The sequence below is a fragment of the Camelus ferus genome, chromosome 7 (assembly GCF_009834535.1).
Source record: "Camelus ferus isolate YT-003-E chromosome 7, BCGSAC_Cfer_1.0, whole genome shotgun sequence".
NCBI classification, from domain to species: Eukaryota; Metazoa; Chordata; class Mammalia; order Artiodactyla; family Camelidae; genus Camelus; species Camelus ferus.
Window position 1 is genome coordinate 6,210,916 of NC_045702.1, and position 70,801 is coordinate 6,281,716.

The following is a 70,801-nucleotide window of genomic DNA, read 5'->3' on the forward strand; positions in this document are numbered from 1 at the left end:
CACACTCATCCAGCTGGCAAAGATTTTAAGTCCATTATCAGTAAATATTGGCGAGGATGTGAAAACAGGGCCCAGGCACTGCTGGCGGGTATGTTACTGGGTACCCTCTCTTTGGTGAGCACTTAGGCGTGAGCCGGTGGAAGATGAAAGCACTCCTGTCACCTACTATTCCACGTTTCTGTGTCTCTGTGTCCCTCTGAGAGCAACTCTGCACAGTGGGCAATGAGACATGTATGCAGATTCCCCTCTGGGGAATGGAAAGTAAACATGTATTCAATGAAATACTATATAATGGTTAAAATGAATGAACCAGATATGCTTGTTTCAACTTGACTATATCTCAAAAACATAATGATGCATAAAAAAATAAAACAAGTTCCAACAGGATATGGACTGAAGTACATCATTCACATAAAAATTTAAAATACCAAAACCAGTGGCATGCACTGTTTACTGATACATGGGAGGAAAACCATTGGGAAGGGAAGGGAAAGGGTTCAGTGGCCCTGGCCTTACCTCTACCCATAACTTTCCATTTTTAAAGAGCGCTCTGAGCTGACAGCATGCATGCTCCTGTTGTGTCTCAGGGCAGCTCCACCCCTGAGCCCCCTGGGGTCCCTTTAGGTGAACAAATACATTCTACTACTTTCTCCCCTTTAGTTAGTTGCAGTTGGGGTTTTGTCACTTGTCACCAGGAGGCCTGCCTATACTTTCTTTCTTTTTTCATTTCCAGTTCTCACCACCTTGTAGGTACTCCATAAATACGTGTGTAAGTGAACCTGTCTAGGAAAGGGAGTCGCCAACTCTAGCTCTCCCATTCTTTTTGGGATCTCTCTCTCTCTCTCTCACGCTTAGAAAGAGCAGTTCTCCGGGGGACCGAAAGAGCAACATAGGGTAAACAAGTCACGTCCCACTCGGCCTCAGTTTCCTCCCAAACGCCGGGTCGGCCCCCTCCAGCCCCAGCTCTCTCAGATTCTCAGCATTCTGTCCTTTCAGGTCGAAAACAACACTCGGGCGTTTCACAAAAGCACCCAACCCCCTTGCTCCCCTGGAACCCGGACTGCACAGAGCTGGTCACATGAACTCCGGGCTTTCTTTGGCTGTGACGGGTTTCTTAGATCCCTTTGTGAGCGCAGGTTTTGAAAGGGAACGACCCGGGTTCTGGGTTTGAGAGGAGCGGGGAGATCCGGCGGGAGGAAGGCTGTCGGAGCCAATCAAGCCGCCTCCAGACCCCACCACGTCGCCTCGGCCGCGCGCTGTTATTCCTCCTCCGCTCTCCCGCCTCCGGGTCTCGCCCTAGGGTGCCCGGGGAGGCGAGGACCCCAGGTGAGAGGCCGGGGGCCCCGGAGGGTGGGAGGCCCGAGCGGTTTGGCCCGGGCGGCACGACGGGCTGGCCCGGGGCTCAGGGCGTGTCCGTCGCCGCCTGGCTGCTCGCTCGACACTGTTCGCTCCTACCGGCTGTAGATGGAGCTGTCTGGGTTCCTGCAGCCTCCGACGAGCCTCGGAGTGTTTCTCTTTAAACGGCCTGAGAGGGACATGCCTCCCAGGATGCAGTTTGTATCAACATGGCAGCTGCTGTGCAGCTCCCCTGCTGAAGAGGCGCCGGGACGGCAGCGCAGCTCGCAGCCGGGGCCGGGGCCGGAGCCGGGGTCGCAGCCGCGGCCGCAGAGGGGCCGCGCGCGGGCCGGGGGCTGGTGCTGAGGGCCGGGGCCCAGCTCGCGGCCGGGGCGCAGCCCGCCGGGCCGCCCGCACCGCCGCGCGCCCCGCTCCGACGCCGCCGCCGGGCTCGGCCGCTCCGTCCCCGCCCGCCCCTCGCGCCCCGAGCAGGCCGGGCCCGACGGCCGCGAGAGCCCGGGCGGGGAAGGCCGGGCCGGGCCGGAGCCGCCTGCGGAGAGGCCGGGGGCCGGCCTGCGTGGGGCCGCGCGGCCGCGGCGGCGACTCCGGCCGGGGCCGGACAGCGCAGGGCCATGGCCGAGGCGGCCCCGGCTCCGGTGAGAGCGGCCCGCGCGCGCACGGACGCGCGGACTCGGGGCCCGGGGGACGGCCTGCGCGTCCCGGGCTCGGCGGCCCGGCCTGGGGTCTCGGTAAGGGACAGAAACGCCGCGACGTGGGGGCGTGGGGCCCGGAGGGCTCGCGCGCCCCTGCACGGGAGGGGGGGCTGCGGGCGGGGGAGCCGGGCCGGGGAGCGGGCGGCCGTCCGGGCGCGGCTGCGGGGACGCCCGGGGCCTGGCACGCACGCGGGCCCGGAGGCGGGCGCCCGGGCGGCGCGCCTCGCTCCCTGCGGAGCTGGCGCTGCGTCCGTCGGGGTTGCCGCCGCACGTTTTCCGCAGAGCTCGGCCCCGCCGAGACTCCCGCGGCCGGAGCGCGGCGCTGACGCGGCTCTCCCCATTTCGCAGAGCGGAGACACTGAGGCCCGGACACCTGGCGGCGACCGGCCCCGCCTGCCCCAAGGTCACGTAGCGAGTCATCCGTGGCACGGTGCCCGCGTCTCCAGAAATGCCTGCCCCCGGGCCGCGGGCCTGGACGGGGAGGGGGCGGCCTTGGCGGCGGCCTCCCCTGGGGCGGGGGCCGGGGCCGGCGCGCGGGGGACGCTGCCCGTCGGGGCGGAGATGGGGTGACAGCCGGGTGGGAGGCCGGGCAGCGCCCAGCCGAGCGTCTTGGCCGTGGGGAGCAGGTGACCCTCGGGCTCAGGCGCCTTGGCCTCCAGCCTCTGCGTCGGGGGAGGGGGGACTGCCGAACACTGGGTGTCTGGACGGATGGGATCTGGGGAGCGAGCTACTAAGGGCTTGGGGGCAGATGAGTCTCTTCAGACGCATCTTCAGAGAGAATGGGCCATTCTTAAAAACCAGTCTTAAAATCTCCCCGCAGACCTGCTCTTTGAGATGCAGTAGCCGTGCTGGGAGGAGGATTGCTGCATGGCAGGCAGTGCCTCTGAGCCTCAGTTTCCTGTTGTGTACAGGAAGGGGTCGGCATACATGGCTCTCTAAAGAGCTTCTCAGTTCGTAAAATAATAATAATGATGATGATGATAAATAACTCTTGGAAAAATAAAATAAGACGATTTTTAAATGCTTAGGTCTCCAGGGCCCTTGGATGGTATATAATTCTGGGTGAACCCCACTGGGTCAGTACAAGAAAATGGCACAGCTTGCTTTATTCAGTCAGATAGGTATGATTATTAATTTTTCTGCTAATATAGCATGAGTGCTAGGGACCCCCTTCGCTTAGGATACATGTTATAGGGAGAGTGGGTTAAATCCTGTGAAATATGGATTAATGGAAGAATTATCTCGCTGCCTCCAACAGTTTGAGAATGCAAGCTTATTAATCTTACATCTTATATTTACAGCTCCATCTCTCTCTTTGGCCATTTCTTTCTGCTCGGGGTAAAATCAAGCCACAGGTTTACTGGGACTAACGAAATTACGGCAAGGGGCTTTTATTTGGGAGTGGTGGAGGGGATGTGCTCCTGGGCCCCCTCATCCCTCTCCAGTCCTCCAAATCCGGAAATGGATAGAGACAGTCTAATAATAGAAAGCAGAGAACTGGTATTTTCCTTTGAGCTCTGATGAGACTAGTTAGTAAAGATGTCTTGCTCCAATGGCTTTATTTACTGTCCTGAAGCTTTTCTTCATTGTTTCGGTTAAACCTCCATTACTCAGGGAGACTAACTTGGCCCCTGGGGATTTTTCCCTTCTTCCTACTAGTTATAGGCAAATACCCTAATCCCCCTCTGAGGACAGGGGCATAAAGGTGCCTATTGTGTTGCCTGATGCTCACTCGTAACTTTCTCTGTGTCTGAGGCTCCTATCCCAGAGGGACCGCCAGTCTTGCCCTCACCTGTAAAGAGTTGAGAGGTGGCTTAGTTGTTGACGGGCCTTCAGGTTCAGGGGTCTACAAAGCCCTTGAGAGTGTTTGCAGAATTTTGTGTATGTGCCCATGTGTGTTTTTTGAAGGGGAGAATCCATAGTTTTCATTAGCTTCTCAAAGGAGCCCCTGACCCCAGCATTAACTGGAAATGTCTATGGGCAGGGTCTTCACACAGGTCTTTGTTTAATCTCCAAGCTTCCACATTTTAGAGGTAAAAAGAATCAGAACATATACTGACCCACCGTCTCAGTTGACAGGTGAGGCCTGGAGGGGACCTGCCGGGCAGGCTGAAGCCCAGGCTCTGGATCCAGACCGCTGTGTGACCTTGGGCTGGTCACTTAGCCTCTCCAAGCCTCATCGCCTTCCTTTGTTAAGTGTAGAGAAGAATCTTCGTAGTCCCTGTTTCATAGGGCTTTGTGAAAATTAAAGGAGATAACCCTTAAAACACTTAACACAGTTCAAGGCACATAATAAGCACCAAATAATTGTTAGCTATCACATGACTAGTTAACCCTCACATCTGGTTAGCTGCAGAGCTGTTGCGTCATATTACCTCTATAACCTTTTGCCTGAAGAAGGTCTTATACCTTTAATCCTTGGCTTAAAAGTGTGATGCTGTCTCAGCTAAGCCACCCATGAGTGAATGAATAAACAAATAAAAGAAAGCACGCAGTGGAAGGTATACATAGGTTTAGATGAGTCTTTGATAAATGAACTAAAGGAACTTCATTATTTATGCTAATGATTTTTTTCGTAACCCAATCATTTATTCATTCAGTAGACACTTGTCAAGCACAGACTATATTTCAGACTGGACACCAAGGATATGCTAATTTTCAAAGAAAAGGGGAATTTCAGTTACTTTAAAGATAAATTATATATGGCACACAGTAATTGGCCATTCAACAGATTTGTTGAAGGAAGATTATGAGGAAAGGGACAAATATTGATATAGAAGGACTTCTGTTCAGTTCCAATAAACATAGCAGTTGTCTGAATAGATAAATACAGAGCTGGTCACTCAGAAGACGCTGGCTTCACCAAGCGTTCTCTCAACATGGACGAGGCAAGGTGGGGACCAGGGAGAGTATGAACAATTGAAATCCCCAAAGAAATCAGTCTTTATTGTGGTTCTAGTCCCCACCAGTCTTGACATGGGTCACAGAACTGGCTGACTTCAGCTCCGCTTCCAGTCCTTCTGGACCTCATTTCCTCTCATTCCCCACCTCACGACATGGGGACGACCCCTGATGGCCAGGGTACACCTACCAGGTGGACCATCTGCTTGAGGACCTTGGCTCCTGCAGGAGAGTCTGCCCACTCCTGTCTCAGCGTCTCTCTTCTCTCTCCGCATATCGCAGGAGCCAGTGCGGGATGCCCAGAAGCCCATTCAGCCTCTCCGGCAGGGGCTGAGTCCATAGAACATGTCTCAAAGGCAAACCTATGCTGTATCAACTCTTTGAGAAATGTTATTGATAAGTCAGCTATTCAGCTTGTATCCAAGCGTCTGGAAAACTTAAGATAATTGTGTGTCCTCGCTGTTGGACAAAGTGAGGGAAAGACCATGGGGTCCATGACTGCCTTTAATTACAAGTAGAGGCAGTGGGGCTGGATGTCAAGTTCACCTTCGTGGTAAGTCCATTAACAGAACACCCCACCTTGCTGGCAGTCTTAGGATAGCAACAGTATTGGCATTGGAAAATTCTGCTCTATTGTTTTTCAAAGTTTTCTTTTATTTAATGCTCAGTGCTCGAAGAACTCAGCAAAGTAGCAGATGTGTCATGTATCATTACCCTCACTGGACGGATGAGGACCCTGAGAATAGAGAAGTTGAATAACTGGGCCAGGGCAACCCAGGCAGCATTGGTGTAGACAGGACTGAGAGCCAAGTGTTCGAATTCAAAGCCAGTATCCTTTCTCTTCTCCCACACCACTACTCATGAGATGACACCTGTGAAATGTACCCTGTGGAAAGGAGATGGCTTAAAAAAGCAGAAGGTGGCGTTACCACCTTTTATTTGTTGTTAACAATAGTTTTACGTTGAATGTGTAGATCCATGCCAGGGTCTGAAGAGATTCAGGTCTGTGGAACACATCTCATTGCTACAAAAGCTGAATCCCTTTTAATGTAGGTGCTTATCTTTGGAATTTATTTGCCAGCTGGAGACTCTGGTCTTCAATCCTGTCCTTTTCTTTCTTTCCTGGAACACAGGTCCAGCAGCTGGACATGGAGACCCAGCGCTCATCACCTCTGTCATTCCCCAGTGTCCTGCAAGAAGAAACCCCACGTCAGGCCCCGGCCGGACTCCCTCAAGAAACTCTGTTCCAACCCCACGTTCTCCCCCCGAGAGAAATTCCTTCTTTGACTCCTGCTGTTCCCCGGCAAGGCTCCCTACCCCAGACTCCCAGTGTTCCCAAGCAAGAGACTTCTGGCCGAATGCCGCCTGTTCTCCAGAAGGGACCCTCACTCCTGTATCCGGCCGCTTCTGAGCAAGAGACTCATCTCCAGGGCCCCCTTACTTCCCAGGAAGAGACCCCGTACCCCGCCCCAGCTGCTGCTGAACAAGAGATCTCGCTTCTCTCCCACTCCAGCCACCATCAAGAAGCCCGACTCCACTCCCCTGAAGTTCCTGAGAAAGACCCCCTGACCCTTTCCCCTACAGCTCCTGAGACCGACATGGACTCCCTGCTCCAGAGCCCTGTTTCCCAAAAGGACGCCCCCTTCCAGATGTCTTCTGCGGCCCAGAAGGACACACCACTCCCGACGGCGGAGATCACCCGCTTGGCCGTGTGGGCTGCCGTCCAAGCGGTGGAGAGGAAACTGGAGGCCCAAGCCATGCGGCTCCTGACCCTGGAGGGCCGGACGGGGACAAATGAGAAGAAGATAGCCGACTGCGAGAAGACGGCCGTGGAGTTCGCAAACCACCTGGAGAGCAAATGGGTGGTGCTGGGCACCCTGCTGCAGGAGTACGGGCTGCTGCAGAGGCGGCTGGAGAACATGGAGAACCTGCTGAAGAACAGGAACTTCTGGATCCTACGGCTGCCCCCGGGCAGCAACGGAGAAGTCCCCAAGGTAACCTTATCCCAGCCGGGGCTTCCCGATGCGAGCCCAGAGCGGGAATGTATTTTAGGAATTTAATAGAAAAGAAAGGAAAAGCTGTGCTTGAGAAAGAAAACAACATGATGTTACCTAGTCACCCACTTCACATCCCCAGGAACAGGGCGCACTGAGACCGAACGATTCCTCCTGTTGGTAAAAGCATAAGTTGTAGATCAGAGAGACGTCCTGGTGATCAGGAGCTGTCCGTTGAGAGGGACGTTCAGTCCATGATGTCTGAGGATGGAAGGCAAACTGGAGGCCCAGCGGTTGAGCTGTGGACGAGTATGAGTCAGTGGTTCCCCATAAGGGTGGGGGAGACCTCGGTGAGATGTTACAGGGCTCTGTCCTGCTCAGCATTTTTATCAGTTGTCTTATAAATCCTGTTAATGCCTGTAAAAGTGTGATTTCCAGAAATATCCTAAAAAACTAGAGAACACTTAGGTTTTAATATTATTTCCCAGAGGAAAGAACTTGAATATGGACTGGTTTTCTTTCTGTTTTGTGATCCTGTCCTTTTCCACAGCCTCATGTGATGTAAACACGTGGACATACTCTCTAGGCTAGCACTTTTCAGATTTTATTGTGTATGTACACGAGTCACCTGGGGCTCTTACTAAATGCCAAATCTGAATTAGTGGGTCCAGGTGGAACCTGAGAGTGTGCATTTCTAGCAAGTTCCTTGGGGGTGCCACTGCTGCTGGTCTGCAGACCACACTTTACAGCAGCAAGGATTGTCCTGTTCGAGAGAAAAAGGACCAGACAAGACAGGGACTCTTAGCTGTAGGGCCAGGTTAGTGGCTGAAGCCTCCTGATTTCTAGAGAGGTCCTTAGTGAAAACCCAGAACTGAGCTCTGGGCCTTTCCCGCTCCAGTCCTAAGAAGAGGTGTTTGAGCCGGGCCCAGGGGGCCGGGGCCATCCACGGCCATCGGATCTGGCAGCTGGGGGCCTGTGATGGCCCTCTAGTTGGTCCGAGCTGAGCGTGTTGTGTGGTTTCAGGTCCCTGTCACATTCGATGACGTCGCTGTGCACTTCTCGGAGCAGGAGTGGGGCAACCTATCTGAGTGGCAGAAGGAGCTGTACAAGAACGTGATGCGGGGCAACTACGAGTCTCTGGTCTCCATGGGTAAGGAGAGGGCCTTGCTCGCGGCGGCTTCCTGGGCGCTAGCTTGGGGTCTGTTCAGAACCTTCAGGAGCTCTGAACTCCCCCAAACAATTTTAGAGAACACAGCAATTTAGAACAAACACCCTCGTAAACCCCCACACCAGGGCAGCGCAGATCAGCACGGCTGGTAAACAGAGTCGACACTCTGCAGAGAAGCCCCTGGGGCCAGGGGATAGACTTAGACATCAGTGGTCTCTCCTTTATATTATTTTCCTTGTGGCCCGTATATATATGTAAATATAAAATATACGCATATATATATGTTAGTTTGTACAGCAAACTATTATTAAGCAGAAAGTAAGGTGCTTTATGGGAATCACGTTTAATCCTCAGACCTTTCCCAAGGGGGAGCTAGGACAGGTGTTGGCACTCCTGGTCCACCGTCCAGGTGGCCTGAACACCTCCCGGACTGAGGGCTCATGTCCCCCAGGTTCTCGTCCCCACTGTGCAGAGATGAGGTGTGACCTGGGGATTCGATGCCTGTCCTAGGTCCACACCAGGAAGTCATAATTTCACTGACATCTCTCTTCCCCAAAGCCTGTGGATTCTTGTTGTCTTCATTAATAAGTGTATTTGAGGGTGAAAAGTTGGGAAAATGTGCTTTAATTTCATATGTATCCCTTTCTCTGATATGGGGAACTCTGTAGGCACAAAAAAAGTTAGAAAAACATTAAATGTGCTGTAGCAGAGAAACTTAGATTCTTGCTGCAATTGTTCATTTTATACATATATACCTCTCCGCAGGATGACTTTTTAAGTTAATTGTTTTCTTTTTAAAGTATACACATAAATACATACATTGTGAAAATTCAACAGTTTAGATTTGCATAACTATCCCCCTGGCAGTATTACCCAGCAAAGTAACCACCATAAACCCGTGGGCATATATTATCATTTTTGTGCACATGCGGTTTGTGGTTTGCACAGATGGGGTCGTTCACTTCTTTCACCTAGTGGCAGTGAGGGACGGCTTTCTGTGTCGGCATACGCAGGCCCGCCTGAGGGACAGGGCCGTGCTCCTGAGGCGCCAGTCAGGCTGCGACACCGAACACCTGATGAGCAGCCTCTTCAGGCAGCCTGACCGCGTCCTCTCGCTGCTGCAGGATTGCCATCAGCATCTCTCTGTGTCTGTGCACTTACGGGAGTGGTTCAGTAGGGTGAGTTCCCGGAGGCAGGCTTGCGGAGGAAAGAGGGTCCACAGGTACAGTGTTGTGGCCTTGGCCCCGGGCCCTCCCGAGGGCAGCGTGTGTTTACGGAACAGGGTGAGTCAGTGCCGTTCTCCACCCCCTGACCCGACTGTAAAGGTTTGTCTTTTCTAGTGGGTGAAAAATGACACCTCATTATTGTCGTGTGTATTTCTTTGATGATGAGTGAACTTGTGCATCTTTTTATATTTTATTTGGCCATTTACATAGGTTACTATGAATCATCCATTCATATCTTTGATTTTGTATTTTTTTACTGACTGTAGAGGCTCTTTATATATTTAATTATGGACATCAACTCTTTGCCTTGTATATTACAAATGTGTGTATGTGTCATACTATGTCCTCTACGTTTCTTCTTCTTTTAACCTTATTTCCCAAGAACATTACACTATTTTTTAATATAAGAGAACCTCAGTATTTTGTTTCATGGCTTCTAAATTTGCTCAGGATTAGTTTTTTAATTTATAAAGTCTCAAATATCTTCTGCCTTTGTCGTGAAGACCTGAGCAGGCATTGGCCACCTGTGAGCCATGGGAGCCACAGGTGACAGAGGGCCAGTTTCCATCAGTGGGCAGGGTCCCGCTGGTCCCGCATAGGAGGACACAGGTCACGGTTAGCACACACACTGTGGGCCCTGAGAAGGGCAGGAAACTTGGCCCTTCCTTTTGCAGCATTGCAGGCCTTGGGTAGGTCAACAGCTCCCAGGGTCACACCCACACAGGTGACACCTTTGTAGCATCCGGTGCGACCTCACCCCATAGTACATCTTCTTTTCTTTCTCCTGCCCAGACTATGCAATTTCCAAACCAGACCTCATGTCACAGATGGAGCGCGGGGAGAGGCCGGTCATGCAGGAGCAGGAGGACTCTGAGGAGGGTGAGACACCTGCAGATCCCAGTGCTGGTGAGTGGCTGCCGGGTGGCCGAGAGCTCTGCCTTCTAGACCGCCTGAGCACTCAGGAGGCCCAGCGTGAGGGGCGGCAACCCACAGTAGACTCCGGAGGGGTGTATTAGAAGGCTGAGTGCAGGAAGGCGGCCTGCAGGTGCTGGGACCTGCTTGGGGCCTTCTCGATCACCAGTGGCCCTAGCAGCCCATACGTAGGAATGCCGTTGGTTCACTGTCTCGGGGAGTTTTTGATCCTGGCCCAGCGTCACTTCACTCTTTGCAGGAAACAAAACTAGAACTGAAAGAAAGGCAATCATTAGTCAGGGATGCTGGTGCTCATGCAGCCTCAAGCTCCCCAGAGAAGGGCCACGCCCCTAGTCCTGCTGTGGGAGGACAGGGACAGACACAGGCGTTACCTGAAATGTCCCACAGCGTGCAGGGCAGTGTCTAGACAGGGCGGTGAGATGGGGACAGCAGAGAAGCACAAGCAGCATTGGCCGTGGACTCAGGTGCCAGCGTCAGGCTGCCTGCATTTGAATCCCGGCTTCTCTGCATCCTCGCTGTGTGGTTTTGGTTACTCGGCCTTTTGGAGGCCTGCTCTCCTCATCCTGTAAAATGACTGGAACTGACAGCTCGAGCCCCGAGTGCTGACTGGCAGGAAGCAGTGGCCCAGGAATCACCAGCTGCTGTCTGTCTGCGTGGGGCGCTGTCCCCCCGACTTGTAATGTGGGTGCTTTCAGGGTGCAGTTCATTTTGGCGCCCCTGCTTTGGAATTGCCTTTGAGCTTCCATCACTTTTCCTGAAGGTCTTCTGTGGAAGCAGATCCTTGTCCTTTGTAGCCAAACATCATTGGTGACCCTGTCTTTGGAAAAGGAAGATAATTCTAGCGGGAGAACTTACTGACTCCGGGTCCTGTAAACCAGCTCCCGGGATGGGGTCCAGAATCATATGGAGTCATGTCGGCCTCGTGGAATGAGCCCGGAGGTGACTTGTGGAAGAGGCAGAACCTTGAGGGAAAAATAAGTCCTGGAGCGTTTCAGAGAAATCCTAAAGCATCATTACTGTCTAGAAATTAGCCGAGAGATTTAAGTGGATGGAAGAGGCTGATTCCGAATTCATTCTGGCAGAGAAAAAAGGATGGATTTTAAAGTAAATAAGCTGAGAATGCAGGTCAGGGACTGAGGTAGTGGCACATGGCAGAGTGGTCTCTTGTTTGGAGGAACATAAGTCTGTATGGGAGAAAGTTTGAGTGGCTGCATTGAAAAACAAGTGTCAGCAGGAACAGAGAGATTTGAGGTAGAAGAAATCAGAAAGAGGGCTTGGGAGGCAAAGAATGAGAATGGGGAGAGGTGGTTTGTGGTAGAATTCTAAAACCCACCTGATGTCCCCACGGGGCTTGTGGTCCAGGTGCTGCTCTTCTAGCATCTTCTTAGAAGCACCGGGACGGGACCACGGACCCCTTCCTCTGTCTGCTGTTCACACCCTCATCACAGGTGGGCCTCCCACGGAGTGGGGCCGGAATCGAGCAAACAACCCCAGCCGGCTGGGCCCGGGGTGGAGTTTGGTCTGGCCCGAGCACGTCCACGGCCGCAGCTCCTGTAGGCAGTGGTGGCCTCACAGAGGCTGCCTTGTGTGGCTCGAATGTGCCATTTGTCCCACTGACTGTCTCAGCCCCTTGGAGCCTGGCCGGAGGGAGGACAGGAGAGGACGTGGGGACCCCAGCCCCCTAGGGCTGGCATTAAGCTTGCACCTCTGCGGGAAAGCAGAGGCCCTGGCCTCGGGGCAGCTGGGCTGTCCCGAGCGTGCAGTCATCAGAGCCCCAAACACGCCAGTGGTAACTTGTCAGCTCCATGTCCTCTCCCTTAGAAGGGTAGCCACAAAGCCAGCCCTGGGCGAGACCCAAAGGTGTGACACCAAGGGGGAAACGTCCAGAAAATTGAAAATTTGTATAGTTCCTAATACATGGAACATGACAATTTTATGAACTGGCTGAGTAAATACATTCAATAGACTATTGTTTATGGTTTGGATCCCTGAGAGCCAGGAGATCAGAAGATGATTCGGATATCGACCCTGCTCTCAAAACACTCCGGCCCGGGCTCCCATTCCTGGCCCCGTGAGGCTGAAGGGAGGCTGGGGAGACCAGGTGCTATTTCCTCCTAACGTCAGCAGAGTAAACAAACCAGGAGGCGGAGCTGAAGTCCAAGCTCTCATACATTGTACATGTTTCCATGTTTTTAAAAAGCAATTTGCTGTTTTCTGGTCTTAAAATATGTTTTAAATATTTTAAATGTGCATTTACGTAAACTAATAATTTTCTTTCTGAGTCGATAGCCTAGAACAGAATCCAAAATATGGATTAAGTTGTACAAATGTTACTTTACATTATGACAGACAGTTCTACAGCCATGAAAATCAGAAGTGAAGTTTTTACATTGTATTTTCACTTGTAGCTTTATTTTTAGTTCATCCAATATTTTTTTGTCCCAAGTACCATGGTGTTGTGAGTTGTTTTTGTTTTTTCTTTTTAATGGAGGTACTGGGGAGTGAACCCAGGACCTCGTGTATGCTAAGCACCTGCTCTACTGCTGAGCTATACCAACCACTGCTTCCAGATACTGTGTCAAGAGACTGATGTGAACAAACCAAACACCCCACATATGTAAAAACACAAGTCACCAGCTATGACAGTGCTGTGGGGACAGGCATCCGGGCCTCTGAGACACACAGTGGGGAAGACCTTACTGAGACTGGGCAATCAGCAGAGGCCTCACAGAGAAAGTGGGATTTTTCATGGAAGGACAAGGAAGTTCAGGTTGCTCGGAGGAGCCCCCCATTAGAGGGAGGAAAGACTGGAAGCTCTGAGATTCCTTTCGTAGCTCAGGTAAGAGACCTGGCGTAGCCCAGGGAGAGAAGTGGATGTATGTGAGGTCTCTTTTGGCAGGAGGCTGGGAGGGACCTGGTAGCTGGTGGATGTTCAATACGGGGGGTCCGAGGCTGACTCCCAGGGCTGTGACAGAGAGAGGGTAGGTGGAGGACAGGGGGCCCGGAATGCGTTAGGTGTGAGATCCCCATGACATGTCAAGGAGGGGGCGTTGAAAAAGTAGCCAAGCAGAGGAGCCTGGAGCTCACAAGAGATCGGAGCTAGAGACAGGCGTTTGGGCCTTGGTAGCACAGACTGGACTCGTTTTCCGGATCTAGAGGGACAAAAGGAAAGCTGCCCTTGGCAGCCCTGACTTCTAGAGTGCATCTGGGGACTTAGAAGACATTGGTCTGAGTGGGGCCTGGGCGCTGGTTTGTTGTTGTTGTTGTTTTTAAGCTTTTGAGATGATTCTTATGTGCAGCCAGGGTTGAAAACCACTGTTGTAGGATTTGGAAAAAGGAGGAACCAGAGGAATCAAAGGAAACAGGAGGAGTAGGCCAGAAAGGTAGGAAGAGAAATGAGGATCGTGCATTGTTAGGTATTTCAGGAGAAGAGTGTTTCCAGAAGGAGGGAGTGCGGTTAACAGTGCCGAATTCCGCCGTGTGGTTTACGAAGGCAAAGACTGGAAAGTGTCCATTGGATTTGCAGATTGGCAACATCAGTGACATTAACAAGAGAAATGGTGGTGGTGTGGTCGGGGAGGAAGCCTGTTAGAGTCTGGTGGGGAGTGGATGGGAGGGGAGGAAGTGGAGAAGGCTGTGAGTGGGCAGGAGAAATACCGGCAGGGTGGGGTGGGCAGTCTTGTTGCTGAAGATGGGGACTGCTGCAGCCTATTTGAAATGTAGGTAGGAATGATCAGGTTGATAGGGGAAGTGAATGATACAGCCGTGGAAAATGTAAATACGATGGGCAGTCAACGGTGTTAACAAAAGACAGATAGGGAAACGACTGGATGGAAACATACCAAAATCATGTTTCTCTATGCTTTGTAGAATTTTCTGAAGTGAGCATATATTACTTCTTAATCAGTAAGAATAATTTTTTTAAAAACCAATGAAGAAAGACTCCAAGTTAAAGATGGCAGAGGAAGCATGTGTTTACTCCTACCTCCCGAAATCCTTCTAAAATAAGAGCCAAGGGACTTTTCAAAGGAATGGACAAGGAGACAAGGGCAGCTGAGAGTTGGAAGGCTGAGAGCAGATGGCTGGGTAACCACTGATTTAGAAAGCTGAATCCAAAATTGGTATTGGTGAGAGCTGAGAAGAAACCCAGTTTGCACTCCACCGCCACCCCTACCCAAGGCTCAGGAACTAGCAGTACTGGAGCTTCCGGGTAAAAGGGGGTAAAGGTGAGGCTAAAAACAGCATCAGTCAAACATCTTTTAAAGGGGCTTTTAAACACTACCATTTCCCTCCATTGCCTCCCCAACCCTGGTAGATGAAGAAGGCTTATTCTCTGGAAAGTGTGAACAAAAGGCTCTCTGAACATGGACACCAGACACACTTGAGGGTGGGGTACCATGCTGAAAACAAGGAAATAAGTGAAGCTTGACATATAGATGTTGAGATCTCCAGCCTTCTTCCCTAATCTGGCTCCCAAAATGATCCAGGGTTAAACTCTCAGGGCACGATATTGGAAGTCTTATCTGGAGACTTTTGGGACCAGCCCAAGAGACTTCCCAGTGAAATGACCTAGCCACGTCATCCTACTGGGAAACCCAAGCCCTACCTGAATGCACCAAACTTTTCAATTTTCTTTTGAGTATTCCACCTTTAAGTATATAAATGGACAGCCAGGAACCATGAGACACTTGGGAAAAGCCTCTAATACACAGAGACAAAGAGGGGGGGAAAAAGCAGAAAAAATTAAATTTCAAGGAAACAAAGACCATGCAGAGAAGGGAAAATGTATGTTTAAATACATATATATGTTTATACATTTAAAATATACATTTCCTAATATTCCTCAGAGACATAAAAGAAGTGAGTGCATCCATGACAAAAGTATAATTTTTTTTTAAAAAAATAGAAAGGAACTCTTTGAAATTAAAAATAATATAAATTAAAAACTCAGGAGCAGTATTAGAAAATAAAGTTGAGCCCATCACAGAAAACAGAGCAAAAAGACAAAAAAGAAAATCTGGGAAAGAATAAGAAAATTAAAAGATGAAAGTCCAATGTCCAGATAATAGGACTATCAGGAAAAAAGAATAGTAAAAACAGGGAGGAAGGAATTAGCAATGAAAGAATTCAAGAAAAATTCCCAGCACCTAGGAAAACAGTTTTCCAGATTAAAGAGCCCACCAACCGTCCAGAGCAACAGATAAAAGCAGACCCCACCTTAGATACATCAACAAGAAATTTCAGAGCAACTGAGGACCCAGGAGATCCGACAAACTTCTGGGAGAAAGAACAGGTTCATACTAAGGAACTTGAATTAGAATGTCTTTGGGCTTTTCAACAGTAGTGGAAGCTACCACACAATAGAGCTATGCCTTTAAAATTCTTTAAATTTTAAAATTGTACCCTATTTTCCAATATCCTAGAATTTGATGTCTAGCCAGACCAATCTAATTAAATAGTTATGAGAGTGAAATCGAGACATTGAGATGTTCAAGGTCTGCCAGGGGCTCTTTCTCAAGCTGGGGCAGGTCCTTGGCCAAAGCGAGGAAGTACAGTCGAGAAAGAGGGGTCAGGAGCTCCAACACGAGAGAGGATCCCTGGGTTGTGGCCCAGGGGTTCCCCAAAAGACAACTGTGCATCTGGAAGCACCCAGTCCAGACTGGAGTGCGTCAGAGGTTCCAGAAAAATTTTCTCCAAGTATATGAAACAGAAATAGCCATTATGTTTGGATGTTTTGAGAGGAGGGTTATAGAGCCAGGGTCAAGGAGAGTTTGGAGCTGACTTGGTAATATTAGTAAGCAAAAAAGAACTTAACTCTAGGGAAAGCAGAAAGGTTTACAGACATAGAGAAATACTTAAGAGTTTACTACATGGTTCAATTTTAAAAACATTTACGTAATCCAGTCATGTAAACACCCAATATTAATCCAGTCAGGATTACAGACTGGAAGAATCAGGGATTTGGAAGAGATGTGGGTGGATGGAGAAGAGACAGTCCTCACCTCCGGCCCTTGGAAGTCCATAGATGATGCTTAAAATGGGAAAATCAAGGAGTAGCAGTGTCATTATGTTACGCAGAGTTATGAAGGTAAATGGCAAAAGAATCAGCTAGAAGAACTGCAAGTGATTGCCTCTGGGGAGCAGAAAATAAGGGGTTGGGGGTGGAGGAGAGCTTTTTAAAAATAAGTTTTGAAGAACTCTTCAGCCCTCTTGCCTGTGTGTCTAAATAAATTTTTAAGAAGATTTTTAAAATTAATAAACCAAACTTTAAAAAATGTAACAGAAAATGTAGCCATAAGAAGGTTGGAAAGCCAGTGTCAACCGTCATGTTTTTGCTTTGAGCTGGTAGAGAAAGTTAATGTGGCAACGCTGATTTTCACTTTCCAACGAAACTCTGAAGTTTCATCAACATAATTCAAAAAGAAAAAATGCAAAGAGAATGAAAGTCCCACATAATTCTCTCAAGAGTCAAAAGTTTATTCCATCCAGTTTATGTGCATATAGTAACACACACACACACACACCCCCTTAATTATATAATACTTACTTTCTCATTGTCAAAATTTTTTCAAGCAATTAAGTACATTGTTTAACAATTTGCTTTTTCCAATAATATATCTTGGACATCTTTACATGCCAGAACATAGAAATCTCTTTTTTTAGATAGCAGGCTATAGTATTTTGTGTATTGATTTCATAATTTACTTTAAATAAACTCCCATTGATGTACATTTAGACTGCTGACAAGTTTCAGTGCTTTAAGATTTTTTATAAATAAATCTTTGTGCACTTGTCGGAAACTTATTTAGAAGTAGTCAGAAGATACACCCATTTAAAAATTTAATGAATATTAGCAAATGCCCTTCAAAACAATTGTGCCAATTTATACACCCTCATCTGTCATGAGGCTGTTACCCCACACCCATGCCAATAGTAGGTATTATGTATCTTTTTATAATTTGCCCAAGTGATGGGTAAAAAGAATATTTTGATGTTTTCATGCAACCTTCCTAAGAGTGATGGTGAGCCATATTTCCTGTTTTTATTGGTCCCCAGTATGTCTTATGAAAATTATCTTTTGCCCATTGTTCTTTTGGATTATTCATCTTTTTTATTATCGGTTTATAAAAGCTTTTTAAATATTAAGGCTATTAGCTCTTATCTGTATTATATATGCAGATATGTTTCCGAATTCATGGTTTACCTTTGTATGTGTTTGTGATACAGCTGTTTTAAATTTTCATGTGTTCAAATTTATCAATTTGAAGTTTTTATGAATTCAAAATTACCAGAAGTTTTCTTTATGATGGGTGGGTTTCATATCAAGTGTAGAAATACTGACTCGGCCTGTTTTTTTCAGGAAACATGATCACAGGCCTTGGACCTATGAGCTTCTCAAAAACCTATAAAAATATTTAAAAGCTGAAATAAAATACCTTTTGCTTCAGAAAACAAGAATTATAAAATGTAAATAATTAAATGTTTAAATGTCTACCAATATAACATTATATCAGCTTCATTAATTATTAAATTTAGTGTTCACAAACATTTAATACATTAGAAAACAATGTGTAGGGTAGATTTTTTTCCCATCTCAGAAGAGTTCTTATGAAGAACTATGATTATAGAGTTTAAAAAAACAATCACACATTGTTTCTTATCACCAAACAGTATCAAGGCAAAGCCACAAAAATTCTTTCCAAAAAAATTTGCACCAAAAGATTACAGTTGATATGTGTTGATATAGTTGATATTCAGTATGTTTGGTGTGACTAACCAGACAGCCTCCAGAAGGACTCTCTGGAGTCCCAGAGGGTCTAGGGGTAGCCTGTCCCTTAGGTCAAAGTTGCTTAAAAAAAGAAGGGGTCAGGGGAGAGGGAAGGAGAGAGAGAAGGAAAGAAAAAGAAAGGAAGGAAGGAAGAAAAGCTGTGCTTTTTTCTAATCCTAGTGTGACTTCATTATTTATGTCTAAAGTTTAGATTCACCAGTAGTTTATTTAGAAGTGAGATATTTTTGGGGTAGTTTTGGGTTTTTTTCCTTCTACTCAGGAAACCAGTTGTCTGCACTTCATTTACCTAAACCATTGCCACTGGTTTGAAATGCTATCTTTGGTCATAAACGATATTCCCCCAATGTATGTGTCTTTGATTAATTTTTGTAATGGGAGAACAAGTGACTGCTTATGCATGCAGTCTGATGGTCAGGACTCTCAAACGTTGTTTGGGGTGGAGAGACCTTTTTACTGGGAAACACTGGCTTCCCTGCTGTCTAGCAAATGGTAGAGAGGCACGAAAATGTGTAACTGCTGCACATTTTGAGGGAAACAGAACTAAAAGCCATAGAGAGGAGCAGCAGAGTGCCTGGGGTTTAGGGAAGAGCACCTCCCCGTGAGCGGAGAGCGTCCTGGGACGTTTTGGGGAGTGGGGTCTGGGAGGAGGGGCAGGGATGGGGAGGCAGTGCCCTGAGGGTACAGGAGCCTGTCCAGGAGGGCACAACACAGATGGCTTCCAGGGTTCAGTTTCCAAGTCTTAGTCCATCTGTTCTCCTTCGTAAAACGCATCGGGAGGCACATGGCGCACGAGGTCCCCGCAGCTCTGTCCTCATCTCCCGCATCTCCCACTACTGGAAAAAAGAACAGGCACCTCCAACACATCCTGCCTCATTACGGGCTGCTTCTCTGGTGTATGAAAGGCCCTCTGGGTCACGAAACAAAGAGCCGATCCAGAATGTTGGGGGACAGGACCAGAAGGCTCTGCGGCCTGGATGGTGAAGTCTTCTGGAAGTTAGATCGTTTGCAATAGTTAGCTTTCAACAAAATTGAAAGAGAACCTAATTAAGCTGTCAGCTAATAGGTCATTAAAAACAATTTTTGATGATATGTTAACCAGACGCTTTCGCAGCGTTATAATCAGAAATTCAAAGAATGGAGAGAGGATTCCATAACAAAGCTCCCACCAGCACATCTCCACATCTATGTAAATGAGCTTTCCCAATGCTTACAGTTACAAAAGTGAAAAAGAGGAATAGATTTTATTCTGAACTCTGTCTCGTTCAAGCAAGAAGAATATTCATTCCCAGATAAGCGAGGTAATTGGGGAAAAAAGTCCCCATCCATCCTGGTAAGTGGTGCATTTCCACCAGGTTTTTTGTTTCCTATCTAGAATGAATTGTTTTTCATTCCACAATAATCATAACTAAGGGTAACTTAAGCCAGCCAAAAAAGTAACACTTAGGGCCCTGTGGTTATTAGGAGTGAAAGCAAAATTAATCTTTCAATTTACATACACATTTCTGTGGCAGAGTGGTAGATGAGGTGATTGGTAAAAGGCATCTAAGCATAAAAATAAGTTCTATTAGGGTAAAATTCTGTGGGTAAAGTGGGAATGGAAATAGAAGTTCATGGTGAAAAGGAATGATACTAAAATTTCAAGAATCAAAGAAGAACTTGTTCGTGTATTTTTTAAGTGAATAATGGTGAGTTTAAAATCACTAGGGTTCTTAGATTCCATTGGCAACATTCAATGGCGATGGAAGAGTTTATTTTAAAATACCAATATTTGCAATACTCCAGAAATTACATCTTTTGCAGTTGTTGAAGCCTTTTCTGTATTTCTTCAAAAGGGGGCCAAGGTGTACATGGTTTTAAAAAAATTATTTTAGGGAGGAGGCAAGCAAAATACCTTCAGGAGTTTCTGAAGTCAGGGAAGATGTTTTTCTGATGCCAGAGTCATAGTCGAGGATCTAGTACAGAGCCAAGAAGAAAGGGGCCCAACCTACGGAGCCAAATTCCAGGGAGAGACACAGGCAGGACAGGGCGGGGCGAAGGAAGCAAACAGAGGACGCAGGAGGGAGGAGGCAAGAGGAGGGACCCTGGGGAGGAAGGGGGGGCAGGATGATGACGTCGACTAGAGCAGGAGGAAGTCCTGGATGTAAGTGTGGATGACACTGTCTTTTTTGTGAGACAGAATAGGATGAGGACATCTTTGGAGACTCAGCTCTGAGGGAGAGTAGGCGCGGTCTGCATGGAAGGCCATGGGGCATGCAGCCTGGGGACATTCGGGCTGCTTAAATGCTGTCCCCTCTCCAAGGGTTGGGACTCGATTAATTGACTGATCAGAGAGGAATTAAAGGATTGCCATGCGTCGGAAAGAACGCAGTTTTAGGCCAGATGGAATCACTTGCTAGCATGACTGGTCTGTCTGCTTTCCCGGCGACGTGGTCCACTTGAGTTTGGGTGTGAGGAGTGGACCTGGCAAAAGAACCGTGAGGAGGCTTTCAAAGGCAGGCACGGCCCCTCTGTCCACTGGGTTCCTGGTTCCTTTTTTCCACCGCACCTATCACCTTCCAACATGTCATATAATTTATTAATTATGTTTATTGCCTCATGTAAGATGTAGGAGGGTGGGAGCTCTGTCTTAGTAACAGGATGCGTCCCACGCCGGTAGAACACCACGTGACAATGTAGTTGATGCTCCATAAATAGCCACTGAGTAAACATTCAAAGGATAAATGATGATGTTTACGCATTATACATTTATGATTTCCTTAAAGTGATTTTCAACCTGTCAGGGGGTTAATGCTGTCACAGCTCTCCCCATAGGCAAGAAAATAAAGTTGAACCCTTACCTCACACTACACACGAGTGAAAAATCAATTTCAGGTGGAGTAAAGAGCTAAATGTAAATGATAAAAAACTGGGAATAAAACCTAGGAGACCAGAGAGGAGACCCTCTTAACTAAGACAGAAAACCCAGAAGCCATAAAAAGAAAAAAAAAAGAAAGAGGGGCATATTGACAAGATGAAAACTTTAAGAAAGTTATATGACAAAAGGTAACATGAAGTCAAAGACAAATGATAGATTTAGGGGGGAATATTTGAAATGCCAGTAAGAGGAAGTGGGTTATCTTTAATACAGGAATCAAGGGACTTTTACCAATTGAGAACAGAATACGGTTCACACAGTCAACTCTAAAAGGCCAATAAATAAAAGAAATGATATTCAGACCTATGCTGGTCAAGGAAGTGGAATTAAAGTTTCAGAAAGTTACCACTGTATACCCATCTGACTGAGGAAAATTTAAAAGAGCAGTGATGTCTGTTGCCGGCAGGGATGTGCGGGGAAGACTGTTCTCACGCAGGGCTGGCAGAAACGTGAACTGTCACAGCCTTGTCGAAAAGCCGCCTGATGACATCTATCAGAACTAAAAATACTTAAAATTTTTGACCCTGCGGTCCCACTCCTGGGACTCTCGTAAAAAATAAAAGCACGATTTTATGACTAAAGATACAAATAAACCAATGTTTATTGCAGTGCTGTTCATCATGGCAAAGGACTGGGAGCAAAAAATGAATGTTCTTGTCGATGAACTGGGTGAACACGTTGCTGTATTATCCTCACTGTGGAATGCATGTAGCTTTTAAAAAGAACGCATTAGCCTATAGAAATTGGTGGGAAGGCATTTCTACAAGATATTTCTCTTGAGAAAAGGAACATAGAGGACTATGTATAAGGCAGTTTTATTTTTTTTAAACCCATAATGACCAGAAAATAAAAATGTAAATGTGAACGTGCTGTGATAGCTCACTGCAGAAGCGCAGAGGAGAGGGCGGGTTCAGCTACCTGACTTACCTGGGAAAGGCATATCTGTCAAGTGGGGGGTAAGGAGAAGAGGAAGCAGATTAAAAGAAAAATGTGTGCCATAACCCCATTTGTGTCAAATGATGCCTATGTGTACTAACGACATTTGAAACTAACCCACAGATCTATAGGCAAGTTTTTAAAAAATGTATCAAGACCATTTTTTTACATTAACATGTAATCGGATGCTGTATAACTAAAAACAACCCCCACAGCCCCTACTGTGCAGTATAGGTGCTTGGAAATGTGGACAAGGAGGTGGCTGGGGGCGGAGGGGGGTCTGGTCTGTGGATGTAAGACACCTGGGTTGGGAGGTGTTGGAAGGATGTGCGAGGTGAGGAGATGGTTGAGAGAGAAACGGTGGGCTTTGTCTAGCCTGACCTGGCAAAGGGAATTAGGATCTCTTTTTAAGAGAAAACCTGACGATATTATTTTAAAATTGTAGGGGGCATGGAAACAAACCAAATCTATTTTAACTTGATTCCAGTTTATATTAATATGCAGGGCTACAGAATGTCCAGAAAAGTCTATGTCTACCCACTGCCAACTCAGGATATTTCTTCAGGTTCTCTAAAATAAGAATTTTTGAAATGGGGTTCTGGGATGAGTATAGCTCAGTGGTGGAGCATGCACTTAGTATGAGCGAGGTCCTGGTTTCCATCCCTAGTACCTTCATTAAAAAAAAAAAAGGATTTCCAAAATATGAATTCTAGGGCTGCAAAACTCTGGGCAGGTGGAATGAACATGTTCTGGATTATCCCCCCTGCCCCCAGCACACGACGGGATCGTGATCAAGATCGAGGTGCAGACCAACGACGAGGGCTCAGAGAGTCTGGAGACGCCGGAGCCCCTGATGGGACAGGTGGAGGAGCACGGCTTCCAGGACTCGGAGCTGGGCGACCCGTGCGCAGAGCAGCCAGACCTGGACATGCAGGAGCAGGAGAACACGCTGGAGGAGTCCACGGAGGGCTCCAGCGAGTTCAGCGAGCTCAAGCAGATGCTGGTGCAGCAGAGGAGCTGCGCGGGTGAGTCGGGGCAGCTGGTGCCCTTCGGCCCGCGGTGGGGGAGGGAGCCCTGGCCGTGGGAGCGCCGTGGTCTCCTCCAGAGAGGTAGTTTGACACAGGGGCCAACAGGTGTGGCAGAACCCCATATGGCCTTAGGGACAGGTTCCCTGCCTGGGGATTTAGAATAATCCGACTCCGGGCAAGGAAAGAAGGTATTACAGCCAAAGACCAAGTCAGACGAGGACCTGAAAGGGTGGCGGAGATCATCTCTCCAGCCCCTCCCTCTACGGGCAGAGAAGGTCAGAGAAATTGCCAAGGTCACTCAATAGTGGCAACGCTGTTACATCTGTCTCCTGACATATCCCTGACCACTCCCAGGTCACACTAGACGCCTCAACTGACTTGATTTCTACCTTTGATCACATGTCTTTTCAAATGACCGAGACTGTGCAGTCTTTTTCTGGTAGAATCTAGGCACCTTGTTTGTTTAATCATAAAACCTCAGGGTCACCATTCTGCACACTCTTGCTCCTTGCAAACAGGAGGACGGTGAGGAAGTGGGCTCACAGTGGCCAGGACATCTTTTGTGGTCAGTATTCTGATGCTGAACTGTCCTTGCAGGTCTGAGGAAAGCCCTAATTAGTCATCCTGGTGTATTTTTTAAATACACTATTAGACTTAGCTACTCTTTTATTCAAGATTTTACAACTCTGTTCATAAATGAAATGAACCTGAACTTTTCTTGAATCATCGCTAAGATTCTACTAGACTTATCAAATGGACTGGGAAGCTTTTGCTTTTTCCTATATCCTGAAAATAATGTAAAAGAGGGGAATTATGTGTGCTCCTTGAAAATTTGGTAGAACTCCCTTGGGTTTTGGATTTGTCTGGATGTTTTATTTATGTGCAAAAGAGTCACTAGCCATCATATCAATTAACATATTACTTATATTTAGAAATGTATCCACATCCATTTTATTTTGGTTTTTCAAAGTATTATTTTGATGATTTTAAAATTTTTTTCATTTTATTCCTTTGCAATTTGCCTTTTGCACTTCAAATAATAAAAATAGCATGGACACTGGTCACGTCACAGACATGGTCAAAAGGTGGGGATCTAACTCCTTATTTTTAAATAATTGCATGACATTTGAGAAATCTTGCTAATATATCGTGTTGTTTTTCATTAGAGAATAGTGAGAGAGACAAGGCAAATTGTGAGTATCTGCTGCACTGGAGCTTCCTAACAGCAATTCCAGATCGCCCTTTGAGTGTTCTCATTAACTCCAGTAGTACCATTTAGTAATATTCTAAGGTTCTTTGTGGGATTCTGAGACTTGAATTTTAGGGCCAACATTTTCATTCTTACTTCGTTGAGGAAAGACACCTTTGAGACTCAAGGAGAGTTTAAATCTTCCAAGGCCTATATTTCCTCCTCTGCCTTTCATCAATAACCCTATTTTCAGGATAAACACCAGGGCAACGAGTTACCAGCCTCTGAAGCTGCTTCTTCCTTCCTGATCTTTTAAGCATCATGTTCCAGGGACGTTCTGGGTCACTTCCTGCTGAGAATCCTGACGCTACTGAAGCAGTATTGTCTTATGATGAGAGTCCTGAGCTGGGACTTAGCACACCTGTGTTCTAATTTTAACACTGCCATTTACTGGGTTCAGAGGAGTAGCTGAAAGCACTATGGCCTTGCGGTCACTAACAAACTTACAAGACTGTGGCCAGGTTACGAACGCTGCCAGCTTCAGTTTCCCTGTCAGTTGAGAGGACAAACTAGCTGGTCCCTAAATTGAAAGTTGCAAAAAAGTCTGACTTTATTTACTTTATTTGGAAACAACACTTGATGCCTCCAAGCTTGGCTGCCCCATGTCTGTGAAATGGGGATAATCTTGACTCATCCTATAATGATATTGTGAATATGAGAGAAAAAAAGTCCTCATTTGTCTGCTTTTAAGAATTCCGCAAATGCAGACTAGTATTGCTCTTCTATGTCACAGGCGGACTCAAAAATGAGTGACTCTCATGTCACACAAAGTCAGTGACTAAAGAGCTCCCCAATTAAGTGTTTAAGGAGCGCCAAGTAAGTACAAGGCATTTGAGAAAGTGCATTTGAGAAAATCCAAACAGGTGTTGGAGGCCTCTCTTTTCTCTAGGACTTAGATTCTCAAGGGGCTCTAGAACAGCTCACATCCTAGGTTCTAAAGGGCCAGGCTAGAGGGCGGAGGGCCTGGGAGGAGGAGGACATCCTCAGTTGGAGTGTTCATGGAACACTAATGTGTGGGGCACTGCACACCAGAGTTTGTGGGAAAGGGGAAACCCTCGACCCTGGCTTCAGGGCTGGTAGAGTCTGTACAGGTGAGTCATCCACCTGTGCAGGTGAGGTGCTGTGTGAGAAGGTGGGGTTCCTAAGTCCTGGGGAGGCACATCAGCTGGTGCTGTGGGCTCAGGAGGGGTTGGGGGAATGCAGTTTCGGTTGGTCAAGGAAGGTTTCAGGGAGAACATGGGACTGGAGCTGGGTGTTAATTGATGGGCAGGATTTGGAGACACAGAGGAGGGGAAATTTGCCAGAGAAGGGTCAGTAAAGGCACCTGAGGAGAAATCGCCAGGTGAGTTCAGGAAAGGAGACCAGTGAGGAGGCTGAGCAGAGTTGAGGGAGAGGAGACCACAGAGAAGAGGTTGAGAACTTGATCAGGCAGTAGAAACCCAACTCTCAAGCAGCTTAAATAAAAAAGGGGTGTTTATTGGCTTGAATAATTGGTATGTCCGCGAGTATGGCAGCCTCAGGCCCTTGGGTCCGGGTGCCTCCCAGGAGGGTTGTGTGTGCGGGTTTCCTTCTTTTCTGTTGATTCCTGCGCCCATAGCCCGGGGAGACCGGCACACGCAGTGCCAGCTTCCCAACCCCAACGAAGCCATCATCCCAGCCTCCTCCGCATAAAATTCCAAGAGAGGTCTCCGACTGGCCCACTTTAGGTCGGAGCCCATTCCTGAACCTACCCCCGGGGCCAGCCCGGGTTCCCTGGGCCAGCCTGGGTTCCCTGGGCCGCAGCGAGTGGAAAGAAGCATTTTCCCGAAAGAGGGAATTGGGGCCGACAATAAATGCACAGTGCTGGTCAGGGGGAAGCGGCGCTTACCTAGGTGCAGGTGAGGGCCCCAGGCAGCAGCTAACGTCGTCTTTGTCTCTCTCTCTCCCTGTCCCTGGAGCAGAGGGGATCGTGATCAAAACAGAGGAGCAGGAGGACGAGGAGGAAGAAGAGGAGGAGGACGAGCTGCCGCAGCACTTGCAGTCCCTCGGGCAGCTGTCCGGGAGGTACGAGGCCAGTATGTACCAGACCCCGCTGCCAGGGGAGCTGTCCCCCGAGGGCGAGGAGAGCCCCCCGCCCCTGCAGCTGGGCAACCCGGCAGTGAAGAGGCTGGCTCCCCCGGCCCACGGGGAGCGGCACCTGGGCGAGAACCGGGGCGGGGGCAGCCAGCAGCAGCGGAACCGGCGCGGGGAGCGGCCCTTCACCTGCATGGAGTGCGGCAAGAGCTTCCGGCTGAAGATCAACCTCATCATCCACCAGCGCAACCACATCAAGGAGGGGCCCTACGAGTGCGCCGAGTGCGAGATCAGCTTCCGGCACAAGCAGCAGCTCACGCTGCACCAGCGCATCCACCGCGTCCGCGGCGGCTACACGTCGCCCGAGCGCGGGTCCGGCTTCGCCCCCAAGCACGCGCTCAAGCCGCGCCCCAAGTCGCCCAGCTCGGGCAGTGGTGGCGGCGGCCCCAAGCCCTACAAGTGCCCCGAGTGCGACAGCAGCTTCAGCCACAAGTCGAGCCTGACCAAGCACCAGATCACGCACACGGGCGAGCGGCCCTACACGTGCCCCGAGTGCAAGAAGAGCTTCCGCCTGCACATCAGCCTGGTCATCCACCAGCGCGTGCACGCCGGCAAGCACGAGGTCTCCTTCATCTGCAGCCTGTGCGGCAAGAGCTTCAGCCGCCCGTCGCACCTGCTGCGCCACCAGCGGACTCACACGGGCGAGCGGCCCTTCAAGTGCCCCGAGTGCGAGAAGAGCTTCAGCGAGAAGTCCAAGCTCACCAACCACTGCCGCGTGCACTCGCGTGAGCGGCCGCACGCCTGCCCCGAGTGCGGCAAGAGCTTCATCCGCAAGCACCACCTGCTGGAGCATCGGCGCATCCACACGGGCGAGCGGCCCTACCACTGCGCTGAGTGCGGCAAGCGCTTCACGCAGAAGCATCACCTGCTGGAGCACCAGCGCGCGCACACGGGCGAGCGGCCCTACCCCTGCACGCACTGCGCTAAGTGCTTCCGCTACAAGCAGTCGCTCAAGTACCACCTGCGGACCCACACGGGCGAGTGAGCGTGGCCCAGCCCACCCCGGGGTGCCCCGAGCCCCCTGCTGTGAGCCCCCCCTCCCTTCATCCCTCCTCCCCAGGACACGTGGGGTAGTGAGACCGGGTCGCTGGCTGCCGTGTCCACCCGGGGCCCCAGGGAGGGGAGAGCGCGGACCTGGGGAACCCCTTCGGGCTGTTAATTTCGTTGACAATAAAATGGATGAAACCAATCAGCACGGGGGGAGTGATTTGGCTGCCGGCCACTCGGAGGAGCGGGGCAGGGCCACTTAGTTGGGGATAGAACTTTATAATTACATTTTGGATACTGTGGTTCTATTTGATAATAATAGAGTAATTTTTAAAAGACGAGCGTTTCCTGTTTGCCGTTTTTGTTTGGTTTTGAAGGGGAGGGATTGAGAAGATGGCCGAGGGACATGTGCCTAGTGTCAGTTGACAGGTTCCGTTGAGTCCTCTTTCTGTGCTCATTCCGTGTTGGCGGTGAAGGGGCACAGATGCCACCAGATTGTAAAGTCGAAGAGGAGAGACGGGACTGACAAGCTTCAGATTGAAGTGAGTCTAAGAGAGGGTGGAGCTCCTGCTTCAGGCAGTCCCTATGCCCCTGTGTCAAGGGGACAGTGGGGTTCAGGAGAGAGGCAGGCAGAGTGACAGGTTTGGAAGGGGCTGGAAAAATGGTTCTACAACAGAAGCTGGGCGCTTCCCTGAAGACCAGGCAGCCATCCTGCTTGGCTTGAAACAGGGCTGGTGCAGAGGCTCCTGGTGCCAGTCTATGGGGAAACCACAAAAGGCACCAGTCAGAACACTTTTTGTTTGTATGTCGCACCAAAACTACTCTTTCCACTTGTTAAATGCACCAGCGCACCCTCATTTTGTTAGGTATTCATTCATTTCCAGTCACCCTCGGTGAGGCCCAGAAAGAGAAACTGCAGGTGGATTACATTGCCCACAGAATGATATACTCTTGCTCTGCTCCTGGGCTCGGCAGTGACCCAGAGAGAATTCGGGCAATTTGAAGGGACAATTCATGGAGGCCAGAGGAGTGCCCAGCTCAGCCATGTGAGCTGTGGAAGCCAGACTCCTAGGGGAGGCAGGGTGGCTGGCCTGCCAGAGGAGAGATGCTGAATGCAGGCAGGTGAAGTCGTGAGTCTGGGGACAGAGAGGGAAGGACAAGATACCTGAAGGGTGTTCAGAAAAGGGAACCTGGAGGGCAAAGTTGCTACATCATTGACTTGGAAGGGGCCATAGAGGTCATCAACCCCCTCCTTTATAAAGATGCATGAAGTAAGGCCCAGAGGGGAGATTTCATGGCCCAAGAGCTCATATTTGAAAGGATATGACTTGTTCATTGGAACTGAAATTTTCTAAAAGAGTGGAAGGACATCAGGCCCGGCAGCCAGAGGAAGGGGCAGAGGAAGGGCTGCTGTGAAGTGCTGGAAGGGGGCAGGTCTGGGCCCTGACCTACAGAACTGGCCAGGGAGTCGAGTCAGATCCAGGAGCAAGTAGTTATGTTTGTGTGCAGGGAACACTGAAGTGCCAAGCGTGTGACCCATGCACTGGCAACCACGGGAGGAGGCGGACGAGAGACAGGACAGCTTCCCTGCAGGGGTGGAATCCAGCTGGTCCCGTGGGCTGGGGAGGGTTTCACAGAGGAGAAAAATGAGGAAGACCTTCCAGCTGTGGGTGTTCTCTAAGGCCAAAGTGTGGAAAGTAGGCCCAGCTGAGTTCGGAATCAGTGACTGATTAAACCTACTGAACTGGAGAAAGGGCTTGTGGAGAGAAAACAGGGTCAAACGAGGCTGGCTGCAAGTAGACTAGGGTGCAGAGGGAGCCTTGGATCTAAGACTTCGAGACTATGGAGTCTGAGTTTGATTTTGTAGGAGACACCATTGAAGGCTAATGAGCAGGAGAGAGATACGATGTGAGCAGGTATCAGGAGGCTTCACCAGATGGGGACGGAAACGTCCTGTAATCAGACGTCCGGGAGAGCTGGCGTGTGCAGGGCACAGGTTCACGGATGATGTACCTGGTGCCTGGAGGCTGAAGGCCTGACAGAGGAGATGGCTCCTTTGAGCACCAGGATGTTAGCAGAGGTATTTTGGAGATGTTTAGTGGAAGGCCACTGCTGTTCAAAATCTGTCCTGGTCCTGGAAGTTGAAAATCGGAGGGTGCCGGAGATATTCAGACCTGAGCAGAAGACCATGGTGGTTTCGGGTGAAATCCAAGTAGAAACTCAGAGAGTAACTTCCTTTGTTACCAGGACATCCTCAAAGCACTGTGGAGTCGGTAGGAATCAGGCCTGTGAGCCTTCCTTTTTGTAGGAAATCTGGTTTATAAAGGATTCAATATAGTCAAAGACTAGTACTTCTTAACGCGGAGCTGGGCTGTCAGGGGTCCTCTGTGCACCGAGCTCCCCTTCCTTGGCTCTAATTCCCTCTTCACACCCTTTCCTTCTCAGGGTCCAGTGCCCTGGGCTCCAGGTAGTCCCTCTTCTTGTCCCGACTCCTCAACACCATTGTGATTCTCACTCTCCATCTGCCATAAACTCCCACAGCAGTCACAGACCAGCATCAAACAGAGGGTGGTCACTAGGGTGTAACAGACGCTGGAGTCGAACAGATGTGGATTTAAATACCATAGTCGTGTGGCCTTGAACAAGCTAATTAACAGAGCATCCATGTCCTCATCTGCTAGCCGGGGACAGTAAAGTTCCCATTGTTCTCAGGGTGAATAATGTAAGGCGTAAATACATAGCAATGATGTTGCCACCTCCTCAGGTCTGAATAAAAACTTGCTAATTTCATGATCAGCTTATGACTAAAGACAGCTTAACTTACTGAAAGCAGAGGCTTGGGTTGGTCGTGGGCTAGTGTTGGATCCTAAAGAATGAATCTCTGAGAAGGAAATTTCCCAAACAGCCAGGAGCAGAAAATGACTTTGGGGTAAGGAAGTTCAAGTCCAACCACACAGGCAACTATACCTTGGTCTTGAAGTCGGAGCAGACAGGGCTTTAAACTCCCCTCTCAACCACATGCCAGAGTTTGCCATGGGTGGCACCCCTACTTCCTGGGTATCCCTTGCTCACACTGCTATCCTAGGATGCCCTTAATTTAATTAGAAAGTCAGACTTTCAAATTCCTGAATTGTTGGTTGCATTGGCCCTGTGGAGACGTGAGCCAAAAGGAATTACTATCTGTTGAACACTTCTGACTTGTGAAGGCTTTGTGTCCGTCCATTACCTCCTGGCTCAGCCATTTGCTCCATGACGCTCATTTTATAGGTGAAGAATTTGAGGCACAGAGAGGGTAAGTCAGCCCAGAGTCACACAGCAACCACCTGGTACAGCCAAGGTTTGAACTCAAGTCTTTTTGACTCCAAAGCCTGTGTTTTTGGCCACATAACCAAATAACTCAAATGGTTATTGAAAAAAGAGACGTCAGAGCCTCTTTCATATTATTCCATTTACTCTCAGATTTTAAAATTTAAGACAGAATTAGGAGAATCACTATATTGAGCAGATCGTGCTCTGTGCCATACATTTGGCAAAATCCATAGTAAAAGAATAAAAAAAGAATTTTAGAGGCAAGAAAGGCCCTAGCTTTGTGGAGCCTGTGTTTGCAGCTGCAGAAATTAAGACAGGAGTGGATCGTCTGTGTGCGGTCGTTAACGCAGGAGGGGCGGCGCAGGGAGTGGGCAAGGGTCTGGCACCTTAGGGGATGCTCATCGCCACACAGACATTGGTATGTATCCGGCACCCCTTGTGTGCAAAGCATTGTACTGGGCTCCATGGAGAAACACAAAAGGATTAGGAAACTCTCGCTGCCTTGACAGCACTTAGAATCTGGTGGGGACTGCAGCCTAATTCTCTGGACTGAGGCTTTGGGGTCTGGAAAGCAGACGGAGACCTTTCGGCAGCTGTCTTGGGCAGAAGAGCCCCACCGCCATCTTCTCCCTGACCCTCCTTTCGGACTGCGTAGCTTTAACCAGCCAGGTGTCTGTGGGGACCTTTCCTGAGGCAATGTTGTGGCGGCTCCTCAGATTAAGGGATCCGGACGGAGGCCTCCAGGCCCTACTGTTGCCAGGGCAACAGTGAGTCAGGCCAAGGCCTCTCCTCCAGCTTTCTGGAAAGCATTTTCGGCTGCTGAAGCCTCTTACTGCTTCTCAGGCAGAGTGGGAAACTTCTAAATTTAAATTTTTAATAAATCAACTCTGCATGTACCATTTCTAGTTGGGTTCCTTGAAATGGGTATTTTTAGTGAAAACATAATAGAAGCTAACCCTTCTATTTCTATTTTCTACAAAAGATAACTCCAGGCTAAAATAGTTTTTCAAAGCAAGAAAAGAAAGGAAGGGAGGAAGGAAAGGAGGGAGGAGAAAAAAGAAAAGAAAAATTAAACTGCGTCCTACTGATAGTAAGTGGCCTTACATGGAAACTTCCAGGCAGGAATCAGACCTAGCCTTGTATTAGGGATGATAATAATTATCACTAGGATTCACTGGGTCTTACCAAGTTCCAGGCACCATTTTATCTTTTGACAACCTGTGAAATCAGTATTCATGTCCCTTTTCACAGATGAAGTTTGGAGAGGTTAAGCAATCGGCCCAAAGTCACATGACCAGAATTTAAATGTAACGTGTGGGACCCAAAGTGTGCCGGTAACTGCTATTGTGGACTGCCTCCCAATTTCTTCTACGAGGATCCTTAATAAAGAAAGCAAACCAGTACTTCTTCTCCAATTGCAGTTCTGACTATCAGTCACATGGACACTGCATGTCTGGACCTGGCCAGAAGCAGGGCAACACTGCATCCCTGGCCCAGCTCACCGAAACAGGGGAGAACAGATATTGGGTGCCTCGGTGGCAGGGTCCATTTTAGACTGAGCCCCACTCTTCCATGGGGACCTTGGGAAGAAGCTGTCAAGGGAAGAGGGCTCCTTTTCTGTGTTCGTTTCTATGTTGGGGCCTAAGAAGCCATTTGTTTAACAGTCAGAGAAGGAGTTGAGGGGAGGAGATTATCACTAGGAAAATGCACCTGCTCCCCAAGAAAACAGCGCTCACAGCCTGACTCGAGTCTTTCGGACTTGTGCCTCTTGGGTCCTCACCATTCCTTCCACCACTACCAAAGAATGAAACTCACTGCTTTTCTTTATTAAATAATAAACAAGTTCTCAAACTAACATGAGGATGCTACGATAGGAGCATCACCGCTATCTATTAACTAGGGTAACATAAAGCAGAATTTTAATGACAAAATGTACCGAGGAAAATTTCCATCCCGCCTAGTAATTTTATTTAAATAATGAATATCAGGACAACAAATACTGTTTCCTTTTAGAATCAGTATAGTCTAATAAGTATAAAGGCTTTTTAAGAACTACATTCAATCCATTATTTATTTTCAGGATACACAAATACTATAGTTATGCCCTCAAAGGATTGAAATTGGATTTAAGCTAAATTCAATTAAGAAAATTAAACAGGTTATGAAGTGTGACATTCTTCCACTGGAGGTATGATCCCAGAACAACATGGTTCCACGACCAAATTTTCTGCAGGTAAATTATACAAATTCTAAAATTGAAGATAAAACTTTTATGTATGATTTGGACCCTTTCATGGATTGATTGTCATCACTGAAAATCGCCACAGTAAGTTTGCCCAGAAGTAAAGGCAGTAAGTTGGTTTGCATAGCTACCCCCTAAACAATGTAATAATAACAAATGCCCGGCTAAAATGATTATTATTCATTTCCCACTTTAGCTTATCCTGAACTAATCAATACCTTACCAAGCCCTTGTTTGTGATACGTTTTGAAATAAGTTTGGAAAAAAACAAATCTCAAATGTTTCAGTATTACTAAAAAAGCAAGGCATATCCAAACAGCACCAATCTCCAGTATATTTCATTCAAACGGTAGACATGTTGAGAAGAAATAGACCCATTTTTCTGGCCCAGATTTGTGCCAGCTCTTCAGAGTCTTGGAACAAACATAAACTAAACTGCATACAAACAGGCTTGGGTGTTCATTTTACTGAAAAAATTAACTCACATTACTATGTTATTGTCACATAATTGAGTTTCAGAATTTAAAACCCTTTTCCCCCAAATGAAAACAGCATTGTTTTCTTTCTTACTGTAAAGAAAGTTTCAAAGAATAAAAACTTCTCTCAGAATTGAATGAACCCCTTTTTTTCTCCAAGAGAAGGTAAGTCTCATCTGTAAATGTACCAGAAGAAATTCCTTTTATTTACCACCCAGTATGAGGACTTTTGACCATCTCCACACCTGTAAAATTAAGTGGATTGCTTGGAAGAGTTCACTCCCTTGCCGTAGAAACGAAATCTATAACAGTATATTTTAGCATCTCTTTCAAGAGTTAGGACAAAAAATCTTCACCAAATTTATAACCATCAGCCAGATTTTCTGCACTTCATCTGTCAGTGTTTTCAAGCTTTTGTTTTTGGAATCCCTTGTTTAAATAAAACCATTTTCAGAAGCTAAATATGTCAAATCATTGGAGGCAGAGGGGGAGTGGGAGAGAGCTGCTAAACTCACCTGCTGGGCTCCCCCAGCCCTGGGGGCTGCCCTGAGGGGTCTCTGAGGTAGAAACTGCCTCCAACACACCCTGCCCTGGGCCAACCCTGCTGGCCCTTCTCCCTTGGTTCAATTTTTCCCAGTCTCCATCCAAACTCCAAATGTTTAATTTATCCGGTGACACATTCCATACTTACTTCTTTGATAGGCCACAGGGTTTAAGTTTATTTCCTCCTTTTGGGGTACACATGCATTTCTATTCTCTATAACCTCTACATTACCAGGCAGATGTTCATATCAGGTTATACGGCGAGTCCCTCTAATCTCACCAGTGAAATCTATCAAGCTGACATCCACCAAGAATCCCTGGAAGGCAGAAGGAAATAGCAGCACAGATGTCCAGAAAAGCCCTGTCAGAAGCTGCAAGGATCCCTGAAGTTATTTTTACAGCAAACGCTTACACTGTGGAGGCAAGGGGCAGTCAGGCACAAGTGATAGCCCCGTGGGACCCTTGGCCACACAACCTGGCTGTGGGGAGCTTTCAGGGTCACCCTCCTCTGGGCTTTCCTGAGCCCTGTGGGTGTGGAGGATGGTCAAAAGCCCTCATACTGAGTGGTAAATAAAAGGAATTTCTTCTGGCGTGGGCCCCGGGTGGCACATGTGCTTGATATTCTCAAGGGCAGGCTTCCGGTCATGTGCGTGCCTACTCCAGCATCTGGCACCAGAGTCTGGCCCAGGCGAGGTACTCAATAACCATTAAATGAACGGCAAATAAGCCACAGGTGAAAATGCACAGGGAAGAGACACCAGTAAAACCCCCAATCTCTGTCCAGTTGGGATGCAGATGATTTTCTTCATTAAAGCTAATCCAAAACCTTTAAAAGACAGCATAGAAAATGTATTTTATCATTCCCTCCAATACTTTAGCCCAGATTTTAGATGGAGTCTCCAGGTCACTACCAGATCCCCTTACCACAGTCTCAGGGTGGCTCAGTGATGACAAAAATCCTTCCGGGTTGCCCTGCCCTTTGAAGGAAGGTCACCCAGCTCCCCGACAAGGAGTCCAAGGCAGGCAGGCAGCAGAGCGAGACTGCAGGGCAATGGAGCAGCTGGCATCTCCCTGGCATCCAGGTTGCCCTCCCACCCTTCCTCTACCGGCTGAGCTGTCAGACTGTTTCTGTTTGCAGAGGACAGCAGCGACGCCGTGGCTTCCTCTCATCGTAATTTGCCTTGTTCTGCTGTGCCTTCCTGCCCTCTAGAGCAGGGGCACACAGCACGACAGAGAGGCGTCGGGACCCCCCTGGGCAGGGTCCTCTCCCATCCCAGGCCCCCGGCCCCTTGGAGACTTCCCTGGGGACCGTCAGAGCCCGCTCCAGGCTCCCGGGGAACAGCCGTGCCCGTCCTCAGCCTCCCTCGCCGTCCTCTCAGCTCCATCACTTCTTGAGACTCATCGACTCCCTCAAAAATCTGGGCCTCGAGCCAGCACCTGTGAACTGGGCCATACAACGTCCGTCTCCCAGGAGGTCTGTAAGCGATGCTGCCAGGCCTTAATAAAAAGAAAAACAAAAACAAAAAAACCACTTGAGACTTTTTAATTTAAACATTGGATTTCTATAGATGCATATATTTATGCTTTAAGTAAACGTATATGCATTTTGTGAATTTAATTTTTAATGACTTTTTAATTTAATTTTAAAAATTCCTCGGCCGAGTCTCCGCTCACCAACCGGCGGAACCCGCCGAGCGACCGCTGGCTGGACGCCCGGCCCTCGGCCTGGCTCGGGCGTCCCCGCCACGTGGGGCCGCGGCCGGGCGGTGCTGCCCCCTGCTGGCCGGACCTCGGAGGCTCGGAGGCCCCCGCGCCGCACCTGGCGGCCCGCGGCCGCTCTAGGAACGCCGGGCCTCTCGGTGGTGGCGCGGGGCCGCCGTCGCGCGCCGAGGAAGGGGCTGTCCCCGAAGGCCGGGGTCCGCGGCGCGGGAGGTGCTGGCGGGTACGCCGGGCCTATGCCGAGCGGGCGGCCTCGCCCCCCGGGCTCCCCGGAGCCGTCCTTGCGCGCCCTGAGACGCGCCCTCTGGGGCCGGAGTCGCTCTGGCTTCCTTGATTTCGTGCACGCCTGGCCCTCCCAGTCCTCCACGCTTCGCGGGGCACGTTCTTTGTGCAGATCCCGGTGCTGGGCACCCGCGGGTGAAAAGGGGAGGCCTCAGGGCTCTGCGGAGGCGGGAGAGCCGAGACGTGCCCCGCCCCGAAGGCTCATAGCGCTTAGAAGAGAGGAGCAAAAAGGAAATCCCGGCGAGCCGCGGGGACCGAGAAGGCAGGGCTGGCCCCCTGGCATTTACCCGAGCTGTAGGGATGCACACCCTTTCCCGCTCGGCGCTTCATTTCACCCACTTCTCTCAAGTCAGTTAAGCTAGTGGCAGATGTGTTTGCATCACGCGGAGGCGGCCCTTGAGAAGCGCTCTGACGATGGGCTGGACTTGTTTGTTTCTTGACACATTTTCAAATATTTGGTTATTTCCAAGAGATAGAGTTGCCCTGTCAAAGGGTGTGGGCTTTCTTCCCGTCCTTCCTTCTTTCTTTCCTCCCTTCCTCCCTTCCTCCCTTCACTTCCTTCCTTCCTTCCTTCCTTCCTTCCTTCCTTCCTTCCTTCCTTCCTTTTCTTCCTTCCTTCCTTCTCCTTCCTTCCTTTCTTTTCTTTCTCTTTCAATCTCTCTTTCTCTTTTTCTTTTTTTAAGGCTTTTGATGCCTGTTGCCAAACCGTTCTCCAGAAGGGCCACTGCTTTACCTTATTCTCTGTGGGATGTAGGTCGGGTACCAGCAGGCAGAGCTGGGAACTGGAAAGGTGGTCTCTTGTGGGGAGGGGTGGAGATTGAGAACCACCTGGCATTTACGGAGCAACACGTGGTTCCCCGTGAGTGATGCTGGGACAGGCAGCGGCTTTGCCACCGTGCGCTGGGCCATACTGTGGGGCCTGACTCAGTGGATGTCAAGGCTTCCGGAACATCGGGCAGCCAGAGGGATCCTTTGAAGACGCAGGTCTGCGCATGGTCCTCCCTTGCTCTGAGGGTAAAATTCAAAGTTCCATCAGGCCCCTCAGGCCCTGCCTGCCTCTCCAGCCCTATCTTGGGCTGTGTGTCAGTTTCCTAGGGCTGCATAACAAAGTACCCCACACCGGGTAGCTTCACACAACAGAAATCTATTGGCTCAAAAACTCCAAAGTCAAGGTGGCATTAGGGCTGGTTCTTACTGGAGGCTCATAGGGAGAATCTGTTCCAGGTCTCTCGCCTCTCCTCTTTTCTGGTGGTTGCTGGCAATCCTGCGTGTCCCTTGGCTTATAGGCACATCACTCCGACGTCTGCTTCCTCCTCACCTGGCATTTTCCTTGTATATGTGTTTCCACATTCTCCTTATATCTTTGTGTGTGTCTCTTCTCTTTTTAAAAGGACAGTAGTTAGATTAAGGACTTACCCTAATTCAAATATGACCTCATCTGAATTTAACTATCTGCAATGACCCTACTTCCAAATAATGCCGCAGTCTGAAGTTTCTGGAAGGATATGGGTTTGAGAGGACACTGTTCAGCCCACGGGAAGCTGTCTCCCCCGACCCCAGTGCCCAGCCTTCTCTCGTCCTTCTGGCTCAGCCTCCGCCCACACTGTCCAGTCCTCCTGGGCCACCGTCACCATCTCCACCTCATTTCCCTTCCTCTGGTGAGGTGCTACGGAAATGGTGCTGCTTCCAATAAGCTCTCCTGAACCCTACAGATGACGATAACCCTGCCCTGTTTCATGTCTCATGACACTCATCACAATTGTATCTGAAGAAGCACCTGAGTCACAGTGTGTCACTGTTACCTGTGCCTCCTCTGCTGGAAAGTCACCCCCACGAGGGCAGGGGCCAGGCTGAGTGGGTGAACAAGAATAAATGAAATGCATGGCCACAGGGGCTTACAGACGGACTCGGGACGCCTATCGTGATAGGACAGGCCAGAGAGACAGGCCCTGTGTCGAGTCCACTGCAAAGCCATCAGGAAGTCTCCAAGATGGCGGCCCCTGGACACGGGAGGCAACAGACCTGGTTCAGTGCAGGCTCCACCCTAGCCTCTGACCATGACTTACAAGGCCCTCTCTAAGCTGCCCCCACCCCACCTCGCTGACCTCTGCTGGAATCTCTGTCCTGTGCTGATCGTCGGCACTATTCACGATCCTCGATCCTGCCAAGCCAGTGCCTCCCCAGGGCCCTGATGGTCTCTACCCGTGGCCCGGAGTGCTCTGCAAGTAAATTTTTACATACCGGCTTCTTATCATTTAGACTTCAGCTCTGGTTGTCACTGTCCTGACCAGCCCGTCTCACCCCGGCCATCTTCCATCACATTGCCCTACTTTATCTTCCTACAGTGTTTTCAGTACCTGTGATGATCTTGTTCATATGTTTGTTTTCCTGTTTGTCACTAACTCTCGGAATATAAGCTCCATGAGGGCAAGGGCCTTATTGGTTTGCCTGTTCACTGCTGAGCCCTCGGTGCCAGACTAGCACTGGTATACAGTGGGTGCATCCTACCTGTTTGCTGAATGACTGAATGAAAGTTAACCCCTCTTATCTCTTTTTCTTCATCTATAAAATAGGGGTAACCTTAGCTACTTTATAGGCAGTAATAATTGTATCTACTTCAGAGGGAGAATTAAATGAGAAAAGGTATATGCAATGCCTCCAACGTAGTAAACACTCAGCTTATCTGAGCCATTATCAATATTTTTGTTACCACACATCCTAATGTGGAGGGGGACGAGATGGCAGATGAGGTGATAATTCTTACATATCCCCAGTGATTCAACCCTCATCACCTTTACCACAAAAGGATGGAAGACTTGTACTATAACAGCCCTGGACTTGGACCAAGAGGTTTTGAAATTGAGTCTCTTGGAAACTTTCCAAGGCTGTGTCCTAATTTGCAAAAAGGAAATAATTATTCCTTTAAAAGCTTAAATGGAGGGTAGGGTAGAGCTCAGTGGTAGAGTGTGTGCTTAGCATGCAGGAGGTCCTGGGTTCCATCCCCAGTACCTCCATTAAAATAAGGAATTAAATAAACAAACCTAATTACCTCCCCCCAAACAAAACAACAAACAAAGCTTAAATGGGTTATATGTAAATTATAATGCATATTTCCCAAAGTAGTATTCCACCAATTCATTTTGTCTTAAAGAAATTATTTATTAATTATAATATGGGAAATGATACTGCTTGCAATTACTAGCAGGAAAGATGCTTAAATTTGTAATATTTATTGTTTTTCTCTGATTTTGAGAAGAATATTTTTCATGGCAGAAAATTTGGAGAATATAGACAATATGAGGAAGAAAGTTTTTTTTGTTTGTGTTTAATCTTTTTTTTCCCACCTCTAGTTTTTGACCCAAGCACTGAGGATTAGGTGACTCATGGTCCTTTTTTTGTTTGGTTGGTAGGTTTTGTTTGTTTGCTTATTTATTTGGGGGAGGGTAATTATTTATTTATTTTTAGTGGAGGTACTGGGGATGGAACCCAGGACCTCGTGCATACTGGGCATGTGTTCTGCCTCTGAGCTACACCCTCCCCACTGAAGGAGAAAGTTTTAAAGTCACCCATACCCTGTTTGGGGAAAGCATCCTAGGAACTTGTTTGGAAAACCCAGGGATTTTTGAGGAGAGCGCTAAGCGTTCTGTTCTAACCTGCAGATCCTGGGCTTGAGCTGCGCCATTTCCTGCCTCCAGCCAGCCCTGCTCACTGCAGATGGGCCCCCACAATCCCAACTGACAAGAGACAATTCTTTAATATACTCTTGCTACTGTTTGTCCTGAATTCAGTGGTTTTTGTACACTGACAGCCTCCTTGGTTTGTCTCAAGTCTGACATCAAGGGAAGATTCTGGCAGCAACCAAGGGCCTCTCTGTCCTGAAAGGGTTTTTCCTCAAATTGCAGGGCTTGTCCCTAAACATGTTTACTAAATGTATAACGGTATATACAGTTGTAAGACCACCTAGATTTTTTTCTAGTTGTTGACTATATTGTGCAGTGTTTAATACACTGAACACTTAAAAGCTGTCCATCATCTCAAAAATCTGTACTGAAGTCTAGCACATACTTGAGCTCAGTGTTTGGTGAAATTTAAATGTGAATAAAATAGTCTACCCAAACAAAAAATGAAATAAAATAAAATAAATGAAATGAGATGAGATGAGATGAAATAAAATAAAATAAAATAACCCATAATCCCTCATTTTTTTAGTCCTCACTTTATGCTATTGAGCAAACAATGCAAATTCAAATGTGTTGGCAAGAGGAGCAGTGATGCCAGCAGGTCCAAAGACCTGGGCAGCCCAACAGGTAGGTCTGCTTCCTGAAAGGGCATGGAAAGTACCTGCTTGAGGGAGTCCTGGGAGTGGCCGGGAGGGGACACAGGAGTGCGGCCTGAGGAGGACATTTGACTACAGATTAAGAGTCTTGAATTCAGAGGTGCTTTTCTCAGGTCCTTAACTTTTTTTTTTTTTTTAACATTTCTAAGTAATTTATTAAAATAATACATTACTGAAAATACAGAAAAATATAAGGAAGAAATAATCAACAATGTCACCATGGAAATAAGAGCTGTTAGGATTTCAAAATATTTCCTTTTCATTTTTTGTTTGTTTCTATTTATTTTTACATTTGAGACAAAATGCTCTCTGTCATTTAACACAGTGATTCCCAACCATGACTGCACACGGAATCCCCTGGTTTTAGAAAATATGTGACCTTGTCACTTATTTAACTGACCTGCCCCTCCTCCCTGCGTTAGCGCTTTGCAAACCTCCCTAGAAGATTCTAATGTGCAGTCAGAATTGAGAGCCGTAACTTAACATTCAAGTCACATTTTCTTGTGAATTTATGAAACATTTAAATAGCTACATAGTTTTTAATCGAGGGACTATACCTTACTTCACTTAACTACCTTTCTAATATTAGACATCGTTTCTAGTCGTTTAAATGTTCTAAATAACATTTAAGAGGACTTACATATCTTTGAGCCAACATTTGTTCACATTTCATGCTTTTTCTAAGGATGGATTCAGAAATAGAATTACTACCAGGTCAAAGGGAATTGATCATTTTAACAAGTCTCTGGTTTTATATTGCCCTTCCCCTCAGGAAAGAGTATACTAATTTACAGTCCCCATTTACAGTACTGGCATGATAATTACTATTTAAATTTTTTCTAATTTGATAGGTGAAAAATGTTGTAATGTTTTAGTTTGCATTTCTTTGGTTTTACTAAGATTTACTGAGAATGAGCACATCCTTGAAGGCCTAATAAATATTTCATATTAAGGATAATTATTTGTAGCATTTTGTCTGTTGTAAATGATAGGACTGTTTTCCCAACTTGCTGTTCACCTTTTAATTGTGTTCATATTCCTAAATTCTTAATGATTATGCTGCCAAATCTATTAGTATTTTCTGTTGGGATTTCTCCCATCGAAATGCCTCCCCTGCTGTTCAGAAATTAGATACTCATTTATATTCTCTTATACTTTTATTTATGTTTGACCTTTTAGACACAATGCTTTAATCCACTTGGACTGTGTTTTGATATACAAAAAGAAGTTAGGTTGCTACTTTATTTTTCCCAGATGGCCAACTGAACTCTCCCAGCATAATTTACATAAATTGAACTCTCCCAGCATAATTTACATAAATAACCTTTCTTTTCCCCTGTGAATTTGTGACTGCTCTAACTCTCGGCAGTAAAACACTGTGGTTAAGTGCGTGGGCTCCAGTGCCAGGCTGCCTGCGTTTGCAGCCCCCGCTAACTAATCAGCTCTCCTTGGACGACTTACTTAACATCCCGGCACCTCGGTTTCCTCGGCTGTGAAACTAAGGTACCAATCACAGCACCTGTCTCACAGGGTTGTTGTGAACATCATCACTGCTCAGTAAGCATTTGTGATCATCTTCTATTACGTTTGTGTATGTACTACGGTGCAGTCCCAGGTCTGGAAGTGTTCTGTCCTGGCGCTGTTTTAGTAGATTTTCTAATATTTACAATGGAAAAACCCTCCAGGGTTGCTCCTATTATTTTCACATTTTTCTTAGTTTTTATCACCTATTATATTTTGGAAATAAATGGTCTACCTTATACTTACTAGGCCTGGTCTTCCGTTTACATCTCAGGTAGGGAATTTGAAAAGGACACTGTCTGATTTAGGTGGAGGACTAGGGGAGGTCTGGGCAGTGAGACAAAGAGAGCCAGTGGGGAAGAGGTCAAGAGGAAGGACCGGTGGGAAATCCAAGAGGAGCAGGAGGACAGGAAGACACAGGGACAGGAAAGGGCAGAGAACAAAGCTGAGCGCTGAGGGAGTAAATGAACGAGGCGGCAGGGCTCGTGGGCCTGAGCTTGGAGTGGTGAGAGCTCCAGGCCGCCTGGATTTTCTCCAGGTAACAAGAGGGGCCCTGAGCCTCTGCCGCCTCCTGCTTTGGGCAGAAGACTGTGACCGAATCAACTACTCCACCATATCTGGGGAGGAAAGCAGGATGAAGTTCAGAGCAGAAAGGCCATCCTGGATTGAGAATGGGCCGCAAAGCCAACGGCAGAGGCTGCGGCAGTTTGCAGGGCCTGGGTGTGGCTATGTGAGTATAAAGGTGTGAGTGAGGACAGGCTCCTTTCGCCAGGGGGTATAGCTCAGGGGTAGAGCATTTGACTGCAGATCAAGAGGTCCCTGGTTCAAATCCGGGTGCCCCCTACCGGAGCTCCCTTTTGGAGTTTCCAGGTTCAAGCAACCTGGACACTGTAGTCTTAGACGGTCCCAGTAGTTGCAATGTTTTCACTACTGAAAACGGTACCCACTCCTGTCCTGCAGCTCCAGGGTGGCTGCCACCCGACTCCACTATCTGTTGAGCGATATCGTCCTGTCTTGCAAGGTAAGGGATTTCGAGGGCGGTCCGGACTTTACCAAAAGAGGCAGAGGGCGCTCAGCTCACGTACCCGACAGCCCCGTGAAGGGTCTGATGAACGCCGCTGCCCCTTCAAGAGAGCAGGATCCCAAGAATCAAGACCAGAAAGGAAAACACGGAGGCAGAGCCTGGGGACACAGACCATGCTGCCCGAGCAGAGGGCTCTGGGGTCACAGGCAACCCTTCAGAAATACCAGCGAGGTCAGTCTAGCCAAGGCCAAAGTCTACACCAGTGTCGTCTACACCAGCACTCCCCCCAGAAATAGAATGCAAGCTACACATCTGAGTTTACATTTTCTAGTATTCATGTTGAATATTTAAAGTAAAAAGGGAGAGATGGATGAAGGGGGTCAAAAGGTACAAACTTCCAACTATAAAGTAAGTCCTGAGGTGTCATGTACAGCATGGTGGTGAGTTAACGATACTGTACTGTGTATTTGAAAGTTGCTAAGAGCCTAGATCTTAAAAGTTCTCATTACAAGAGGGAAAAATGTAAGTATGTGAGGTGATGGATGTTAACTAGATTTATTGTGGTGATTATTTCTCAGTATATGCATGTACAAATCATTAAGTTGTACACCTTTAATACAATGCTATACATCAATTCTATCTCATTAAAACTGGAAAAATGCTTCAATAAAAATAAGGTAAAAAGATACCAGTGAAACTAATTTCCATATTTTTAAACCTAGTACATCCAAAACATTATCATTTTAACGTGTGATCAATATAAAAATTTATAAATGAGATACACACATTTTGTGGGATATGGGGACTAAGTCTGAAATCTGGAGTGCAGTTTCCTCTTACGGCACCTGTCCATCCAGACCAGCCGCCAGTGGGCGGCGGACAGCGCCACCGCGTGGGAAGCCTCACTGGCTTCCCTCAGTTTTCAAGGAAATGGGGTGCGATTGAGGGTTGGGCTGGTCAGGGTCCAGGGAAGAGACTCCTCTTGCTCCGCGGAGTGCAGTGGAGGGAGAGCGCCAGGGAGGAGTCAGAAGTCAGGGTTCGGGACCCAGCACTGCCACCACCCCACCTTCCTCATCAGCACAAGGGGCATTAGCCAGAAGAAGGAGGACTGTTCTCCCTGGACAGAGTGAGACGGGGTCACACATAACTCTGAGAAGGCGCTGGAGACCTACAGACTTCCAGACCCCTGGACAACCACTTTCAATTGATTTTTCTCTGCAGACCAAAGTATGCTTAATGAAAATACTTTTGATGTGTGCTGCAGTAACTCAGAACAAAGGATGCTAAATGAAGAGAATTCTAGGTTGTAAAATTGTATTGCAATGGATAAATTTTTTTTGCCTTCTTTGCTTTTTTTTTCTAAGGCAGATTTATTATTTATTTACTTATTTATTGATTTATTGAAGTACAGTTTACAATGTGTCAATTTCTGGTGTACAGCATATTTCAGTCTTACATGAACATATGTATATCCCTTTTCAGATTCTTTTTCATTGCAGGTCACCACAAGACATTGGCTATAGTTCCCTGTGCTGTACAGTAGAAACTTGCTGTTTGTCTATTTTATATATAGCAACGTGTAATTATTTTAGACACAGAATTTTCACAGATATTGTCTTTTTGTTTCCATTCAAGGTATGTTTCTTCCACAAAAACATTTATAAGGCAAAGCTCTTGAAGAGTATGATTCTTTTGACTAACTCACCAAATTTAGATGCTGCAGAATCATAAGCTTTGACAATTTAATTCCCTTCGGGTACAGAATGTAAATGTATCCAATTTAAATGAGGAGCTCCAGCCAAAGAGTCTTCTGAGTTGCAGGCGAAATTTTAGAATTTCAGAATTCAATCTGGTACACCATTTTTGAACATTCATTGTTTAATTTGTTCAATTTCTCTCTTGCTTTGGTTAAAGATTTCCAACAGATCTGTGCGAAATGCAACAACAATTTTTGGTTCACATATTTACAAAAAAATGTTTAATACCAATACCATTGCAGGACACTTAGATTAGTTCACAAAGTAGGTCTTCAATGGCTTGAACGTTTCTAAAATCTTATTGGCATTAGGGAAGATGTGTCTAAGTAATGGATTATACTGGTGGACCTACAGAAAAGTCCTATTCAGTAGCTACTTGTACTTTCTTATACATATTGCCATCATGAAATATTTTCTTGTATTAAATCAGCTCTGTTACAAAAATAATTTACTTTTTGGAAAACTTTTTTAAAAACACATTCTGCTTTTATGTGAATTGGTAGACTCTCACAGCTTGTCTGTATGCACTTGGAAATTGCGTGTGCACCACGGGGCCAACGACATTGCTATTTAATTTGCTTAGAAATTACCAAAGACTCCCTCGCTAAGAACATTGTTTATATCACAACGCTGTGCTCCAAAAATTGCATTCTTGTCTTATGACTGCAGAAACGAAGAGTTCTGTTTTCTACTGAACTTTTTAATGGAGTTTATAACAGCATTCCTGGTAAGGTCAGATGTTTCACCTTTGACAAAATGAACGTCCAAAGCTTCACTTTGACTCCATGAACCAGATGCCAGGACAGCAGATCTGAAAGCAGGACTGTCCCAGGGACAGGCTTAGGGGGCCTTACTAAACAAAGACTTTGTAGTTCTTCAGTTGATCTCCTCACATTCCCTGGGATGGGGTTTTTACTTGGAAAGGCTCCTCTCCCTGGCTGGGGAGAGGGTGGATGTGAAGGGGGTGGGGTGGGAAAGGAGGGGGCAGAAGAAAGTGAAAGGAGAGAGACCCAGGTTTAGATTCTGGAGTAGAAATCAAAACCATTGAGGCCTGGTCCTGACCCTTGTCTGCAGCCCAAATGTGCCCGGGCACGAAGGGGACAGCTAGATCAGTGTTTCTCAGTGGTTCTTGAGTTTGCCTAAGAATCTTTAAAAGTTTCTATTCATATTTTAATAACAATCTCAACCGTTTAGATCAAGGCACACTATGGCTTCTTTTCAAGGCCATCTTGTAATCTGATGCCAGGGCTGGAGTGTGCCCTGTTTATGACCACATTGGCACCACACTGTGCTGACACTTCAGGCGACAGGAGAACAGGGGCCGACTTCAGCCTATGAGAGATGAATTTGCGCTGTGAGAGGCCATCACTGGGTGCGCTAGTGAAACAGGAGGGAAGGGGGCAGGCACAACCCTCCAGGGAATGACATAGCCATTAGCACCAAGATGGCGGGAGAGTCAACTCCCAGTGGACGTTGGGCTTCATTATACACTCATGGTAACACAATAGCTGCTAAATGGCGCTCCCACAGGTGCCATGGCAGTTTCAAGGCAGACCATAAAAGGTCAAAAAGTGGGTGGTGGCCCAATTCCTGGAAAGCCCAGCCCTTCCCCAAAGTAGTTGGAATAATCCTACCACTTACTAGCTTATGAAGTTACCAAGCCCATAAAAACTAACAAGCCTGCACCTTGTGGCCTTTCTCTTGCCTTCTGAGACAGCCCGCACTCTGTCTATGGAGTGTGTATCTCTCTGAATAAATCTACCTTTACTCAGCTATGGCTCACTCTTGAATTCTTTCCTGTGCAAAGCCAAGGACCCTCGCTTGATGGGGTGCATCCCAGGGACTCGCCCAAGACCTGGGACACGGCCATCCTCTGATGCCCCATTTTCCTGTATCATTAGCAGAGGCAGTTTCAGAGACGAGCTGGGGGCCAGCAGGGTCTCCAGGTATGGTCAGCTTTGCAAGCCCATTGCCAAGAGCCTCTTCTAGCAAAACTATTCCATTTGAGTTGCTATTAACTTGAATGTTATTGGGTTTGTGATTTTGTTTGTATTGATTTCTAAAATTGTTTTGCCTTAATAGTGTATAAAACTGTGAGTACAAAACATTTGGATAGTTTTGTGTACATATTTGTATACAGAGGTAAGCACTACAGTAAACTAAAATTAAGCTACCCTGGGGCTCTAAGAGAAAAACAGTCCCTTTCAAAGGTGTCTACACAACAAGAAACCAGTAAGAGGTTACATGGTGGGTGGGTGACAGGGATGGAATGAAGTCTTAATTTTTCTTTGCATGCTGTTTCGTATGTTTTCAATTCTGTGCCACGTGAAAGTGTTCCTCATACAAAGGCTAGTTCACTCAAAAACTTAGGAAACCTCAGTTCAAGCACCCGACTTTCAGAAGCCTCTGGTGGATCCTCTCAAAGCACTGGGTTAGGTGACCACCCTGCTTCCCTGGCAACCCCGTCATAAAAGGGGGAGAGTCTGCAGGGAGATAGGGGGAGAGGGGCTGCTGGGTGTCGCAGGGTTGGCCCTGAAGGCCACCCTCCAAGGGCAGCTGAGTTGAGACAGGATAGAGCAGTGGTCCTTAGAGTCCTGATTCTGTCACTTACGCTTCATGATTGAGGCATGTTGCTTAAATGACAAATGTCACTGTCACCCGTGATGAGTGTGGTGGTGATGGTGGTGTAAATAGCCCTACCAAAAATCATTTTCAAAACTGTATACAGTATATGAAGGTCTCAGAACAGTTTATCTAGCACGTGTAAGTGTTCAATAAGCAGTAGGTCTTTAAATTACCTCCAGTGTCTTCTGTGTGACTAATGAAGTAAGAAGTCCTGAGGAGACACAGTAACTATTCCAGTAGCGGGTATAGCTCAGGGGTAGAGCATTTGACTGCCCATCAAGAGGTCCCTGGTTCAAAGCCAGGTACCCCCTTTAGTTATCCCAAATTTCCCTTTACCTCAGAGGGCTGCCTGGTGATACGCCAGGATGAAGATATGTGTGAGTGATGTTTCAGCTGGAAACTTTCCCTCATTCCTGCCTGGAAGGCATCCAGGGACTCAAGCCATTTGAGTCCTATAAAAAGAAATGGCTCAGGTAAGCAATGCCACTATTTATACAAAATTAAATTAGGTGAAAAAAGTAGTCACATATGTATGTTTGTTCTACCATTTGTGTTTATAAATAAAGTCAGGGAGAAACTGCATTCATTAGCCACATGTGCAGACTATCTGTGGAAGACTACGTAAGAAACTTGACATGCGCTCCTCCAGGGACACTGGCAGTCTCATTAGATGAGAGAGGGAGAATTTTCACTGCATACATTTTTTTCTTCATTTTATTCTTTAAATTTATGTATTTATTAAGTTTTTTTTAGAGTTTTAGGTTCACAGCAAAATTGAGAGGAAGTTACAGAGATTTCCCATGTGTCCCCTGTCCCTGCATTTGCATAACTTCCCCCGTATCAACATCCCCAACTGGAGTGGTACTGTTGTTACAATGGATGAACATGCAGTGACACATAGTCACCAAAGTCCACAGTTAACATCAGGGTTCACTCTTGTGTTGTACATTCTATGGGTTTGGACAAATGCATAATAACATGTCTCCCTCATTACAGTCTCATATAGAGTATTTTCACTACCCTAAAAATCCTCTGTGCTCTGCCTGTATAGCTATCTCTCTGTCCCCCAAGCCCCTGAAACCACTGATTTTTTCACTCTCACCATAGTTTTGCCTTTTCTAGAATGACAAATAGTATACAGCCTTTTCAGACTGGCTTCTTTTACTTAGGAATACGCATTGAAGTTTCCTTCATGTCTTTTCTTCGCTTGATAGTGCCTTTCTTTTCAGTGTCAAATAATATTCCCTTGTCTGATGGACCACAATTTATTTATCTATCCACCTGCTGAAGGACATCTTGGATGCTTCCAGCTGCATACTTTTTTGTACCTTTTGAACACTATATCACATGAATTCTGTGAGTTCAGTATTTACCTTTTTAAAGTACAACTTAAAATTTAAAAATAGTCAGATTAAGGGGACTATGTTCAGTAGCTTGTAATAACCTAAAATGAAAAAGAATATATATATATATATATATACACGCACATACAGGACTGGCCTGAATCACTATGCTATACACCAGCAACTAATATAATGTTGTAAATCAATTATATTTCAATTTAAATAAATAATCAAATTAAATGAGGTCTCACCCACCAAGATTGGTGGGGAATCCAGCATGAGTAATTTGAATGTCTTTGCCTTTTCTGCTGTGTTTTGCCAGAATCCAGGGTCTGGGCAGTCTGCTGCTGGGCACAGAGACTCACTCCGAGCCCAGGTCTGCTCAGGCCATTTGGAGGCAAGCAGCTCCCCCGGGGCCCCACTCCCTCAGGGCTGAGCCCAGGACTTTGCCAAGGCCCTTCCTGGTTCTGCAGGAGTTATCCTCAAAAGCTCTGTGTGCTGCTGGGAGTCAGCCTCCTGCTGCCATCCCTCCCTTCCTGAGCAGCTCCAGTGAACCGTCCTCCCCCGAGGCCCACCTCCCTGCACTGCGAATCAAGCCTTTGATCCTTCCCACCTTACACACAACTACAAGTCACTCTCCAGGAATGGCCTTGATGTCTATTTAAAGGCATCTCCTGGGAGCCCACCCAGCCTGGTGATTTCATTTTGCCTGCGCCCATACACACACACATGTTCACACTCACCCATACAGAAAACAAGGAAATTCACAAAGACTACTGGAGGGAGCCCTCACTGTTGAATTTGGAGGTTGCTAAGGAATCAATTCATTATTCTGAAAACTCGTAAGTGAAAGGAAAGAATCAAGCATTTGTTCTACATCTTCTATATTAATTATATTCCAACAGAACAAAATAGTTGATAAAGAAAATTCTTCCTCATTATTTACAATGGCCAAGACATGGAAGCAATGTAAATTTCCAATAACAGATGATTGGATAAAGAAGTCGTGGTACATATACACAAAGGAATACCACTCAGCCATGAAAAAGAATAAAATAATGACATTTGCAGCAACATGGATGGACCTGGAGATTGTAATACTAAGTGAAGTAAGTCAGAAAGAGAAAGAAAAATACCACATGATATCACTTATATGTGGAATCTAAAAAAATGGCACAAATGTATTTACAACACAGAAACAGACTCACAGATGTAGAAAACAAACTTATGGTTACCAGAAGGGGAAGGGCAGTGTGGAGGGATAAAGTAGGAGTTTGGGATTTGCAGATACTACCTACTATATATAAAAGAGCTAACCAACAAAGTCCTAATGTGTAGCACAGGGAACTATATTCAATACCTTGTAAAAGCCTATAATGAAAAAGAATATGAAAAGGAACATCTATATATTCCTTTTCATATACTTTATATATATATATGTATATAAAACGGAATCACTACACTGTGCACCAGAAATTAACACAACATTATAAACTGACTATACGTCAATTAAAAAAAAGAAAAGAAAAATGATATTGGACTTTTACTAAGGACACTGTGACTCATAGCAAAATATTATGACTAAAATAACTGAGTACTTCAAAAGAAAGAAAATTCTTCCTTATAAAAGAATTTGAGCTAATAAATGTAGAGAATTTGAATAAAACCATTTGCAAATCTTAATGAAATAATGGACCTAAGCAAGTATCACCTTGCTTACCTGCCAAAAAACTATGAGATGAATATTTGATGGGGACTTTTATAATGACATTAACAATACCTCAACACACCAGTTAATCTTAATTTCACAAAAAGAGAGACAAACAGACTGGATGAGCATCCTTACACAAAGGAAGAATTTCCAGTGATGTCTTCTTGGCAAAAACATGGAACATGGATCTGACCAAGCCTCTAGACCTAACCAGATTGGGCATGTTGAAAATGTTACAGGAAATGTGATGGTTAATTTCACATGTCAAGTTTACTGGGTCACAGGGCACACAGATATTTGGTTAAACATAACTTTGGGGGTGTGTTTGTGAGAGTATTTACAGATGAGATTAGCATTTGAATTGGTAAAAAGCTAAGTAAAGCAGATGGTCCTCCCCAGTGCTGGTGGGCCCCACCCAAACCACTGAGGGCTGAACAGAACTAAAGGGTGGGAGAAGGGAGGATTCCTCTGCCTGACTGCAGGGCTGGAGCACTGGGCTCCTGGCCAGACTAGAACTTCCACCATCAGCTCTGCATCTCAGGCCTTCAGGCTCAGGCTGGACCTACAGCCCCAGCTTTCCTGGGTCTGAAGCTTGCAGGTGAAGATCACGGGATTTCTCAGCCTCCACAGATACCTGAGCCAATTCCTTAAAATAAATCTCTTTCTCTGTCTCTATGGGGGTTATGGTTCTCTGTCTCTGTCTCTGTCTCTCTCTCTCTTTCTCTCTCTCTCTCTCTCTCTCTCTCGGTTCTGTTTGTTTCTCTGGTGAACCTAGCCAATATACTGAATGATAATTGATAAATAGCACTACTTTTGCTTACATTTGAGATTTACCATCATAAAAGTTAAAAAAAATTCCTTTTTCATAGACAAATTTTTAATAAAATTTAAACATACAAAAATCTAATTATACAACAGACACTCCCCCCCCCCCAAAAAAAAACCCAGTTTTCATTTTCTGCTTCGGATTTGGTTGCATATCTCACAGTAATAAACGACATAGGGAATGCAAAGGGGAAAACTTTCTTATCTCACTCCTCTTAGCACCATGGAGGTCAGCTGACACTTCCAAAGGAACTTTGCTGGAAAAGCAAGGTGAAACCAAAAAGCACAGTCCCAGAACCTGTCACTGTGGTTTCACTCTTCAGCAACCTCACTGGCACCACAAGCCACGCAGGCGAGGTGACAGATGTGTGAGCCCTTGGTGAGCATCTAGCTACTCAGCTGTCAGGCCAGGTGGGTCCCTGTCCCAGGGGTTGGCTTCACGGCTCATTTCGCTCTGGGTTTAGGGGAGGAACGTGCCTCCCTCCAGCCTCTAGAATGCCCCACTTTCCTTTATACTCAGGATGGTGAGATCCCTGAAACTTGAGCATAACATCACCCCGTGAAAGGGAAAGCAGAGTGAGCGGACAATGGGTGGGACTGGCCATCAGCAGGGCTGCCCCTGAGAGGCGCGTCTACAAGGAGGTTTAAAGTGACTTCTTCAGATCAGTGTATCACTAACAGTGAGCTCTGACCTAATCAACGGGTATCACAACCTCACAGCCTAACGCAGTGGGTGATGAGCTGTTATCTACTGAATATTTTAGAAAGAAACCAGACAGTAAAGAATTGGCTGCTGTTTTATCCAGCACTGCCAGGCAGACAGAGACCCAATTCAGTCCGTGTTTTAGAAAGAATTCTTGCAATATGGTCACCAGTTTTAGTTCTGGAGTTAGACTGTCTGAGTTACTGGATTTCTCTAAGCTTTGGTGCCTTTATCTCCAAATCAGGGATAATAATCGTACCTATCTCAGAGGGTTGATGTGAAGAGAAAAGGTGACAATTCAGGGACAGCGCTTAGTACCAGGTCCTAGGAAGGCCTGTAAGAGATGTCTTGGAAGGATGGAGAGTAAGTAATGGAGTCAAAGGTGTCCTGGAGGGGAGACGCAGAGACCAGTTAGGAAGCTGGGTCTTCCTACAGTTCAGGTGCAGCGAGTCTTAATGGAGTTGGTAACCATGGTTTCCTGTCCCCCACCCCCATGGCTGCTCTTCCCCCCACCCTCCGGCGGGTAGGTCTTGTGCCTTTAACAACACAGGGAAGGGAATTACTCATTTGGAGGAATAACGATTAGCACCCACTCTGTGCCAGCAGGGGGCGCGGCGCGGGCGTGGCCGGGAGGAGATGCCTCAAGACCCCCGTGGGCTCAGAAGGTCCCTGCTCACCAATGTGGTCAAGACCACATGGAGGACCACATGCCCACCCCACCCCTAACACTGTGGTACTCGGAAAGCGCTTTTAGAACTTAGGTGTGATACAGGGTGGGGGAGGGTTTGGGGGAGTCCCGAGGTTAACTCATTAAATTTCTGCCACTCAGTAGGATGGGACACAAAATAAAGATTAAGCTGTTTTGTAGAAAAAAGTTAAGTATCTTCCACCCTTCAATCTGCGGACTAAGATCTGTCCACACTGAGCAGATCCCGGAGCCCAGAGACTCGATGGAGCAGGGGCATGCGTTTTCAGGAGGCCGAATGACCCGGCGCAGTGACCCAGGAGGGGGGCATGGGGACACGCCGAGGTTCCCAGTATGGTAGCTGTGATTCTGGCCTCTAGAGACAGGACGGTACTTTGGAACAGGAATAATTTGTAATAATTTTCCGTGGCCTGAGAAAATACCCTCAAGAACATTCAATTCCCCTTTGCTCTGATTGCAGCCTCAGGAAGCAACCTTCTGAGACCTAATTTGGTTTCCCGGGTAACCTTGAGGCCATTCTGGCTTATTACGCATCTTTCTTCCAGAGCTTGACTAGGGAGGTCTTTAGAGCTAGGTCAGAAAGGGTCGCATCCACAAAGTCAGGAGTCTGGTCTGCAAGTCTGGAAGCCAAGGTCCATACATCGATGACCACACCGAGGTTCTGCCAGCTCAGGATTCAGTGCCCCGCAGAGTGCACGCCACAAGCCCGCAGCACCGCGGGGGCTGGGAAGTGAAGGGCGGGGCGCAGAGCACCCCAGGGACGGTGATGTTGCTGGCAGCTGTGAGCCGCAGTAAGGAGCCCGTTCCTCCAAGAGTGACGTCTTCTCTTTCAGGAGTCGGTCCTAGGGAAATCATCTGAGGAGTGGGCCAAGATGTGTGTTCCTGTTCATCCAGTGTTGTTTTATAATCCTGGGAAAAAATCATTCACTTGCCAATACTCTTAACTCTTTTTTTTTTTTTTTTTTCAAAGAAAGGCAGATTGCCGAATGCAGCGCCTCATTTGTGTCTGGAGTCTTGGCCGCTTGACTAGCCTACATTCTTCTACAGTTGGACCTCGAGTACTTGTTTGGAGGTTCTAGCCTGGGCTCAGCTACTCCCAGACACTTGACCAAATAACCATCCTCCTATACTGGGGAAGGCCCCTCTCACTTCAGAATAATTTAAATAAAACAGTAGGAAATTATATCCAATTGTATAGCACAACATAACCAAGAAAGTCTCAAACAGAAATGCAATGATGGCACGGTACTAGAAAATGTACAACTCTGCAGCACAGGCTTTCTGGGTTCCAGAAGAAGTAGGTCCAGAGCCCAGTCCCAGGTCCTGTTGCTGTGCGACATCGAGGTTTAGCCCTGCCCACTCCTCTTCCCCGAGAAATCTGAGGCTGCAGCTTTCCTGGCCAGGTGCCTCTCCTGGGGTTAGCCAGGGCCCTGACAGCCTCCGATAGGTCCCATGCCCTGGTCCCTGGGAAAGGAAACCAAAACAGAGCAGGAGATGGGGAAAAAGAAAAAAGAAATGAAGCATCTTAGATACTAAGGGGCTGGGTGGAGGTCCTCCTGTACTCCGTAATAATAGCAGCAACAACAATAACAATACTAATGAGGGAGGGATGAGAAGTGCTCTGGGAAGAGGGGTGTTTGGGTGGACACAGGTGTGCAGACTCAGGAAGGAGAGCAAGTGGGACAGGTGTGGAGGTGGATGCCCAGAGAAGCAGCTCAGGCAGCTCCCCAGGGAGACACAAGATGGTGAGAGCACAGGTTGGGAAAGCCTGCAATTATGAAAGTATTTTATAAAGAGCATATAGACAAGTGGGGGTATAGCTCAGTGGTAGAGCATTTGACTGCAGATCAAGAGGTCCCTGGTTCAACTCCAGGTGCCCCCTCTATTATGAGGCTTTCTTTCCAGAGGAAGTTACACCTTTTCCTTATGCATGGAATCTAAATTTCCAACGAGTGGTAAAGACCTAAGTGTTCCTCCTGTGACATTTCTCACACATTACATTTTTATCTCCTCAGCCGTCTTCATTTCCTGGAGGGGTAGAGGAAGTCTGCCCTAAGCTTCCTCTGTGTTTCCCTTGTGCCTAATTATCACCATCCTGATTTTATTTGTTTATACCAAGCTTGCTTCAAAAAAATAGGATCTGAAGCAGCTTGCAATAAAAGATACAATAAAAGTCCACCAATCCAGCAAGTTTAAAAAGGCAAGGGCTGACTTATATGAGGCCGTCAAAATCATAGAGACAGAAAGGAGAATGGTAGGTACCAGGGGCTGAGGAGGGTGGGTGGAATGGGGAGTTACCGATTAAGGCAGGCAGAGGTTCAGTTTGGCAAGATGAAAAAGCTCTGGAGATGGATGGTGGTGATAGTTGTATAACATTATGAATGTACTTAGTACCATTGAACTGTACACTTAAACGTGGCTAAAATAATAAATTTTATGCTATGTGTATTTTACCACAATTTTTAAAACTGAAGGGGAAAAAAGCGCAAGAATTTAAACGTTTGGGAGAGGATGTAAATAATTATTCTTAAGAGCCCAGGTTAGGAGAAGCTACTGCTGCTGAACACAAAATGTATTTCTGCACTTCCTGGTAATCAAACGGCAGTGAAAACATACCGATTCATCAACTGAGTAGAATATTTTATTAGCTCTGAAAAACAGCAGGCATTCATATGATAAGTCTTTATAGATAGAATATTAGAGAGATGATGGCTAGTGCCAAGGCAGCCAAATATAGTCACAAGGGTTGTGTATTACACAACTCCACCAGTTACATTATCCCTGGAGTTATGCAACATACTGACCCTAGATATTGGCAAAATTTTATCCCCTTTACTAAAAAAAAAATATATTAACTGTGCTACACACACAAACATATCTTCTGTCTTCTGGCTGTGTTCTCATGTGGTAGAAGGGACAAGAGAGCTCTCTGGGGTCTCTTTCATAAGGGCACTAATTCGTTTCAGGAGGGCTCCATACTCGACCCAATCACTTTCCAATGGCCCCACCTCCATATATCATCACATTAGGGATTAAGTTTTGGCGTATGAATTTGGGAAGGAGGCGTACCACAAACGTTGTTTATAAAATATGTATAATTCAGGGAAAGCTTTCTTAAACACAGCTCCCAAATCACAAACTATAAAAGATAACTTTGATTGCACCAAGATTTAAATTTTTATATGACAAAAAATTCCTTAAACAAGAGATGCTGAATTTTCACAACGCATATGATGCAGAATATATTTAGACCAGAATATAAGCAAGATGAAAAGTTTCTGGAGCTCTGTTGCAAAACATCATAAATATACTTAACACTATTGAACAGTCCACTTAAAATGGCTAAGATGGTAAATTTTATATTATATGTTTTCAACCACAATTTAAAATTTTTTAATTATTTAAAAAGATAATTCCTAGAGAGTAATCAGAAAAAAAGTTACCCCAACAGAAAAATGGACAAAGACAGAATAAACAATTCACAGAAGATGTTAAATAAACATGAAAAGATGCTCAACTTTGCTAGAAATCAAAGAAATGAAGATCAATTAAAACAATATAGAGGCACCATTTTTACCTCTGTCTCAAAAGTTAGGATAAGTTGAGATTTAACTAGATCACAAGTTGATGAGAGAGAAAATGGTATTTTCATTTGTTGAAGATGGGAGTATGATGGACACACTCACCTATGGAGAAAAATTTGGCAATAAAAATAGTCAAAACAAATATTAAAATAATATAAAACTATAATTGTAGAATTATAAGTGTGCATACAATCCAGAAATTTCATTTCTGGGTATATTCCCTTGAGAAATTCTAGCATAAATGCATCAGGAGATACATACAAAGATGTTCACTGCAGCAGTATTGTTAATGTGCAAAAAGCAGGAAACATTTTTAGTATGTCCATTAATAGTAGACTATAAATAAAACTTCCTGGATTCCTATAATGTAATAAAATAGTTCAAAGGAAGTCTTAACTGAGAGTCCAAGATAAAATAGGTATCAGGTACCAAAGGCAGGAGGGCAACAGTGCCCTGCAGATATTTGAAAGTCAGGTATAAGAGGGTCAGTTTGTTGGAGATCAGAGTATTGATGAGGAGGACTTTTCTGGAGAGAAGGGGGTGGATTGTTCTTTTTGAGAAGAAGAGCTGGGGGTATCCTCCCCTAAAGTGTAGCGGAGGGGCTTCACAGAGTCACTAGAGGGCTGGGGCCCTGGAGTTGAGGTTTGCAGTGAGGTGTGTCCAGCACGAAGCTGAGCTGAGGCACCTGCCCCGCAGGTGGGAAGGAGCCGCGGCTCTTTGGAATCAGCCTGTCCTACCAGAGCGGGTGGGAACGGAAGGCACATGAGTATTTCCTGCAGGCCACACCGGAGAGCACCACTGTGGAGTAACATCAAACTCCACACAAGAGGATGGGTCATGGACCCCAACAGAGAGAGTCTGTGTGACACAGATTCCAGAAAGCCAGGAGAAAAATGCTTTCCCAGGTCATGGGAGCAGTCGAATGTTCCCAATGGAGGCTTCGGAGGAATCCCATGGAAATGCCTGAAATGTAATTGCAAACACTTACAAGGCTCAGAGAAGGCAAATCCATCTTACTACAGTACTGACCAAGTAGGAGGTTTCTTATTCTCATCTTCTCCTCCCTCCCTTCCTCCTCCCCACCCTAAGTGCTAGGAATGAATGCTAGGTGGAGGAGAAAGAGGAGGGACCACGTCCGCCTTCTAGGGGTGGAAAGAAGTGGAAGTCAGTTTCAGAGTATTGAGTATTACATGGAACTGGACATTTGAATTACAAATTCAGACTGCAACCACAGGACTTTCTGTTACCTAAGAATGATCATTAAAGTCACTTGGGCAAGAAGAATATTTCACTGAGAAAGTTTAAAGGGACAGTGAAAGGCAAAAGTGAAGTTGCTTTTATTATTACCTCTTGAGTCCTACAAATTCAATGTACCAAATATAAGAGCGATATAGATAGCTCTCAAAAATATATGTCATAACAGAAACAGGCTCACAGATATAGAAAACAACTTATGGTTACCAGGGGGGAAAAGTGGTGGGAAGGGATAAATTGGGAGTTCGAGATTTGGCAGATAGTACTACTATATATAAATTAGATAAACAAGCTCCTACTGTATAGCACAGTGAACTATATTCAATACCTAGTAGTGACCTATAATGAGAAAGAACATGGAAAGGAATATATACATGTATATGTATGACTGAAACATTATGCTGTACACCAGAAATTGACACATTTTAAACTGACTATACTTCAGTTAAAAAATGGAAAAAAAAATATTGTCATGTGCAAAAGAATTTAAGATGCAGAACTATACTTTCCGCATTATGCAACTTGGATTTTAAAAAAGATACACAGAACAATAATAAATATTGTTACAGAATAAATATTTTACAGAATGTAAAAGTATTAAAAATGGGACTTGAATCTAGATTATATAAAGTTGTCAAAATTCAAAAAAAATCCCAGTTAGAAAATGGGCAAAAATATATGAACAGACATTTCAGTGAAGAATATACAGATGGCAAATGAGCACTTGAGGGGATGTCAGCATCACTAACCATTAGGGAAGGCACATTAAAACAACAGTGGAATGTCACTACACATCTATCGGCATGACTAAAACAACGTCAAGTGCTGGTGAGGATACAGGAAACCTGGCCCACTCATATATCGCAGGTAGGAATGTAAAATGGTACAACCACTCTGGGAAACAGTTTAAGACGTTCTTACAAAACTAAGTATGTGCTTAGTACATATGATGGTTAATTTTGTGCATCAACTTGACCGGGCCACAGGGTGCCCAGATGTTTGGTCAAACCTTACTCTGGGTGGGTCTGTGAGGGTGTTTTTGGATGAGATTAGCACTGGGGGGAACCCAGCTGCCATGACATGGGGGTACATCAAGCAGGGAACTGAGGCCTCCTGCCAACAGCCTGTGAGGAACTGAGTCCCCTTTCCAACAGCTGTGTGAGTGAGCCAGCTTAGAGGGTTTCCTTCCGCCCCAGCTGACATCTTATTCACGACCTCATGAGAGACCCTGAACCAGAACCACCCAACTACGCTACCTCCAAATCCTGGAACCTCTGAAACGGAATGATATAATGAAGATGTGTTGTTTTAAGCTGCTAAGTTCGGGAGTATGTTATACAATACCTAACGAATGCAGAGTCCTTCTGTCATCAGTCTGACACCTCCCCTAGAATCAGCCAAGCCTTTGGACCACTTTGGGAAATGATACCAAAGACAGTGATTTTTTTTGTCTTTTGGGAGAGAAATCCAAAGAAACAAAAAGTTTAGAAAAGTTTAGTTTAGACGTCAGCACGGATGGCAGGGGATGGCTAGAGGAAAGACAGGAAGAAGTGAGCAGTGCAGGAAATGATATGTAAGGCAGACTAAAGTAACAACTTGAAAGTTCAAGTGCCTTAAGCAGGTGGAGAATCTGGAGGTGAGGTGGGAGAGAACGTCATCTCGGCCCCACGCTGTAGGCTGTTTTGACGTGATCTCAACTGAAAAGCTGCGGGTGAACCTCTGAGCTTCATCTTCTTCCTGGATGTCAAGCCCGGCACAGACATTGTTATCTCCGATGGAACCTTCAATGACCTTCCAAGCTGGCATCAAGAATGACGGTCCTTTTTGGAAAAGGAGGATAGTTAAGGCATAAAGGGGGAGATTACAAATGAATGGGACTAACAGCTCTCCACTGAGTCAGAATGGGCAGCCTGTGTGTGTGGAAGTGTAAAGATGTTTATTAATTACACACCACTGGTAGCAGGTAGGGGTATAGCTCAGTGGTAGAGCATTTGACTGCAGATCAAGAGGTCCCTGGTTCAAGTCCAGGTGCCCCCTTTACAAGTCCTTTTTTCCCTCACTGAGCTGAATTGACAATACTGAGTTTATTACAGAGACTCCCCTCAAAAGCAGGAGGCTGGGGATGAGGAGTATAAAAAAAAAGGAGGCTGGCTGAAACCTATGAAACAGCACCCAGATGGCCACCCCTCATGACTCAGAGTCCAGTCAGGCACTCAGCACTGTCCTGGAGATAAGCGCAGGACCAAATCCATACTTAGTATCCTCATTGAGGGTCTGTGTCCGGAGACCCCAATGGTCCAACTTCTGTGTTGTCTAGGGTCCAGTCCAAGGCAAAAATTGTGCTGGTTATTTTAACAGAGAGAATTTAATATAGATAATTGTTAATCTGTGAGTCAGTTTCCTAGGGCTGCTGTAACCAAGTGCCACAAAATAGACGACTTAAGACAACAGACATTTATTGTCTCACAGTTCTGCAGGCTAGAAGTCTGAAATCCAGGGTGTGGGCAGGGCCAGGCTCCCTCTGAAGGCTCTAGGGGACGGTCCTTTCTGGCCTCTTCCCAGCTTCTGGCGTTTGTTGGCAACACTCAGCATCCCTTGCCTTGTAGATGATTCATTCCAGGTTCTGCCTCTGTGTTCACATGGCCACGTCCCTGTGTGTGTCCCTCTCTTCTTATAAGGACTCCAGTCATGTTGGATTAAGGGCCCGCCCAACTCCATTGTGGTCTCATCTCAACAAATTACATCTTTGACATCCCCCTCCAAATAAGGTCGCATTCTGAGCTACTGGCAGCTGAGATTCAACATATCTTTTGTGGGGAACACAATTTAACCCACAACAACCAGAAATCAGAAAGCATGAGCAGGAAGACTAAGTATCATGGAGGCAGTACCTGCGAGACGCGGCTCCCACGCCCAGGCTGTGGGAGCAAAGGGAGGAGGATGAACTTGTTACAGCCTACAAGCTTGGGGAGGAGGGGCTCTGTGTGTATGGGCCCCAGACCCCTAAGGTGGTGTTAGTGTCCCTGAGGAGACATGACAAAGCTGGCCCTGTGAGCACCAGACTGCAGGCGGCAACCACCTAGGATGGACTGTCACTGCCGGGCAACACGGACAGGAACCCAGCAGGCAGGAAGGACAGGTGCTTCCTCCTGCTCTTCCCAGCAGTTCCCCTCTGGAGCCCTATTGACAGGACTACCCAGGTAGCCACCTGACAAAGGATGAGTGTGGTTGATGGAGTCCCAGACCCCGCAGCACAGAGTGGGGTGCAGAAAGGTGGACTGGGAGCTTAAGGAGATTTGGGGCAATGGCAGAGAGGTTAGCCTGCATCCTGGGGTGCGGCATTGTGTGGAGAGCTCTGACCATATCCAGTTAATGTGTGTTCTATCTTTGAGGCGTTGTGTGTTTGGCCGGGCTGTTGGGCATTTTGAGTCTCGAGTGCTAAGCACAAAAACCATAATGGAGATGTCACTATAGATCCTTCCAGCTGTCAGGGGACTACTCCCAGGGCTATGCCCTCCTCCAGGATTGACAGTAGAGAGTTTGTGGAGCTGTGAGAGGTGGGACCCTGTTCCTTCTACTCAGGCAGGGAAATGAGTTTGCAGTAAAGCAGGTCTGGCAACTCAGCCAACTCATCCCACAGGGGCAGCTGGGGCAGAAGCGCTGGGTATGGCAGCACAGTGAAAGGTGTTAATTGGATCTTACTGGCATGCCAGGGGGTATAGCTCAGGGGTAGAGCATTTGACTGCAGATCAAGAGGTCCCCAGTTCAAATCTGGGTGCCCCCTAGTCTTTTAGTCACTGATGGTGGCTTCTGCAGCGGGTGAAGGGTCAGAGGAGATGCTTCTGACCCAAACAAGGCAGCTCTGAGCCAATGACATGCTTGTCCCACTCCTCTGATCCCCTCCCCCCTCCCCTCCCCTGGTCTACCACGCTGTCCAATGTGGACTTTGATCTCCTGGCTGAGGATGAGGACTTTTTCCTTGGAGGCAGCCAGAGAGAAATCTGAGATCACCTACAGAGGAATAATAATTCTCAGCAGTAGCAAAGGAAGCTAGAAGATAGTGCAGTAACACAGTCAATATGTAAGAGGAAATAGCAGCCAGCTCAGAATTCTATTCCCAGCCAAACCATTCTTTGAGAACAGACACAAGCTCAGAGAGTTTACAGCCAACAGATGCTCACTAAAGAAAATTCTAAAATAGATACTTTAGGGAAAAGTAAAATGATCCTGTGTAGAAGGTCTGAGATTCAAGAAGGAATATTGAACCAAGAAATTGATAGATATGCAAGTAGATCTAATATAACACAATACTATGGCAAATTTATCAAGTTTTTTAAAAGATAGAATTAAAATACAGGTTAACATTTTAAGAAAAGGGCTGATAAGAGTTAAGATGTCTTTATGCAGTTTGGGAAGAGGATAAAGATGTTGATTAAATTCAGTTTTTAAATTTACATGCAGGAGCTTTCAGTGTACCATTCTAAAAGCTGTAGTTTTGCCAAGCAAAAGGGAGTAAGGGAGTGGAGGGCGTATGCTAGTGGTCTTGGTAAACACTCATTAATTCTAACAATTTATTTGTTGATTCTGTTAGATACCTACGTAGATGACCTTGTCATCTAAGAAATTTGAAATTTGTATTTCCTTCTTTCCAATCCTTGTTTGAGCTCTTTTTCTTGGCTGGGACCTCCAGCATCATGTTGAATAAAGGTGTTGCTGGTAGATAATTTGTCTCATTTTGCTTTCAAATTTCACCATTAAGTATATGTTGAGGACTATACTTTTTGTAAATGGTCTTTATCAAATTAAGAAATTTTCCTTCTATTTCTAGTTTGCAAGAAAAATTTATCCTCGATCAGTATAGAATTTTCTCAAAACCTCCCTTTTTTTGCACCTGTTGAGATAATCATATAATTTTTCTCCTTTAGTCTATTAACATGGTAAGCTACACTTACTGCTTTTTGTAAAATAAACACACTTTTCACTCCAGATAGAAACCCAGCTTGGTCATGAAGTTCTATCACTTTCATATATTTGTGAATTTATTTAGATAATAATTTGTTTAATTTTTTGTACCTATTATTATGAGTGAGATTGGCCTACATGTTTTTTTTTTAATACTGTCTTCATTGGGTTTTGGTATCAAGGTTGTGCTAGCCTCACAAAAGAATTTGTAGAATGTATACATTTTTTCTATCCTAAGATTTTTATGTAAAGATTGAGCTATTTTTCATTAAGTGTGTGATAAAACTCACCAGTGAAACCATCTTAGCTGAATTTTTTGTGAAAAAGTTTCAAATACCTGTTTTAAAATAACAATTTAAAACTTTCAGGACTATTCATCTCTTCTATTTCTTCTCCTGCCAGCTTTGGCAAGTTGTAGTGTTTTTAAAGTTCTTGCTCAACTTCCACTTAACATAGTGGTAAAGTCCTTGGACTCTTAAAACTTTATGATGGATTCAAACTCTGGATCTTATCTGAGTGACTCTGGCAAAGATGCATAATTCTCTCAGCCTTAGTTTTGCTGTATATAAAATGGGCATGATGATAGAAATGAGCAAAATAATAGTGCCTCGTTTGTGGAGTTGTTGTGAGGAAAAATAAATTAATATTTTAAAAGTATATAGAATAGTGCCTGCCACATGGTAAGTTCCTTGTACAGGTTTGTTAAATAGATTTAAATTTTTTGTACATTATTTTTCATAATATTCTATGATTATTAAAGTCTAAAGAATCTGCAGTTTTTAAAAAATTCCTGATATTGTTATTTTTGTCTGCTCTCTTATTTTTCTTATCAGTTTCACCAAAAGTTAATCAAACTTATTTTGCTTTTCAAAGGTCAACTTTACATCTTGTTAACCTTTTGGTTGTTCATTTGTTTTCCATTTCATTCATTTCTTCTCTTCCTTTTATTTCCTTTGTTTCTCCTAGTGTTCTTTTATCCAGTTTTTTTCTAACTTCTTGAGATGGATTCTTTGTTTGTGTTTATGCTTCTTTTCTAATATATTGCTCAAAGCTATACGTATTCCTCTAAGTGCTGACTTAGTGTCCATCAGTGGATGAATGGATAAAGAAAATATGGGGTATATATATACACACAATGGAATATTATTCAGCCATGAGAAAAAAGGAAACCTTGCCATCGGTGACAGCGTGAATGGAATTGGAGGACATTGTGCTAAGTGAAATCAGCCAGACAGGAAAAAAAAAAAAAGCCAAACTCATAGAAACAGAGTAGATTGGTGGTTGCCAGGGGTTTGGGGGAGGGGAAAATGGGGAGATACTGATCAAAGGATACAAACTTTCAGTTATAAGATAAATAAGTTCTGAGAATCTGTTACAGCGTGGTGACTGTGGTTAAGGATATCATATTGTACACTTGAAAGTTGCCATGAGAGCAAATCTTAAGCATTCTCACATCCTCCTAAAAGAAAAGGTAACTGTGTGAGGTGATGAATGTGTTTTAAATAGATTATAGTTTTATTTGTCAACTGCACCTCAGTATATCTGAGGGGGGAAAACTCTAAATTATTCATGATGTTTTTGTCTTATTCTGTAAGTTAATGAGAAAAGTATGTAAAAATTTCCTGCTCTGAATCTAGATTTGTTTTCTTCGCTATTCTGTCAAGCTTTTGCCGTACATATTTTGTAGCTATGTTATTAGAAACATAAAAATCAGGAATTCTTATATCTTCCTGGTAAATTCAGCCTTTTATCATTAATTAGTGATCTCCTCATCTCCAGTAATGTCTCCTGTCTTCAAGTCTGTTTTGCCTGATAATAACATACACTCACTTTCTTTTTGTTAATGTTCTGCAAGTCATATAGTTTTCCATTCTTTTACTTCCAATTTTTCTGTATGCCAAGTTTTAGATGTGTCTTTTGTAAACAGAATATAGTCAGCTGGTTGTTTTAACTCAATGCGATCATCTTTGTCTTTTAACCTTCATTTTGTTACTTTTAATGTAATTGCTGATGTATTTGTGTTCACATTTACCACCTTATTTTGTGCCTCGGTGTGTATCACTTATGTTTTTCTCTCCTTCTTCCTTTTTTTGTTTGATTGATTGAGATTTTTGTAATGCCATTATTTCCACTATTAGTCTGAAAAATATAAATGCTATATCTTCTATTTTAGTGGTTATGCTAGAAAGTCAATATGCATAGTTATTTCTCAAAGTCTGTGGTTAACCAATAACGTTACCCCCCTCTTAGGTAATTACAAGCATCTTAGGACACTTTAACTCCACTTACTTTCCTCCCAACTTATATGCAGTTTCTGTTTCTTACATTATTCCATGTATTGTTTAACCTCATTGTTATTGTTTTATACAATGTTCACTCAGCTTTATTCATATATTTACTATTCCTTTGCCCCTTTCTTCCTTCCTACATCTCTGTCCTTCCATCCAGATCATTTCCCTGCTAATTAGAATATACCTTTTAGTGCCTGCCTAGTGTTGATGAATTCTTTCAGTTTTTGTTTGTCTGAAATTGTCTTTATTTTACCTTCACTCATGAAGGATATGTTACCTGAGTACCAAATTTTATGTTAACAGTTCCAGTGTTTCAGTACAGTGGTCCCTCGGTATCCATGGGAGATTGGTTCCAGGATCCCTCACCACAGTACGAAAATCCATGGATGTTCAAGTCTCTTATATAAAATGACATAGCATTTGCATATAACCCATGAACATCCTCCCATATACTTTAAATCATCTCTAGATTACTTATAATACCTCATACAATGTAAATTCTATGTAAATAGTTGTCAGCATTTGGCAAACTCAAGTTTTGCTTTGAGGAACTATATGGAATTTTTTTTTCCAAATATTTTTGATCAGCAGCTGGTTAAACCTGTTGTAGAGGCAACACCCCCAAGGAATTCCCGGAGAGGGGAAAGAGGTTTTGCTTCTGACATGGTTTTCAAATCGTTACAGTCACCTCTGGAAATCGGGAAGATGTATGTACACCCTCCACTATCGTAGTAGCAAGAGCAAAAAGAGAGCCTCCTTTCTGGGGATTACAGGGAGGGTGAGGGAATGAGAAAGAGAAAGTGGAGTCTCCACACAAGCCATGAAGGGCGAGTCCCCAGGAGGAGGTGGGGGTGGGATAATGTCATCAGCCTCTTCACAAAAAGGTGACCCCAGTACCTGTTGTCAGTAGGATGGTCAAGGGAGGCTCCTTGGAGAAGGTTCTAGTGTGGACCCTCAATTTTTATAACAAGACATAGCACATTAATTTAGTATTCAGAGGAAGTGGGTAAAGGGCTGTAATTTCAGCCCCTGCTTCATTAATTGAAAATGTGAGCGAAGGAGGGGGCACCCAGATTTGAACTGGGGACCTCTTGATCCGCAGTCAAATGCTCTACCGCTGAGCTACACCCCAACCTGTGCCCAGACTTTCATCAGCGCCTTTTCACCCAGGGCCTTGTGCCCGGCTCGCTCCGTGTCTATTCAGCTCTTTCTGCGTGTCCCGGGTGGTAGCAAGTCTTCTCCACTAGCGTCCACTCCCCCATCTCCCCTCCCCAGCCCTCCTCCTCCTCAGGTCATGGTCATGACACCACCCTTTACATCTGGAAAGGTCATTTGAGTCTGTACTAGTGTTTCTACCTAAGCCAGTGTATAGTTATCACAACAAGAGCAGTTGGTTCCGGGTGGTTAGTGAACCTCACACTCGGGGCAGGGAGAGCCTCCTCCACATTCTAAGGCCTCAGGGGAGGTACTCATTTTTTCACTCATTCATCCACTCAACAAACACTCATGCAACATGTTAGGTGCCGGGCCCCATCATCATTGTCCCTCTTCCTCAAAGTCATTGGCCCACGAATAAAGTATTTCCAAAGAGTGGCGGAAGCCCAGGCAGAGAGCTGTGGGAGCAGGGAGTAAGGAATTACCGTGTCTGGGAAGCCAAGAGGGGCTTCTGGAGGCGATGGGCAAGGAGGAGTCTGGGGAGGCTTTCCGGCCAAGGGAGGAATAAGAACACAGGTAAATAAGAGGGTCAGGTGTGTCTGAACTTAGTGAGGCCTGAGACTGATGTCACACAGAAAGGGTGCTTATCAACCCTTCCAAAGGAGACAATTTGGAAGACTGGATTCCTGCTAATGCAACAAATGGGACTGTCTCTCTCTCTCTCTCTCTCTCACACACGCACCACATAATCTCAATTAATTAAAACCCCACAGTTGTCTAATTCGAGACATTTGGAGGATCCAGGTTTGCCCAGATAACATCAGAACATGGTGTTTACTATAACACATGTCCCCCAGCACTGGAGTGCCACCAGGGCTGAAGGTGAAAATTGCCTCCTTATTTGATTTCTTGCTTATATTTATTTTCACAGTTAAAAGTAGCCTTAGCAAGTGGGCAACCAGATTTGAACCAGGGACCTGTTGATCTGCATTCAAATGCTCCACCCCAAGCTATACCCCCAGGCCTACTCTAATGGCTAATTGCACTTCTTGGTCTGGGCACCTGTCTGCTGTTTCTGGACTCTTACAGCCCAGCTCTCGGGAGCAGGCAGCCTGCCCCGTGCCAGCCCGGCTCTCACTGCCTCACCACTCACTCATCCACCTATAAACACCTGCTAACCAGCGTCTATGTGCCAGACATCCTTCCATCTCCTTCCATTTCCTCTTCCTCTCTGGCTCCGCCTACCTCTGTCATTCCGTTTCCATCTGCCCTGCAGTGGGTAATCATTGGCCTTCCCAGCCTAACAAAGCCCTGGTCCCTTCCTCCCCTCCTGCACTAGGGCGCTGAGGAGCAGAGAGGGCTCTGCACAGACAGGGGAGCAGGGACAAGAACCTAGCAAGGGCAACACCCCCCGAGACACAGAGAACCCCTTCTCCCTTTCCCATTGGCTGCATTCACTCAACTCCCTTCACCCACTCAACCTGCAGATATTGTAGAGAAACAGAGTGAATCCATTCCAGATTCCTTCTCAAGGAGAAAACTGATTTGGGGAGGGGGTGGGACACCATGGTAACTTGCTTGTGAGTCCCCTGGGCATGGAAGACAATGGCTTGCAAGCTTCACAGCAGAGGGCAGGTGGCTCTGCATGGGCAGCGAGAACACGGAGGCAGCCAGGGAGGAGGCTGTCCTCTAATCCAGAAGGCTGGGTGCTGGTGCAGGACAGCACCGGAGTGCGCCATCCCCAGCCACTAATGGGGAAGCCAAAAAAGGCTTCAAGTCCCTGTCAATCCTCCCCAGGACCCCATCCTCTCTCTCCAGAGGAACAGACTCCAGTAAAGCCTGCGATGCTCATGGGGCTTTAGGGAAGTAGCTATTGTGTCCACAAATACTGAGGAGGGTCCTAGACCCCATGGGCTGATTTGTGACAAGTTTTCCTGGCACTGAAATTGATCGCACACTTCTCTTGTTGGTCAATGCCTTCTTCCTCCATTGATCCAAGGGGGTGACATTTTCAGTTTCATCCACCGCAGGGGAAGAGGGTGGCCATCAGCCCCCTAGCACATCTGCTGGAGCTGGAACTGGTCCCTAACTGGGCGTCCTGGGGCCCAACACCTACCTATATAGAACCTCTCCCTCATCAGGCGAAGCCAGGTCAGCCCAGCCCGCTGGGCAGCTACCCTCGCAGAAAGCAGGCAGTGAGGCTGCTGGCGGCCCCTGCTCCATATTGGACCCCCAGCCCTCAGGCTCCTGGCCATTATCCCTTGCATTCCATGATCCCAGCTGCCACTCCAGACACCCCTGGGAAGGGGACTCATCTGAGCAGCTCTACTAGGAAACAGGCCTGAGGAGCTAAAGTAGCCAAGGGTGTGTCCACTGGGCTCAGAGGGACAGGCCCTGGGGGAGATATGCCTCCACTTGGGCTTGGTCCTTGGGAGGTAGGGCAGAAAGGACCCCAAGAGGAAACACTCTGAGGACAGTCTGTGGGAGAGGCCAAGCCACCGAGACACTGGGGGTGGGGAAGGGACAGCTCCTCCACACGCTTTAGTTAATTGTGGTTACCAAGGAAAAGGCCATAACTAAGCAGAGCCAAAATTTTCAATTACTCAGTAAAGCAAGAAATGTGGGTTCTAAGCAGTGTATGGCTTTTCAGCCAGACAGAGAGAGCTCTCACTGAGCCATAAGCACAGGAGCTGCTCGGGTGATGGGAGAGGTGGGAGAGAATGGGGCTGGAGGGTCCTCTACCCATTTGTTGCACAAAATGTTCAAGGATGCTGTTGCTGCTGTGTTGTGTTGAGGAAAAACTGGCAATGTTTACACTGTCAATACCATTAAGCAGAAATCTTTTGGCTTTTCCATAGCAAATTTCATAGACTGTTTTATTGCTATGTCATATTTTCAACAGTTAAATAAAACTGGTTTCTTTCTGAGACTGAGGGCGATGTGGTGATGTGGCTTTTAGTTGGGCAAAAATTTCTTAGATATAACGCCAAGAACTCAATCTATAAATTGGGCTTAGTCATTAAGAACTTTTGCTGTTTGAAAGACACTGTTAAGAGAATGAAGACAAGTCACTGTATGGGAGAGAGTATTTGCAAGCCATATATCTGATACAGGACTTGCACCATAATATATAAAGAGCCCTCACAACTCAATCATAAGAAAACAAACAACCCAAACTAAGCTCCACCTCTACAGCCCAGAGCTTGACACAATGATTCAAACAATCCAATTCCAAGCCTGCTTACCTTGCCTTGCCTTTTCTATCCCATGAAAACTACAATCAAGGCTCTGCCTCATGCATTCCCTTCACTCCTTCTGCCTCCTGCCCGATCCTGGTGCTTTCCCATGTGGCCCTGTATGGTGTGGCCTGCCCCCTTCTCCTGGAAACTGAGTGGCAAACTGTCTTCCAATGGCAGTCATCTCCTGATCTGCTGGCCCCACTAAGTCTGAATAAAAACAAAATCTTGGGTCCATTTCAAAATAGAGCCAATATGCATAAACAAAGCCTTGGCCTTGAGGACACCTGAGAAGACACTAGGGGAGCAGAAATGCAATGAAACCTCTGCCCCCCACAATGTCATCATCAGAGCTTTCAGACCCTCCTCATAGATCTAAAGGTCATGGTTCTTCTTTGTCTATGGACCAGTCTCTACCTGTCCCTCTCCCTTGTCCCAGGACATCTGTGTCAACAATTAAGAAACATGAAAATCACTCCTGCTCAGGCAGCTGCTCACCCTGCAGGATGCCCGGTTAGCAGTCAAGCCCCTCCTGGTAAATTCCTATTTCAGTTTGTGGGAGGAGAAGCTGCTGGAGCTTCGGAGCAGGAGAGGGACATGATGGGATCCACGTTGTTAGAACATCACTCTGGCCGCAGCAGGGAGAACTGATGAGAGGGGAGAAGAGTGCAAGCCAGGAGATGACGCTGGAGATGGTTGGTGAACCATGGCGCTGATGAGAAATGGTTGGGCACGTGAAGCATTTAGAAGGTAGAGCAGGTAGGAGTTACTGACAGACCGGACATGAAAGGTGAGGAGAGTCCGGAGCTGCCCTGGGCTTTTGGCCTGAGCGGCTGGGTGGATGGTGGCCCCTTTGCTGAGCCAGAGTATTAGGAAAAGTAGATTTAGGTGAGGGTGTGAAATGAGTAGTTCTGTTGGATAAATTAAGATAGAGATTCCCATTAGGTATCCAAGGTGAGGTAGCTCTTAAGTCTGGAGGGTAAGGGGCAGTCCGGGCTAGGGATGTCAGACCAGGAGTCATCAGCGTGTAACAGGAATTGGAAGCCATGGGACCAAGGGTCAGAGATGAGAAGTGAGGCCAGGATGCCGCCCTGGGTGCTCTAACATTTCAAGGCTGGTGGAGAAAGGGAGCTGGATAAAAAGGTTGAGAAACACATCCTGTGGGTAGGAAGACAGCGAGGTGCGGTGTCTGGAAAGCTTGGTCTTCATGAGTTTCAGGGAGGATGTCATCCTTGCAAAAGTGCGAGAGGCCAAGTAAAGAGAAGAGAGAGAGCTGGCCTCTGGCATCAGCAAAATATTGACCAAATATAGGTCACTGATGACCTTGACAAAGGCTGTTTCTATGGACCAAGTAATATGAAAGCCTGGGAGTGGGAGGTGAGGATGTGGAGTCGGTGAGTACAGACAATTCTTCTGAGTGGTTATGCTGGGAAATGTGAGCAGAGAAACTAGGCAGGAACTAGAGGGGTCATGCGCTCAAGAGAGGCTTTTTAAAAGGTGGGCGATATCAAGGCATGTTGTGTGCCTGTGACAATAATCCTGTAGAGAGGAAGAAAATGTTGACGCAGGAGAGAGAAAATATAATTGCACTGGAGTCCTTGAGAAAGCAAGAAGCGAATTTAATTCACAAGTGATTGATCAGCCTTGAGAGCTGAGAATGAAAATACTTCTTCCTAACAGAGGGGAAGGCAGAGGATGTGAATGCAGGCAGAGACTGGTTGCTTGGAACTGATGGAAGATAGGTGGGGATGGTTCTCATCAGTTTGCATCCATCTTCTCAATACTTAAGGTATCCAACTACAAGAGGAGATGGGGAGGGAGTGTTGAGGATTTGAAAAGAGCTGAGAAGAGGTGAAGTCACCATCTCAGAAAGTGAGAAAGCAAGTAGATAGAAGACTGTTGGGCCTGTTCA

At 46.3% G+C, this 70,801-nt stretch overlaps 1 protein-coding gene and 6 non-coding genes across 8 annotated transcripts; 6 read left to right on the plus strand and 1 right to left on the minus strand.

Annotated features, from left to right (window-relative positions):
* Positions 1 to 1,185: 1,185 nt before the first annotated feature.
* ZNF777 (zinc finger protein 777) lies at positions 1,186 to 27,490 on the plus strand. 2 transcript variants are annotated; one of them, XM_032483240.1, is made up of 6 exons: positions 1,186 to 1,326; positions 6,083 to 6,943; positions 7,967 to 8,093; positions 10,130 to 10,243; positions 22,683 to 22,934; positions 26,127 to 27,490. In XM_032483240.1, exons 2-6 carry the CDS (start codon positions 6,098 to 6,100, stop codon positions 27,281 to 27,283), a joined length of 2,496 nt encoding a protein of 831 aa, XP_032339131.1. In that variant the 5' UTR covers positions 1,186 to 1,326; positions 6,083 to 6,097; the 3' UTR covers positions 27,284 to 27,490. The 2 variants fall into 2 exon arrangements, with proteins under 2 accessions (XP_032339131.1, XP_032339130.1); XM_032483239.1 differs by lacking the exon at positions 1,186 to 1,326 and adding an exon at positions 1,545 to 2,084.
* A 14,994-nt stretch (positions 27,491 to 42,484) lies between these two features.
* On the plus strand, positions 42,485 to 42,556 carry TRNAC-GCA. Its single transcript has one exon. It is a non-coding gene; the product is annotated as a tRNA-Cys (tRNA).
* Positions 42,557 to 47,358: 4,802 nt separating this feature from the next.
* Positions 47,359 to 47,430, plus strand: TRNAG-GCC. The gene has a single exon. It is a non-coding gene; the product is annotated as a tRNA-Gly (tRNA).
* A 6,787-nt stretch (positions 47,431 to 54,217) lies between these two features.
* TRNAC-GCA lies at positions 54,218 to 54,289 on the plus strand. Its single transcript has one exon. It is a non-coding gene; the product is annotated as a tRNA-Cys (tRNA).
* Positions 54,290 to 59,210: 4,921 nt separating this feature from the next.
* Positions 59,211 to 59,282, plus strand: TRNAC-GCA. Its single transcript has one exon. It is a non-coding gene; the product is annotated as a tRNA-Cys (tRNA).
* A 1,675-nt stretch (positions 59,283 to 60,957) lies between these two features.
* TRNAC-GCA lies at positions 60,958 to 61,029 on the plus strand. Its single transcript has one exon. It is a non-coding gene; the product is annotated as a tRNA-Cys (tRNA).
* Positions 61,030 to 65,558: 4,529 nt separating this feature from the next.
* Positions 65,559 to 65,630, minus strand: TRNAR-GCG. Its single transcript has one exon. It is a non-coding gene; the product is annotated as a tRNA-Arg (tRNA).
* Positions 65,631 to 70,801: the final 5,171 nt, after the last annotated feature.

Coding starts and splice junctions, on each gene's coding strand:
- ZNF777 (XM_032483239.1), top strand. CDS start 1,968: ATGGCCGAGGCGGCCCCGGCTCCGGTGAGAGCGGCCCGCGCGCGCACG. Junction 6,944..7,966: donor GCAACGGAGAAGTCCCCAAG/GTAACCTTATCC, acceptor GTGTGGTTTCAG/GTCCCTGTCACATTCGATGA. Junction 22,935..26,126: donor GCAGCAGAGGAGCTGCGCGG/GTGAGTCGGGGC, acceptor TCCCTGGAGCAG/AGGGGATCGTGATCAAAACA.